This window comes from Nicotiana tabacum, chromosome 20 (genome assembly GCF_000715075.1).
Source record: "Nicotiana tabacum cultivar K326 chromosome 20, ASM71507v2, whole genome shotgun sequence".
NCBI lineage: Eukaryota > Viridiplantae > Streptophyta > Magnoliopsida > Solanales > Solanaceae > Nicotiana > Nicotiana tabacum.
The window spans coordinates 150,050,354-150,122,442 of record NC_134099.1 but is presented as its reverse complement, the minus strand read 5'-3'; the positions used below and the strand labels follow the sequence as shown (position 1 = coordinate 150,122,442).

Genomic DNA, 72,089 nt, shown 5'->3' with positions numbered 1-72,089 from the left:
ATCTCTGCAAGGTATCGTACAGCTGGTTTCTCTTCCTAAAAACTTGGATACATTTGGTCTGGGGTTCAAGCCCACAGTCGTAGACATGAGAAGAGCCAAAAAATGAAACAGAGAGCATGGTCCCTTCCAAAGCCAGTCCCGCATCTTTCCCGATCATTTGTCAGGCCTGGTACCAGAAAGCGCCCAGTGACGACGGTTCCTATTTCAGTGGTTGATGTGGATGGAGATTTGATGGAAAGGTTCGAGAGGATATTCTCCGATGTGAAAGTGTTGGAAGCTGGAGAGGGTTCTAACAAGGCGGATGTGCAATTTGTTGGGCCCAGTGCAAAGATTAACAATTGAGAAGTTACTCCTCTCCCCACCAGGAGGGAGTTTTGGTAGTTTGCTTTGATTTTCTTTCAATTTATCTGGATTATTCCAGGGTTGTAATTCAGATTCTATGTTCCGTCCGTTTGGATGTATAAACCCCGTTATCTTTAATTTCAATGAAATGCAATTTCTCTTTTCCTTTCTTCCTAATAGTTTTATTTTTATTTTCTTTTCTTCCTTGTACAGTTCTTTTTATACTGGCCTCGATGATATGACATGCATGCGGAATCTCTGGCCCAGTCTTAAAGGCCAATCTAATTCTAAAATAGTAATTCAAGAAAGAGAGTGTGATGTTGAATTGGAATATGATGAAGATGAAGCCTTTGAAGAGATTAGTAAAGAATTAAGCCATTTTGAAGAAAAACCCAAGCCTAACCTGAGTGATACATAAGCAATCAATTTAGGGGATCAAGATAATGTCCGGGAAACTAAAATAAGTGTCCATCTTGAACCACAACTCAGAGAGGAGATAATTAAAGCACTGTTTGAATTCAAAAATATTTTCGCATGGTCCTATGATGATATGCCGGGCTAAGCACTGACTTGGTGGTTCACAAATTGCCCACTAACCCGGCATTCCCTCTTGTCAAGTAGAAGCTGAGGAAATTTAAAACTGATATGAGTGTGAAGATTAAAGAAGAAGTCACCAAGCAATTTGAGGCCAAAGTCATTCGGGTCACCCGGTATCCTGCCTGGCTAGCCAATGTTGTGCCTGTGCCGAAGAAGGATGGCAAGACCAGGGTGTGTGTCGATTATCGAGATCTCAACAAGGCAAGTCCCAAAGATAATTTCCCATTGCCGAACATCCATATATTGATCGATAATTGTGCCAAACATGAGATTGGTTCTTTTGTGGATTGTTATGCGGGCTACCACCAGATCTTAATGGATGAGGAGGACGCAGAGAAGACAACATTCATCATGCCCTGGGGAACATATTGTTATCGGGTCATGCCATTTGGTTTGAAAAATTCTGGGGCAACTTACATGAGGACAATGACGACCATATTCCACAACATGATACATAGGGAGATCGAAATTTATGTGGATGATGTGATTGTAAAGTCTAGAAAGCAGTCTGATCATGTTAGAGATCTGAGAAAGTTCTTCCAAAGTCTTAGCAGGTACAATCTCAAGCTCAATCATGCAAAATGCGCGTTCGGTGTTCCGTCTGGAAAGTTGTTGGGATTCATAGTCAGCCGACGAGGCATTGAATTAGACCCATCAAAAATCAAAGTCATCCAGGAATTGCCACCTCCAAAGAACAAGACTGAGGTGATGAGTCTGTTGGGAAGATTGAATTACATCAGTCGATTTATTGCTAAACTTACGACAACTTGTGGGCCTATCTTCAAATTGTTAAAGAAAGATGTTGCAGTCAAGTGGACGGATGAATGTCAGGAAGCATTTGATAAGTTAAAGGGGTACTTGTCAAACCCACCTGTGTTGGTCCCGCCAGAACCAAGAAGACCTTTGATTCTGTATTTGACAGTCTTGGACAATTCATTTGGATGTGTGTTGGGACAGCATGACATCACCGGCAGGAAGGAGCAGGCCATATATTATCTCAGTAAGAAATTCACATCCTACGAGGTTAAGTACACTCATCTTGAGAGGACGTGTTGCGCCCTAACTTGGGTAGCCCAGAAGTTGAAGCACAATTTTTCATCTTACACTACTTACCTCATCTCTCGTTTGGATCCGTTAAAGTATATCTTTCAGAAGCCTATGCCCACAGGGAGGCTCGCAAAGTGGACAGAGTCTAACATCATCTATGTGACTAGAACTGAAATGAAAGCACAAGCATTGGCCGACCATTTGGCTGAGAATCTTGTGGATGAAGAATACGAACCTTTGAAGACTTATTTCCCTGATGAAGAGGTAATGCACATTAATGAGTTGGAACAGGTTAAAAAGCCAGGATGGAAACTTTTCTGTGATGGGGCTGCTAACATGAAAGGCGTTGGGATAGGAGCGGTACTTGTTTCTAAAATAGGGCATCATTACCCTGTTACGGCTCAGCTTTGGTTCTACTGTACTAATAACATGGCTGAGTATGAGGCATGCATTCTGGGTTTGAGGATGGCTGTAGATATGGGTGTCCAGGAAGTCTTGGTCTTGGGTGACTCGGACCTTCTGGTGCATCAGATTCAGGGAGAATGGGAAACACGGGATTTAAAACTCATACCGTACCAGCAATACTTGCATGATCTTTGCCAACGGTTTCAAGCAATAGAGTTCAGGCATATTCTGAGGATTCATAATGAGGTCGCTGATGCTTTGGCTACTCTGGCATCGATGTTACATCATCCGGATAAGGCTTATATTGACTCGTTGCATATTCAGGTCTGCGATCAGCATGCTTATTGTAATATGGTGGAAGAAGAGCTCAATGGGGAGCCTTGGTTTCATGATATCAAGGAATACATCCGAAGGGGAGTATATCCGGTACAAGCCACAGGTGATCAAAAGAGAACAATTCGTCGCTTGGCAAGTGGATTTTTCTTCAGTGGAAGAGTTTTGTACAAAAGAACTCTAGATCTCGGGTTATTAAGATGTGTAGATGCCAGACAGGCCGTGGCTATCATGACCGAAGTACATTCTGGAGTCTGTGGACCGCACATGAGTGGGTATGTGCTGGCAAAGAAGATTCTCCGGGCAGGTTATTATTGGCTCACTGTGGAGCGAGACTGTATTAGTTTCGTGTGTAAATATCATCAGTGCCAAGTGCATGGAGATTTGATTCATTCTCCACCATCTGAATTACATACAATGTCTGCACCATAGCCTTTTGTTGCTTGGGGAATGGATGTCATTGGACCAATCGAGCCAGCAACGTCCAATGGGCACAGGTTTATTCTGGTGGCCATTGATTATTTCACCAAGTGGGTAGAGGCTAAAACATTCAAGTCTGTAACCAAGAAGGCGGTGGTTGATTTTGTGCACTCAAATATCATTTGCCGGTTCGGGATACCGAAGGTAATCATCACAGATAATGGCGCTAATCTCAATAGTCATCTGATGAAAGAGGTGTGTCAACAGTTTAAGATTGCGCATCGCAATTCCACCCCATATTGTCCCAAGGAGAATGGAGCAGTCGAGGCGGCTAACAAGAACATAAAGAAAATACTTCGAAAAATGGTGGAGGGTTCTAGGCAGTGGCATGAAAAGCTATCATTCGCATTACTGGGTTATCGCACTACCGTCCGTACTTCAGTAGGGGTGACTCCTTATTTGTTGGTGTACGGCACCGAAGCAGTGATACCCACAGAAGTGGAAATCTCATCCCTTTGAATTGTTGCGGAGGCTGAAATCGATGATGAGGAGTGGGCCAAAACCCGCTTGGAACAATTGAGTTTGATCGATGAGAAGAGACTGGCAGCAGTGTGTCATGGCCAGTTGTATCAACAGAGAATGGAAAGAGCATACAATAAGAAGGTGCGTCCACAGAAGTTTGAAGTGGGGCAGTTAGTATTGAAATGCATTCTTCCTCATCAGGTTGAAGCAAAAGGAAAATTTTCCCCAAATTGGCAGGGGCCATTCGTTGTAACTAGAGTGTTGTCCAATGGTGCATTGTATTTGACAGATGTAGAAGGCAAATGTGTAGAAATGGCTATCAATTCTGATGCAGTCAAGAGATACTATGTATGATTTTTGTCTTTGATTATACTTGTTTGTATTTGGCATGTCTCAAATATTGAAATGACAAAGGCATTTTGTTCTGCTATCCAAACACTTTATCCCTCGTTACCCTTTTGAGCCTTGTTTATTTTCTTTCATACCCCTCTTTCAGAATCAGTAGCAAAGATCAGAAACACAAGCGTGAAATATAAGTAAAGAAAAAGGAGAAAAGAAAAGAACGAAAAGGGAGAGAAGAAAAATGAAAATCAAAAAGAAAAAAGGAAAAAAAAAGAAAGAAAAGAATGAAAAGAAAAAAAAAGAAAAACAACAAAAAGAGAAAAAGAAAGCAAAAAAGAGAAAGAAAAGAAAGAGAAAAGGGAAAATCACAACAACAAAGTAATTCCTATGTCATGAACTACGTTCGACCTGATTCCTTTTAAGGATACGTAGGCAGCCTCATGGTTCGGTCCCATCAAAATAAAAATCCAAAAGTCCCCAAGCAAGAAACTGGGGCAGAAGTTGTGGTTGCTGTAAGAAATCTGATTCCGAAAGTTGTAATTTTGAACCCATGATGAGTTGTGTTTGAGCCTTTTATGCCCTTTCTTTCTAACCCCATCCAAAAATCCACATTATGGTCCAAAGAAAGACCTCCCGATCAGTCTTCAAGAAATGACAAGGCAAGCAGGTAGTGGTGATTCACATCATGGGCAACACTCTGGTCCAAAGAGGAAAAAGAAATCAAAAATGAGAGAGTCTTATTGGTGAAAACCCTCATGGGCACCGTAAGGCGACGGGAGCTGAGAGAAATCAAAATGAGAGAGTATTATTGGTGAAAACTCTCATGGGCACCGTAAGGCGAAAGTGAGTTGAGAGATGAATGGATGAGAGAGGTCTGCTGGTGGAAACCTTCCAAGGCACCGCAGGATGAACAATGTCAGAATTTGGTTAAAGAAATCAGGTTATGGAAATTCCAGGGCAACAAAGTGTGGCAATCGGAAGTTGATTGGTTGGACAGATTGGGCTGAGTAATCCCAAATGCGTGTCATGATCATTGGTGCCAACTGTTCCACTCAGATAAGTCTCGTTTCTTTTTCTCTTCAAATAGTCTTCCAGTTTTTGATTTCTTTATCCATAACTCTGTAAGTCATTGCATTTCATTTCTTTGGGTTTATTTCTCTAAGATGTTCCCAATGTCAGTTCTGTTTAAGCAGATAAGAAGGAATTTCAAAGCTCACTACTAGCTTCAAGATTGCAAAGCATAGTGCGGCCAGAGCATACCGAAGATAGCATGATGTAAAAGGGGATAAAATGCCAGCAAGAGTTCCGTCGGCAAAATGATTTGGTAATTTCACGGGAGATGCAGAGGTTCAATTAAAGGGGTCAGAGATGTGAAACAAAGGTTTGGGGATAGAACACTCGGGTCATTCAAGTTATGGGTTTTTGAAAGCCAGTCAGAAAGTCAAGTGGTTCAGGGCTAGTTCGGGGAAGCTAGTCAAAACAAAACAATGCAGCGGAGAGACCTTCAGCAAAGAATACCATCAACTAACCACCACATTTTAAACTGACAAATTTTTCTTTGATTAAACAGGGGCAGGAAATTTCGTTTGTTTCGGAGAAACCCTCCGTGGAGAAAGGCAGTCACCAAATAGATTTGATTTTTTTGATTTTCAGGACCCTCCTAGAAAATGGGATCTAGTTTAAAGTTCAGAAATAGCATAATTTAGCATAAATGTATCCCAAAAGAGTATAAGTTAGCTTAAAATTTGCATGATTCGAGATAGGATTCAATTAGGAGTTTCCAGGACCCTTCTGAATAATGGACTTAGTTTTAAGATTTCGATTAGATAACAACATTTAACGTAGACTCTGATGTAGGGTAGTATAATTCAGTCATGAAAGTTGTCACCCTTAAGATAAAACTTGACCTTTGATTTTCAGGACCCTCCTGGATAATGGGGAGTAGTTTAAGACCTTCTTAGATAACAAGATGTAGCGTAAGTCATGTCTTTAAAAAATATAGTTTAGATGTAAAATGGTCGTTTACTTAAGAGTTGTCAGAACACCCTTGGATAATGGGACCTAGCTTTCAAATTCTTAGTAATATTTAGTAATATGATTCAGTTTAACACTTACATATGTGCCCAGCTACCAAACTGGGGTAGAAAAAAAAATTCTTTGTCTTGTCTAGTTTAGAAGTCAGGAGCCCGCCTGGAAAGCAGGGAATACATTTCAAGTTAGAAGTCAGGAGCCCGCCTGGAAAGCAGGGAATACATTTCAAGATAGAAGTCAGGAGCCCGCCTGGAAAGTAGGGAATACATTCAAGTTTAGCAATCAGGAGCCCACCTGGAGAGCAGGGAATACATTTCAAGTTCAGCAATCAGGAGTCCGCCTGGAGAGCAGGGAATACATTTCAAGTTAGAAGTCAGGAGCCCGCCTGGAGAGCAGGGAATACATTTCAAGTCAGTAGTCAGGAGCCCGCCTGGAGAGCAGGGAATACATTTCAAGTCAGTATCAGGAGCCCGCCTGGAGAACAAGGGAGTATAACTCAAGTTTTAGCTTTCAAGTTCTTATTGATATTTGGTAACGTGGTTCGTTTTACACTTACATATGCATCCAGATACCCAAACTGGGGCAGAAAAAATTTTCTTTGTCTTGTCTAGTTTAGAAGTCAGGAGCCCGCCTGGAAAGCAGGGAATACATTTCAAGTTAGAAGTCAGGATCCCGCCTGGAAAGCAGGGAATACATTTCAAGATAGAAATCAGGATCCCGCCTGGAAAGCAGGGAATACATTCAAGTTTAGCAATCAGGAGCCCGCCTGGAGAGCAGGGAATATGTTTCAAGTTAGAAGTCAGGAGCCCGCTTGGAGAGTAGGGAATACATTCAAGTTCAGCACTCAGGTATCCACCTGGATAAATGGAAAACATCTCAGATTACAAGGCAACAACAAAGGGATTCCACCAGGAGAACAAGTCAACAAGGCAACAAGAACCACAAGAGCAAGTGTGAAGATATAGATAAGATTTTGAAATGCATAGATCATAGCATAGTCTAGCTTCTTTTTATTTTATCATGGTGTAATAAGGGGATGCAGTAAGCAGTAGCAGCAGCAGCAACAACAGTGAAATCACAGCTTCATGGTAGTCCCATCTACCAAACCTTCCTGAACTACATTGACCTAATTCCTTTATAGACAAGGATATGTAGGCAACCTTGGAAGCAGGGTGCGGTCAAATCTTTCAAATTCTTCCCACGGAGTATTCAAACGGGCAAAAATCGCTCATATCCGCTCACTTTATCTTTGCACGAAAACTCTTCGTGTTTCCGGGCAAAGAGGGGCAGCTGTGAGCACGTGATTTTTGCCCTATATATGAATTATTCCCATAAATTCAAAACAAAATAACTTCTTTTCATTATTTGGAATTTTGAGGATTTTGTGATAATTGTTTGCATTTGTCTGTGCATGTTAACTTTGTTTAACTAATGAAAAATACAAAAATATTTGGCATTTGCATTTAGGATTTAATTCTATATTTTAGGATTAATTAGCAAATTAGTTGTTTTATAAAAATGGAAAAAATTACAAAACGTGGCTTACTTTTGCATTTTTAGCCTTTTAGCTTTAAATTAGTAATTTCCTCTTTTAATTAAGGAGTAATTAATTTTTGTAAATATTATAGCAGATAATTAGCTTAATTTTAAAGATTAGATCAATTTAGGAGTTAATTTGAGATTTCAATTAATTATAGAAAAGAAAAAAGAAAAAGAGGAATAATAGAAAAAAGAAAAGAGAAAAGGAATTTGTTCTTAAAGATCTGTTGGGCCAAATCCAATTAAGAAATGCAGGCCCAATTGTTAAATACTGAAACCTGGCCCAAACCCGCGTCACAACCCGGTCCGGTCACCCCTTCATCCGAAACGACGTCGTTTCGCCTTTTGATCTCGATCGTCGAGGTTAGTTGATCTGATGGTTCAGAAGTGGGAAGGTCTTAATATATATATGTCCAAACCCTACCCTACCCCCCTCATCTCGCCTCTTTCAACTCCCACCTCAGAGACCCCTCCAAAACCCTACCCATCGCCCCTATTTTCCACCACACCCGCCGGCGGCGCCGACCCCTTTTTCCCACCAAATGACCACCATGACCTCCTCATCCCAGATACCCAACCCACTACCCTCGAATCCTAACGAGACTCTTCGAATATTAAATCACAAGTTGAGCCCTAAAAGTCAGAATCGAGATTCTGCGGACGATGTTGGTCCAAAATAATTTTATTCACTTGTTCTTTATGAGAACATGCGATTAATATCAGATTGGACCAGGAATCCAAGGAGTTGAAGATTTGAGTTGCCTTTTTCTTAGTCCGAATTGTAGAAGGTATTTCTTTTTTGTCTATGATTAATCTTCTTTTGTTTTGTTCATTGTTTTCTTTCTGTTCCTTCTCTTCTTCTGGTTTCTTTCTTATTTTTGATTACATGCATGGTTAATTGGGAGTCTTGTCTTGATTGGCTAATTAATTTGGTTTGACAATTTAGTTAATTCTTTCTGTGTTAATTAAGCAATAATCTAGTTTTAGGCTCATCAGCTGGTTATTTCAAGTTACTAAATCAATTGGTATAGATTTTTAATTATTTGAACCATCTCAGCGTGTGCCTACATTCACTAGTTTTGTCGTTTGGGTTCTGAGTTGGCTATGACCCATTTGCACAAGAACAACCCATTCAATTTGGGGCTCAAGTCATTGGGTCACTTGACCCATGACCCATTTGGGGTAGGTTTTAGATGTAATTAACAGGACGTTAAAGGGTAATTTGGGGATTGTAGTTAAGGAATATTTAGTGTAACAGAAATAAGAAGCTTCCAGGAAGCTGGGGGTAGGGATTAAAGTGAATTTCTGGATTTTAACTAAGGATTTCTAAGCTAAAATGAAAATTTCAGAAGGTTTTAAGTGCAATTTTGAACTCTTTGAGGCTGCCCTAGTAGCTTGCCTATAAAGGCATTGTTACTTAGAGCTCAAGTCAGAGTTTTGAGAGCTGGAAATCTAGAAAATATAGAAGCTACAAAAATTTTACTATTTCATAGACAAAACAACTAGAAATTTTTATAAAAATCACTGTTCCATCGAACTTCTTTTGTGATTTCTAGAGTTTTCAGTTTCTGAGACAATTTCTGAGTCATCTGGGGTAGACATGGACTGAATTTGTGTTTTTAAAGTCTGGTTTGAAGTTCGTTGTGGTTATTGCTCGATTGAAAATGGTTTTTGGACTGTTGCACATCATTTTTCTGTTTGAAATTGGTTCTGCTGGTGTTGACTTATGCTATTGCTACTGTTGACCCTTCACTTCTTATTTCGGTTCATTTCCAGGTACATGTCCTGAAACTCATATAACTTGATGCTCAAGTTGAAGAAAAATGGAAATGGGAATTTGAAGCAATGACATCAGATTTTTTGTTCATAACTTAGTTTTATTCTCCTTTCTTCTTCCTTGTCTCTGAAGCGTTGTTACTGATTTCATGGAAATCTTCAGACGTTGTGGAATAGTTTAATTTTGCTTTCATCATAGTTATTCTTTTGTTTATGTCTTAGGTCTGCTTTGTAATATTAGTAAGCTGTGATGTGAATCATGATTCTCTAATTAATGTTTTCTAGGATTTTAGCTTCTGGGGTGTAAATGAATAATAATACGCATGTGGCTAACTTAAAATGACCTGGGAATGGGGTTTCAGTCAATTTCAATCGTGGCATCAACACTTAGCAATTGTAGGTTTAACTTTGATGATTATTCAATACCAAGTTTTTGGATATGTGATGTTTAAATCCCTCTATTTTGTTTCAGAAAGTTGGACGTTTTCTGCTGTAGTCTGGGTCCGACGCGCGAAACCCATTGATACCCAGCTTGTACATGATTGCTAAGTTGGCTTTCTACATGGGCTCATTGAAATTTGCTGTGGAGATTCAATCTTTGCAGCTTATGGGTTTAGTAAATTGCTGGGCCTCACGTTAGGCCAAGCCCAAGTTCTGAAACAAAATGGAGTAATTTTCACTTAGTCTTAGCCCTTTAGATTCACAATTTAAATTCAGCTGTGTTTTAACAAGTAGCTATAATTTCCTTAAAACTTATTTAGTTAGTTTAATTAGTGGAAGCGTGCCATTCGAAATCAAATAGTTTATGGCCCTCTAAGTATAGCTAAAATTCCCTTTTAAAATTGGAAGTCGAGATGTGCGAACAAATGACAATTGCAAGGCCCTCGTTTTGATTAACTTCGTTTTGACCCCAAGAATTTGAGGTGCGCCATTTAGTTGAACTTCCATGGCCCTCGCAAAGTTGCAAACCCGTAGTTGTTTTAGGCGTGTTATCTTAATAATTTACCTTCCTAAACTCGGGTGTGCATTTATGTGACCCAAATCCCAATCTCAACAATGTTATATAAAATGTGTTGCGAACTACGGGTGCATTTATGTGTCGTGGTTCAAGATATATTTTAAATGACATTACAATCTTCCTTTAATTAACTAAATAAAAGCGGTTAAAAAGATAAAATTTGCACATAGGTTCATGATTGTTTAAAAATCAGATAATTAAGCCGAATATAACAGTTGAGCCACCGTGCTAGAACTACGGAACTTGGGAATGCCTAACACCTTCTCCCGGGTTAACAGAATTCCTTGCTCGAATTTCTGGTTCGCGGACTGTTAAACAGAGTCAATCTTTTTCTCGATTCGGGATTGGAACCGGTGACTTGGAACACCATAAATCTCCCAAGTGGCGACTCTGAATCATTAAATAAATAATCTCGTTTCGATTGTCACTTTAAGTTGGAAAAACTCCCTTATACACACCCTTCCGGGGTGTAGGTAAAAAGGAGGTGTGACATATGGTAAAATAGTTGTAGCACAAATCTGCTACAATTAAACTTCAACAAACTTGTTCATAAGTAACAATTTGTCTACAACCTTTCTACAAAACCAACTGCAACTAAACAATTTAACTATATTTTTCCTACAGAAAATGGCAACTAATTCTTCTTCTTCCGGACTTGTGTTCTCTCGTTCACAACTGGTGCACCTTTTTTCCTTCCTAATTTTCCAGTCACCTCGCTCTCACTAATTCCACCGGTAACTTGCTTCTTCCTAGCATAGTCCCACAGTAGCGCTCTATAGCGTCTACGATGTTGATCAATATCAGAAAGGTTATCCTTAGAAAATGCTAGGTCCCTAATGCTGGCATACTCTGCAAATACAGCAATGTATACACCACAGTTACTGCAAAAAGGAAAATAGGGAAAATATTTAGCATACCATGAGCAGAAAAAAATCTAATAAATAGATAGAAGGAAATGAAGTTTTTTCATACAGTGATCTCTCTTTTTGCTGTGGTATCTCACCAACTAACCACTGAATGTCAATAAGGTCAGTAATAACTTTTTCAATGAATGCCTTTGTGTTCTTGAAGTTGATGTCTGGACGCTTGCCATAGAAACCGGTGCATGACAAGTAAAGGGGATCATAAGAGCAAAGTTAGTGACGTTAGATTCAACAATGGTGTGATTATGTGAAGAGACCATAGAATCATACACATAAAGAACCCTATCGATAATGTCAAAAACAACCAACAACCAATGAAATTTTCTGCAATGTTGATGGGCATGATCACGAAATCAACTTGATCCCATGCAATATTTACGAGTAATTTGTGCCCCAATATGTATTCTGCTACGACGTCTTGGGGTTTGACAACAACAAACTTCTTTTCGGGAGGAGCATTGATGTACCTCTGATAAATTTGTTCAATTCTAGTCTTGAACACACAATCAGTAGTTGTAAACCTTATCTTGTTGTGGGGACCATACCTTTCTATTTTTCTCAAGTAGTACAAGATAACATCAATGTCCTGCAACAAAAACAGATTTCATTTGTTAATAATCATTCTTACAATTTATCTACAATATATCTATAAATAACTACATAGTCTGGAGATGACATGATAACACAGATATCCATTAAATTCTAATAGGGTATGTGTTTGCCGAGTTGTTGATGACTTGCTTGGGATGTGTCAAAGTATAGAACCACTCCTTTTTATCAACTTTATCCACTCCAAGATCATACCATGGCTTAAGTTGGTTATCTTTAAAGAATAAGGTGTCTTCCTCCTATTTTTACACATAGCAATTACAATAAATATGTAGATTAAAGTGGATATCCAAAAGATGAATGCACACAGAAATATGAACACATTGAATAAACTAACCTCTTTGAAGTTGTATCAGTACCAAGGTATAACCAGATGTTGAATTCCTCCAACAACTCATGATCAATATTTTGACCTATAATCCCAGTAAACGGATGCTTAATTTGAAAAATTGGAGGTCCAACAGAAGTGTTGCCTCCAAAACTATAAAAAGGGAGAAAGGTTGATCGGGCATGCTTTCCAGGCTGCCTTGTCTTCCTTGATGCACAGTAGTTGTTTTATATTTGTTAAGCTCGCCGAACTTAACAATCTGGGAGAAGTTCTTTGGCAGCTCAAAATCATCAAGTATAACTTCCCTTTTATCATATCTGGAGTCGTCCGAATCACCGACAGTAATGTACTCGATTGGTTCACCTCCTTCTTCACAGTAATTATCTCCTTCATGTATAACATTCTCTTGTTCAATGGGAGATTGAATTTTTTTTTCCTTCTCCTCATTCTTCTGTTCTCCTTGAATGCTTATTGTATCTTCATGTCTTGGAGATTCTGCAGGCATAGCTTCCTTCACTGTTAAAGTAAGTATGTTTAACTTAATCAATGGTCCGGTTAGCTCCGTTAGGTGTAACACCCCGTAATTTGAATCGGTTGTGGATGCATTAAACGAGTATTAGTGTGATGGTAATTGAGTGGTTATGATAATAAGTGTACGAGGCATATTATAGGTGATTTGGGGTCTAAGGAGAGGCTTAAGTCCAAGCCAAGTTGAAAATTTTCATCATAGCTGAAAATTTGCAAATGAGTGTGCACAAGACCTCACTTTGGGCGAGAATATATACCTAGATATAATGAGTTGTGTGATTCACAACCTATCAAATTAAATCCCTTTGAGTCTAGTTTCCAACGCAACAAACCGTTCATCATTTAGAGGTGTAAACAGAAAGTTATAACCATTTTACTGGGCAGGTGTCACTTGCGAGAACAAGAGCGCGAAGTCGCGCGTTTTTGCTGAGTATTCTGCCTCCAGCGCGCGAACAAGCGCTCAAGCTCGCTCGTCTGGAAGGTTTTAAATATCTTAAAGACCGGAAATAAGAGAAATTGAGTCATTTCTCAAGCTTAGGGCTTCCTCTACACCCCCAACTCGACCAAGGCATCCAATTGCACACCTAAGGTGAGTTTTTAAGTGTGTTGTCATGGTGATTTCACTTCTCAATCACTAGTTACAACATTATTTTGATTGTGTTTCATAGGATTTCTTCAAAATCTCAAGAACACCCCAAAAGTTGTCTTTCAAGATTTGGTCTACAAGAGGTAATCCTACACCCTTAGACTTACATATATGGTGTTATTATGGAATTATGAGTATGAATCAAGTATTACAACTATGGTATGGTGATTGGAAGTCATAAATTTCCAATTTAAATGCATGACCATGGTAGGGATTTAAAGGTGATTATTTGATAGGATTTGTTGGTTGGGTGTGAATGGATGGTCATACATATGTTGTTGGAAGTTATAAATTTGTTAGGAATGATGGTGGAATGAATTATTGGTTAATGGTGATAGTTGGATGAACCAACACTATAGTTATGAGGTGTAAATATCTATGCCTACAAGGTGTTTGATAATATGCCTAAATGGCATAAGTTATGGAATTTATTACTAATATTGGGTTCCATTGGATGTTGTTGTAGATTGAAGGTTTTTAGTAGTGTGGATCATTGTAGTATCACTAAGGGGCAAATTGAGGTATGTAAGGCTAACTCTTTACGTTTGGGAATATCTATGATTCTCCCTACGTCCCATTCATCATAAACATTACTAGTTTCCTCAGAAAGTAATTATGCCTTGGTTTCATGAATAGAAGTAGAACTTATATTCTCTAGATGACATAGTTTCATAATCATTCGATATTCTATGAATTTCAGTTATGACAAATCAACTTATTATGAATACTCATCTCAGTTTAATCCTATTCACTATACCAGTATCATGTAAGTCGGTATAGCTCATTATTTCAGTATCACATATTACAGTATGATTCTCAGTTCTTGATTTAAATTCCTGAATGTTGAACACCTGCATTTGGGCCTGAGGCCGCAGTTTATGCTTTATGCATTTTGGACCTGAGGTCGCAGTTATGTATACGTATACTTGGGCCCGAGGCCGCACCTATACTTGGGCCCGAGGCTGCAGTTGTGCACATATATATATATATACATATTGGGCCTGAGGCCGTATTTTAATGTTCAGATAAATGGGTTGTTCATTATTCAGAAGAGGGAGTATTCACATCCTTACTTCCTTGTTCAGTTATTAGTTTATCATCTAGCAGTTCAGTTTTAGTTTCAGTGTTGACAGTTCTTTTGTTCAGCTATTTTACATACCAGTACAATTCAAATGTACTGACGTCCCTTTTGCCCGGGGCCTGCATCTCGCGATGCAGGTAACGATTTTCAGGTTGACGATTCTGCTTGCTAGGACATCTCGTATCAGCTATTGGTGAGCCCCAGTCTTCCGGGGCCTTGTCTCTCTTTTGTTTTAGTCATTATAGTATTTCAGTTAATAAGGTATACCGGGGACCTTGTCCCGGTAAACAGTTAGCATTTGCAGTATTCTTTAGAGGCTTCGTAGACTATAACCCAGTCAGTCAGATCTTAGCAGGATTTCATGTGTTAGCCTTGTCGGCTACTTGTTTATACTTGCAGACCTTTCATTATTTTCCGCATCTATGATATTTCAGTCAGACTCTTTAGTAGATTATCATGTTTTATATTTACCTCTAGCTCATAGTTACACCACATGTTGATTCAGCCAGCCAGTTGGTTCGCTCGGTCACATGTAGTCAGGCACCGAGTGTCGCGTTACGTCCAGGCCCAGGTTCGGGGCGTGACATAAACACTAACATTTCTGAATACAAATTGTAGTTTAAATGTAGTAAATTTGTTGAAAAAACTATAACGACCCGACCGGTCATTTTGAGCATTTGCACTTCGCTTGGTAGTTTGGGGGCATGAGTAGCTTTGTATGATGTGTTAGGACTTGTGTGCAAAATTTGTGTTCATTCCTAGTTGATTTGATATGTTTTAGCGTCAGTTTTTGAAAGTCGAAAGTTTGAAAGTTCATTAAGTTTGATTTGAGGTACATTTCATCGTTTCGACATTGTTATCTGTGTTTTGAGGCCTCGAGTAGGTCTGTAGTATGATATGGAACTTTTTGGTATGTTTAGACGGGGTCCCGAGGGGTTCAAGTGAGTTTCGGATAGGTTTGGGTTGTGTTGCGCTTGTTTTTCTTATGTTTCGACGTCGTTTCTTCAAGCGTAAATGGTACCACATTGAACAAATGAGCTCCGATGTTACGACTCTAAAACCGACCCGGTCGTGATGGCGCATATCGTGAAACTAGGCCAGCCGACACAACTCCCAAGTTAACCATTTATCAAAAAGAATCATTTTTAAGCCTTTAATTAAACATATGTTTCATAATGTAAGTCTAAATGAACAGTGCGAAAATAATATACAAGCCCAACATCGGGGTGTCACAAGGCACGAGCACCTACTAAGGTTTGAATACATCGAAAAGTCTAAAAATGTACTAAATACAGTCTAATGAAAACAAGAGGGAGAAAAAAAGCAATGTTGCGAATGCCGGCCAGCTACCTTGCTAAACTTCGATGACTCTGCTACTGAGCAATCAACACCCACTACCGGGTTCAGAAATACCTGAATCTGCACACAAGGTGTAGGGAGTAATGTAATTACTCTAACTCAGTAAGTAATAATGGTAAATGAAAGCTGAGCAGTAAGAAGACATGTAAAACACAGCGTAACACTACAGCAAATGCAGTACCTTTCCAAAAACAATACAGAAATCGATTTCTTCGTAAATCAAGCTCAGTTTCAGTAAAACCCTTTTAAAACAACTTTCAATGGTTTCAAACGAGTGATAAAAATAGTGAGTAAAAAAAATAGAAACGTAAACAGCCTCTCGGGCAAAACATGTACCATAAACTGCCCCCCCGGGCTACCTCACAATCACTCGTAATCAGCCCCTCGGGCACAATATGAATCAAGAACCGCCCCTCGGGCAATAACATGGAACAACATCAGCCCCTCAGGCTACATCACATCTCACACTAGGTACCCTTGCTCACTGGGGGTGTACAGACTCCGGCAGGGGCCCTTTACGGCCCAAGCGCAATATCAAGCCATCTCGTGGCATAATCAATAGGCTCTCGGCCTCATATTAAGCCACCTCATGGCATAACAACTCGGGCCCTCGGCCTTATAATCATAAATCAGTACAATTCTGCTGCGGCGTACAGCCCGATCCTATAACATCCTCACAATACAGGCTTTCGGGCTCACTCAGTCAGAAATCTCTCAAGCCACTCAAGCAACAGTAACACATGATGCTCAGCCCAAAATATCAGTTAAAATGTCAAAAACAGAGTAAAAATGGTTGAGATATGAAAACAGTAGATTATAGCATGACTGAGTACAAGTATAAAGTCAAAACAGTGAGGAATAACAGTAAAATCCCCTAAAGGTCCAAAACAGTTGGCACGGGGCCCAAATATGGCATTCAGCCCAAAACATGATGATAGCAAATAGTTTTTCAATCAAATACACAGTAAAACAGTCATTCGGGATGGACTAAGTCTCAATCCCCAACAGTGCACGACCCCACGCTCGTCATCTAGCATGTGCATCACCTCAATATAGCACAACAATGTAAAATCTAGGGTTTCATACCCTAAGGACAAACATTTACAATCATTACTTACCTCAATTCGGTCTAAAATCTAGCCCGCGATGCCTTTGCCTCTCGACTCGGCCTCCGAATGCTCCAAATCTAGCCAAAGTAGATTCATACCATCAAACATGCTAGAGGAACAAAGCCCACTCGAAAATATCTAATTTATACCAAAAATCCCGAAATTGACCAAACCCAGCCCCTGAGCTCATATCTCGGAATCCAATAGAAATTACATCAATAGAATGCTTATACTCTCACGAGTTCGTACATATCAAATACATCAAATGTCCATTCAAATCCCCAAAAGAGTTCTCAAACTTTTCTTCCATTTTTCCCCAATTTCCACTCTAATTTCTCAAATTAAATGATGAAATTCAAGACTAAATCATGGAATTAAACCAAATATGAGTGAAGAATACTTATCCTAATAGTTCCACTGAAAATCTCCTCAAATTTCACCTTCTCCCGAGCTCTCTAATGGTTTTTGTGATATTGGACTTAAACCCTCGATTTCCAAATATAATCTGTCTACCTAGATGTTTTTCTTTATCGCGAACGCGGTAGCTCCCTTGTGTTCGCGAAGCACACAGCTTCACTGACCAAAATTCCTTCTACGCAAATGCGATAACCCTCCCGCGAATTTGATGCATAACTTACTCACTTATTCGCAAACGCGACCTCTACTACGCGAATGCGTAGAACAATTGCCTTGGGGTCCCAGCTATTCCACTTCCTCAATGCGCACGCGACATAAACCTCGCGAACACGATGGCCATCGACCTCAGACCTTTGCGAATGCGGGACCATCTTCGCGAATGCGAAAGCCAACTCCCCTGCCTCACATCCTAATCTTTCACGAACGCGGGACATCTATCGCGAACGCGAAGGTCAAAAACCTGCAACACCAATAGCAGTTTTTCTACAACTTTTTCCAACATGAAATGATCCGTTTAACCACCCGAAACTCACCCGAGGCCCTCGGGACCTCAACCAAACATGCCAACATATCCCATAACATCATTCAAACTTATTCCAACCTTCGGAACGCTCAAGACAACATCAAAACACCAAAATCACATAGAATCCATGCCTAAGAATTCCAAAAACATCCAAATTCCTCTTTCGATCAAAACGTTTATTAAACCTCGTCCGAATGACCTGAAATTTTGCACACATATCAAAAATGACACAAAGGACCTATTCCAACTTCCAGAATTCCATTTCGACCCCTATATCAAAATCTTACCTATCAACCGGAAAACGCCAAAATCCCAATTTCGCCAATTCAAGCCTAAACCTTCCACAGACCTCCAAAATATATTCCGATCATGCTCCTAAGTCCCAAATCACCTAACGGAGCTAACCAAATCATAAAAATTCCAATCCGATATCGTATACTAACTAGTCAAAACTTGGTCAAACCTTTCAAATTTTAAGCTTCAAACTGAGAACTGTTCTTCCAAATTCATTCCGTTTACCCTGAAAATCAAAACGAATGATTTACATAAGTCATAATACATCACACGGGGCTAGTCATGCCCGAGAACTGGCGAGCAAAGTGCAAAATCTCAAAATGATCGGTCGGATCGTTACATCCGATTTCTGTTTTTATTAAAGCATTAGATCCGTATCGTAATTACGGAGCCATAGCAAAAACGAATCCTCAAATTTGGATATCGTATGAGGATTTTATGGTCATTTTACTAAGAATTGGGCTGACAGATTTTTCAGATTAATTACAAAACTGTCACTGCTGTGTATTTAAAAATCTACATTATTTTCAAATATTGAAACCAATATATCTCCTTCAATATAAGGTCAAATGGAGTGATTCAAGAGCCTAACTTGACTAAAATTTTATAAGAAATCCATTGGAGGTATCAAAAGTAAATTTCAAGATCTTTTGGCACAAAAATCAAGGCAGAATACTGTTAAAACGAGGGTATTGTGCATTTAACATATCTTTGAGTTGGGGAGCTCAGAATTGGGCAAATTTTCGAGATGATTTTTAGCATATAAATTGGGGTAAGTGTTCTCTATTCGGTTTTGGTTATATTTCATGTATCTAGGTTCGATTTTAGCTTTTGGTTGATGAATTTTAAAGAAGAAATTTGGGGTTTTAGCCTAAAGTTTCATCATATGAATTTTTAAGTTTTGAACACCGATTTGGAGTCGGATTTGAGTGAAACTAGTATAGTTGAACTCGTAATTGAATGATTGATGGATTTTGTGAGTTTTATCGGGTTCCGAGGTGCGGGCCCGGGTTGGGCTTTTTAGCCGATTTTGGGCTTTTGATTAAAGATTCGACCTTTTTCGATTGGGATTGGTTCCTTTAGCATTGTTTGATGTATTTAATTTGTGTTTGATTAGTTTCGAGCCATTCGGAGGTCGAAACACGTGTGATGAGATTCTTGGAGCTTCGCTTGACTTTCTCGGTGTTGGAATTGGCTTGTTTAAGATAAGTAACTCTTCTAAACTTAGTGTTGAGGGTATAACACCCCGAGTTATGTGCTATGTGATTGGTGTTGAGGTGACGCACATGATAGATGATGGGTGTGCAGGCGTGCACCCTGTGAATTGAGACACTATTGTTCCCAGGGCACTGAATAGTGGCCCTATTCTTGTTGATATCTGTATTTTCACTATGTGATTAAGTATCTGAGCTGTCAAATCATGATATATATCATGCTTAGGCTTTATGTTGTTATTGTTGGGACCCATAGTGGTCATTTCTTACTGTCATCTCATTGAATTCATTGATATTTCATATCAGTCACATTCATCTCTTTAATTCTTCCCATATCCTTTATTTTCATCTCTTTAATTCTAGTTGTTCAATTCCTTGTTGTTATTGCTTCCGCATTTACTTCTCAAATTCTTACTCTAATTTGGATTCCCGACCTAGTTGTTATCAAGTGGTATCAGAGCGGTTGTATCAAGATTTCGTTCTTGGTAAGTCTTGGGATTTCTTGAATACTAAGAGCAAAGAAAAGAAAAGAAAAGAAATAAAAATAAAAACGAAAATCAGTTTTTAGAACAAAAAATAAACTGCGTGCTCTCCGGGATATTTCTTTTGTATCTAATTTGTTACCAAAAATTAATAAAGGAAACAAGAAGAGGGGATCCTAGATTTTCTTACTCTTTCTAATCTAAACATACAATCCTTTCCTTTTGTTCGCGTCATGTTTCAACCGAGCCTAATAGTTCTAGGATTTGGTTTTTCTTTCATTAGTTCCCCAAAAATCTGAATTTTACTACTAAGAACTTCATACGAGTTGGTTTAACTATAAATCTACAAAGTATTTTGTTCAAAGGTTATTTCGAGAGAAAAGAAAGGGTAAAGTGTGTGAGAGAACAATTGAAAAAAACAAACAAAGAAGCCAAATTTGAGAGATACATATTTCCTTTAATCTATGTCAAGATATCTCAAATAGGTAGTTGCAGTGGAAGGAGTAGATCTATGACTCAACAACTTGAAAGGTCGATATTACAATATATCGAATGGAAAGAAGACAATGGTAAAGTTATTTTTCAAACAAGAGCTAAAGTGATGTCTACAATTTATACCCTTAGAATTGACAAAGCATTTAACTATAACTTAATTAGCACTTATATGGTTGAGAAATTGAACTTGCCTTGTGTTGAACATATTGATCCCTACATGTTGAAAGGAGTAAAGGTAGATAAAAGAGTGTTATTACCATTCTCTATTGGAAGGTATGAGGATGTGATTTGGTGTGATGTCATTCCCATGAATCGTTTTCATATCTTGTTGGGAAGGCCATGGAATATCTATAGAAGTGCTTCATATAGTATCGAAAAAAATAGATACTCTTTTGAGGTTAATGGAAAGAAACTCAGTCTTGGACTTTTGACTCCCTCACAAATTTGTGCAGATGAAAAGATTGTTAAAAAGAATATGGAAAAATACGAGAGAGAAAAGAATGAGAGGAGTAAGGGAGTGCATGTTGACATTCCAAGAGAGGAAAAAGGAGAGGTTTCTTGAGTAAAAAGAGTGGGATGTCAAGTGAGGTAAACAATGATCTTGAGAAAAAATAAAAGAGAGAAAGCAATAAGAGAAACAAAGTCTGTGAGGTAGAGAGAGAAAAACAAGAGAGATTGAGTGAAGGAAAAGAACTCTTTAGTGAGATAAAAGAGGCTAAGGGTGAGGAAAACATTAGTCTTGCGATAAAAGCCAAAGAGAGTGTAAGCAAGAAAAAAGTTTCTTTACTTCCTAACCCATTAACTCTTTCTTGTTTTAGTTCTTGTGATTTTGTGCAGCCACGTGATAAAATACCTTTTGAAAGGAGTGGTGAGGCGCAAGAGATGGTGGCAAAAGATCCAATTGGATTCCAACATAAATTCGGCAATATCAATTCTTGTTGGATGGTGGAAGACAAAAGCTTGATTAAATTCTTTGTTATTAAACCTTTTGACTATTTCGATTCTTATTTACAGGGTTATGACATGGAGTTGCCTAAAAGCATTGCTAAGGTGGAGCCATTGCATAAAAGAATACAAGGTGATGATGTTCCATTGGTAAATAAGTCCAAGTATGGTATGTATAATTGGTTTATTTGCATTCTTGGTCTTTCTAGAACACCTAAGGTATTTTTGGAGGTAATGAATTACACTCTTATTTCTTATATTGGTGACTTTATAATTTTTATAGATGATGATATTTTGATGCACATCAAGTCATTAACTATAATATCTAAGTTAATGTGTAAGAGTAATTCGCTTCCTTTTGAAATTGTGTATGACATAGATGATTACTTATTCCAACTTGGTGGAAAGAGGCATGGAATTTCTGAGAAGAGGCTTGCGAATGAGTTAAATATTTCTTCTTATCTTATTCAAGTGGCTAATGAGTTTTCATGTGCTAAAGTGCTAGAATGTGATCTTTGTTATGTGATGGGGAGTCATTCTTCAAGTCATGTTCATTGTAAGCTTGTAAAAGTATTTGTTTCTAGTAAAGAGGATATGCATGATTGTTGTAATACTGGTGATCAAATACTCTTTCATGTAGAGGAATCCATGAGATTTGTAATTGTAGTTAGTAGTCTATATCATGAATGTATCTTGTTTGATAAATGTGGTAAAGGTACTTATATTAAATGGATGTGTAGTCACTCTTTTATAATTTCTTTGTCATGTATACTCATGGACTGACGTACCGACAAGATCGAATTGCAAGTTCCATTGCATGGTGCATCTAAGAGAGGTTTTTATTATATTAATCTAGGTAGACATAAATTTTATTGGGATGATGATGTCCATCTGCTTTATAAGGGAGTATTTATACCTATTAGGATTGATTGGGTTAAATGGACACATTGTCACTATCTTATTTTATTCCTACTATTTTTCAGATTAGTGGATACCATTTACTAGTGCGTGTTTTCTTTTTCTTGCAAGGTCGAAATTCGAGGACGAATTTTCTTCAAGAAGAGGGGAATGATAGCATCCTAGGAAGCTCAACTCTATTCAAGGACAAGGATGAAGCTTTTGAATCTCAAAGATGGCCTTTAATAAGATGTCAAGCTAAAGAATTACAAAACAAGATCATTAGACTTCAAGTGCAAATGAAGAAGTTATTAATTGGGAGGAAGAGCTCAAGGATAAAGGATGTGAATTGGCTAGGTGATAGCATCAAGGACAAGGATAGAGTTTTGGAAGCTCCAAGGCCATATACAAAATCTCAAGATAAAGAGTTGCAAACTAAGGTTGCTAGACTTCAATGGCAAATAAAGAAGCTTTTAATTGTAGAGGAAGAGCTCAAGGCCAAAGGAGATGAATTATCCAAATTTTACAATTATATGGTGGTCCAAATTGAAGTCCAAGAGGAGGAAGATTGGGTTACCAAATCAGCCCTTGAAGTCCACCAATAGGGCTCAAAATGACCTTAAAAGAGGTCCAAAAGGGGGTGTTTCAAAAGGATCCCAATTGGAGTCCAAACCAATGGCCCAAACTAATAGTTTTAAGGCCCAAATCTGCCCCAAAAGGATTTGGCCGCCCCCCACTCCCACTTAATTTTGATGGCTTTTGTTACCCCTTAGGAGCCACCTACCTAAGTTTGATGGCTATTGTGACCCCTAGCAACCCCCTACCTAATTTAGATGACTTTTTAGCAACCCCCTACATTATTTTAAGTGCTTTTAACTCCTATAAATAAGGATTTCTTCTCATTCATAAGACACAACATTTATTGATTAAGTATATCATACTTTGAGAGTTCTTTTGAACCTCTGTTACTTGTGCTTTGAGATTTATCTTTTAACCTTTACTAGTTCTTAGTTCAAGGTAGTAAGATTACTTCTCTTTTATGATATCTTTGATTCCTTTATGGTATTCTTAGAAGGCGATTAATACTAGTTATTAATTGTTGTCTCAAGTTACTCATAAAGTGGTCAAGATCCGAATCTATTGTTTTGGTTTGCTTTTTAAGTAAAGGTGTTTGATTTCTTCCATAAATCAAGATGTTGTTACTTTGATCTTGTCAAGGCTATAGATCATGCGTTCTTGGAAGTTCTTGGAATTCTTTCCTTGAATTCTTCTCATATCCTTTATTTTCATCTCTTTAATTCTAGTTGTTCAATTCATTGTTGTTATTGCTTCCGCATTTACTTCTCAAATTCTTACACTAATTTGGATTCCCGGCCTAGTTGTTATCAGCTATGAACTGCTATTGGTTATTGGTGTTGGACCCGACCTATATTCCAGGTCGTCACTACTTTCAACCTGAGGTTAGGTTTGTTACTTTTTGATTACATGGGGCCGGTTGTACTCATACTGCACTTCCTACATATTGAGTGCAGATCTCGAATGTTGATACTACTACAATCGATAGTTGATAGATTTGAAGGCGTACTTGTGTTCCTGTTGCGGCTGCCTCTTATTCACGGTAGCCTTAGATACAAAATTCTATTTATGTACTTTTCAAATAAAAGATGTATTTTTTTCATAACAGTTTTGTAAACTCTATTCTTAGAAGCTCATGATTTGTACTACCTATCCTTGGGAAATATAATAGATCTAGATAATTTATTTACGTTTAATCGACTTATTAACATTATTGAGGTTGGATAGTGATAAGTTGGCTTATCTAGCAGGTTGGGTTAGGTGCCATCACGACTAGTGGATTTTAGGTCGTGACAGATTGGTATCAAAGCTCTAGGTTCATAGGTTCTACAAGTTATGAGCAAGTGTCTAGTAGAGTCTTACAGATCGGTATGATGACGTCCATACCTATTTTCTCGTGCGATATTGATTCAGCTTGAAGCGTAACTCTTTAAATTCCTTCCACGCATTCGTATGCATATATGGTCACTCGATATCAGTTGTACATCGACGGCTTGTGATTCTATGGAAGAGGTGCGAGATGTAATTTTGGTATGCTGATGATAGGCCAATCTAGAGGACTTGATGTCGGGTTTTGACTGTAGTTTGAGCATAGAGGTGTTGATTGTGTCAGCACGCGCTTTTGGACTTATATGTCTAGTAGTATCCCTATTAGTGGAATTTGTGGTTGGATGGCTATGTGATGAGTATGATGTGACTGTGTGATGTGTTCATATGATTTGAATTTGATGAGAAGGGTCTGCTTGAGGTGTAGAAAGAACTATTTGGTATTTGATTTCCATCTTGATTTGAGGTATAGCCCCGAGTTATGGGTATGTTGAAGGATATTTTCATATTGTTTAGTTGATGAGTGAAGTATATCTCATGTCGTGATATAAGTTCAGACTGAGGAAGATTAAGTGATTGCGTAATGTTTATGATTGTAGAAGGGTATAGAGAGAGGTCAGCATTGAGGCAAAGCATGTAGGTTATCTCCTGCGGGGTGTCCTGAGGTTTGTGTGATCTCTATATTGTTGTTGAGAGTTCTCTTTTACCGGTGAAATATATGTGTTGCAATTTGAGTTTGGATCGCTTAGAGAGTGGGCTTGACTATTACAAGGGTGAATGTGATATTTTGTAGATGGTTTGTGTTGCATGAGCTTATGAAGGATTTAGTTGAATCTCACTATGATATTATGGCAGTAACAGAGTATAGGAATTGGGAGTTATGGTGTGTTTGGATCTATGGCTTTGAGCCAAGTGGGGGAGTCCGCTATTGATAAGTTGATTTCACGGTTATGTGTTGTATTAGTTTCAGTTTGAGGTATACTTGTGAATGAGTTATATTCTGCAGAGGGTGAGATCACAGATGACTTGAGTAAAGGAAATTCTGGGTAAACTTTATCAGTATATGAGAATCACGGAACAATTTGAGTTGTTATTGGTGAAGTATGTAATGTGTATGGAGCAGGAATTTATTTGGTTGTGTTAAGGTGAAGTTACTTCCTTGGGTGTTGGAGTGCTAATGGGGCACCGGTCGTTCGGTTCATTTGGTTAGTCTAATTGAGATTTAAGCAGAGTGGAAGACTTTCGAGAATGGTTCAAATGAATTCAAGATTTGAGTGTGGTAATTGGGAATCTTCAGGATGTGTAGTTGGCTAGAAATTGAGATTCATATTGGAGGATGTCAGGACTTATGGCATTTCTATATCATTATGGATTCTACATATTAGTATCAAGAAAGCGAAGGTAATGGATTTAGATTTGCAGAAGGTCTCTTCAGAGTGGGTATCTCAGTTGTGGTACTTTTGGGGTGATTAAGAGAGCATTCAGCGGCTTATGAGCCTTAGAGTAGTGTGGTTTATGCTAGGGTCACGTGTGGTGTGTCTTGGTTGAGGATTGTGGTATTATGGCAAGAAGAAGTATCAATTTGAAGGTAATTCAGAAGGAACTAGGATAAATAGGACAGCTTTGGATCGGCGTGGTAATGGATGCGATTGGCTCTTTTGGTCCTTATGAGGTAGTGAGTTTCGATAGGTGTTTTGTGGCGGTACTCTTGGGTTTTGGTGGCCTGCGTGGCTTGGTTGAGTTAGAGATTCAGTTTTGATGGTTTGGTTATGTGCAAAAGGGATTCGGAGAGTTCTCGATGGTTTCTACCACGGTTTGAGATGTATATTTTCTACTGGTGTGAGAAGCATGTGATGTATAGTGATTTTCTCCAGATAAATCAAATGTAAAGTTCTTGGCTAATTGAGTGAGTAGTTGCTTGTGACTCGGAGTGTATTACGAAGTTCTCATATTTTTTGTATGATGCAATAGTATATTCAGTGTGTTGTGTAAGATTGAGATTTGCATGTGTAAGATCATGGTTCAGTTTTGAAGGGGAGGTCATGAGTCCTTAGGCAATATAGACAGTTTCAGATGACTAGGTAAATAACATTACTATTTGGTATGGCTTGATGGGAGCATACATTTCAGAAGGGGGATGTGTTTTGATTTATGGATACTTCATTGGTATTGCGGCACTCTCCTAGTTGATCGATTGCTGATGTTCAAATTTTGCTTTGTGGCACAGAAGAATTATAGAAGTATTCCTCGCAGGATAATAGTATATGAGAGATGTGTTAGACATTAAGGCGGTGGAGTTGGGATCAGATATGGTAATTCATGTGTTCTATGGATTTGGAGACTAGGAGCTCTCAGGAGCAGATTGTTGCATGGTTGTGGACTGTGAAAATGTGGCCAAAGCTAGTCAGAGGATAGTATGTGTTATGATTCACTCATTGTGGACTTTCGGAGGGTTAATTATCTATTGTGGGTGACGAGAGTTGCTTTGGGGTTCATTGGTAGGCCTGATATGGATGTGTGTTCTACACCGTGTCGGATTGGTTGGCTCCATATGGTTATTGTTGAGGGAAGTTCCATTCGGTTGTTGTTAAGCTTATTCGTATTCTGAGATGATCTGTGAGTTACTCTTCTATGCTACGGAGGGTTGTGATTCGTCGGTTATATGCACGTATGGTGCGGTTCTATGTGGGCTTCATATCGGGATTTGAGCGGGATGAGTATTTGGGTATTGCATGATTGATAGTGCGCTGGTTATGTCCTTTTCGGGTCGGTATTGTGTTATTTTCTCTCCATGGTTCTTAGCACGGTGTTGTGATAGTACTTGTTAAGCTGGAAGGACAGTCCTCTCGTTTGAGGCATTTCAGGATTGAGTACATTTAGAATGTTGCTATTTGGTGCACGGGTTGCACGGTTTGTGGCTTTAAGTTGTATTAATGTTCCATGTCACTAGAGTGATTATGTTAGATGGGATAAGGTCATCGTACCTAGAATGGGTGCTATCGGATCAGACTGCAGTATATTTGGAAGGATATTGATGCTGATCGACTTAGAAATTTGTTATAGTTCTTATCAAAGGAGAGGGAGTTCCACAAAGTGTTGGTCTGAAGAATGGTTATGAGTTTATGCATGTTTCTTTCATCGTTGGCGGTATATGAAGGTGTTAGAATGAGGTTTTGTTTGATAAGAGGTTTATTACCGGTATTGGATTGTTTTGAGCAGCTATTGTGATTAGAAGTTATCGCTATAAGTGTTTGAGTTATATGGTATATCATGTGATTTCATCGTGAGTTATGGCTATGGCTTGATACAACTTGTTCAGACTTATATAGTGTGTAGATGCAAGATTTTGATCTTATAGAAAATTTCAGATGTTGGAAATTGGGTTCTAAGACTTATGGGCTAGGTTGGATTAAGAAACTTTAGTCATGTTATGTTATCAGATCTATATGGGATAGGGTGACGTGGGATCACCCCCGGGTATGTGCGTAGTGAGGTTACATGGCGATTTGATGGCTTTTGAAACAACTATAGGCACGTTCGAGGACAAACGTATATTTAAGTGGGGGAGCACTTCGCTTGGTAGTTTGGGGGCACGAATAGCTCTGTATGATGTGTTAGGACTTGTGTGCAAAATTTGGTTTCATTCCGAGTTGATTTGATATGTTTCGGCGTGAGTTTTTGAAAGTCGAAAGTTCATTAAGTTTGATTTGAGGTGCATTTCATCATTTCGATATTGTTATGTGTTTTTTGAGACCTCGAGTAGGTCCGTATTATGATATAGAACTTTTTGGTATGTTTAGACGGGGTCCCGAGGGGCTCAAGTGAGTTTCGAATAGGTTTGGGCTGTATTGCGCTCATTTTTCTTATGTTTCGACGTTGTTTCTTCAAGCATAAATGGTATCACATTGAACAAATTACCTTCGATTTCTGTTTTTATTGAAGCATTAGCTCCGTATCGTAATTATGGAGCCATAGCAAAAAGAATCATCAAATTTGGACATCGTATGAGGATTTTATGATCATTTTACTAAGAATTGGGCTGCTAAATTTTTCAGATTAATTACGAAATTGTCACTGCTGCGTATTTAAAAATCTGCACTATTTTCAAATATTAAAACCAACATATCTACTTCAATATAAGGTCAAATGGAGTTATTCAAGAGCCTAACTTGACTAAAATTTCACAAGGAATCCATTGGAGGTATTTGGCACAAAAAACGAGGCAGTACTGTATTAAAATGAGGGTTTTGTGCATTTAACATATTTTTGAGTTGGGGAGCTCAAAATTGGGCAAATTTTCAAGGTGATTTTCAACATATAAATTAGTGTAAGTGTTCTCTACTCGATTTTGGTTATATTTCTTGAATCTATTTTCGATTTTAGCTTTTGGTTGATGAATTTTAAAGAAGAAATTGGGGGTTTTGGCCTAAAGTTTCATAATATGAATTTTTCAATTTTGAACACCGATTTGGAGTCAGATTTGAGTGAAACTAGTATGGTTGAACTCGTAATTGAATGGGTTGACGGATTTTGTGAGTTTTGTTAGATTGTGAGGTGTGGGCCCGGGTTGGGCTTTTTGGCCGATTTTGGGCTTTTGATTAAAGATTTGACCTTTTTCGATTGGGTTTGGTTCCTTTAGCATTGTATGATGTATTTGAGTTGTCTTTGATTAGTTTCGAGCCATTTGAAGGTCGAAACGCGCGTGATGGGATTCTTGGAGCATCTCTTGACTTGCTCGGTGTCGGAATTGGCTTGTTTAAGATAAGTAACTCTTCTAAACTTAGTGCTGAGGGTATAAAACCCTGAATTATGTGCTATGTGATTGGTGTTGAGGTGATGCACATGCTAGGTGACGGGCGTATGGGCGTGCACCCTATGAATTGAGACTCTGTTGTTCCCCGAGCACTGAATAGTGGCCCTATTCTGGTTGATATCTATATTTTCACTATGTGATTAAGTATCTGAGCTGTCAAATCATGCTATATATCTTGCTTAGGCTTTATGTTGTTATTCTTGGGACCCATAGCAGTCATTTATTGCCGTCATCTTATTGAATTCATTGATATTTCATACTCAGTCACATTCATGTATCCATATCATATCTCAGTCTTAGTTGTTACTTATTGATACATCATATCATTGTTCCGGGTCAGTTTTTATGACATTGTGAGCCCGTGGGTAAAACTGGAGAGATTGATGACTGAGTAAGGCCGAGAGCCTGATTATGAGTGTCACGACCCAAAATATACTAAAGGTTGTGATAGAGCCGGACACCGCTGTTAGGCAAGCTAATCAAAATACTTAATTAAATTCTCGTTTTAATAATTTTAAAAACTATGATTTTCCTTCAATTTTACCAGTAAAAGGTAATCGTTTCAAATCAAATATAAATGTTAAGAAGTTAATACAAGATACCATATAATCATCCCAGAACCCGATTTCACAAGTGCATGAGCATTTACTAGGGAATGAAATAAAATACAGTAACTGTCAGGAATACAAAATGGACATAAATGGAAATACAATTCAATACTCTGAAGGAGACTATGCTGGCTATGGGTCGTCTCGATAAATGCAGCTCACCTAAGTCTCCGTATCAACCATGTCGCTATGCCACTAAGCCACTAGCCACACATGAACCTGTGCAACAAAAATGCACAGCAAGTGTAGTATGAGTATGAAAATAATGTGTACCCAGTAAGTATCCCGTCTAATCTCGAAGTATGAAGAAGTAGAGATGAGGGGTCGACTTTGACACTTACTGGTGGTCCAATAATAATATACCAATAATATAGTAAATCGTGAATTTTCATAAAGATGGCTGTAACTCAATAGCATGAACCAAGTAAGCAATTCTTTCATTAGTAGGAGATTTCCAAATTCATTTTTTTCCATCATTTATACATGTATCTCAAGTCAGGGAGAGCAAATATCAACATCTATAAATCCCAAGGCAAGAAATACAAGCATGCACATATCATGTCGAGGTAGTACGGCCCGATCCAACATAAATGTAAAATGTGCACTACTGAGGGTCGAACGGCGCGAACCATAGATGCATCTATTACCCCACTCGCGAATCATACATGCGACGCGGTCAACATAAATAAACAAACACCCCGTTCGTGAATCATACATGCGATGCGGGCACACATAGATACACACATTCAAACAACCAATTAAGAATTTATCGGGGAACATTTATCCAAATGAAAGCCAATTCTCCTTTAACGATTTAAGAAAATGAAGTTTAATCCCTTTTTTGAAATTCATTTACCAATTCGATAGGATTTAAGCAATTCAACTGTCAATAAGATTACAAATATTCCAAGTATAGCATGTTTTTGGGTCCTAGACTATCCGGATTTAGACATAATAGTAGCTACGCACGGACTCTCGTCACCTCGTGCGTACTTAGCCCTCACAAATAGGAGCACATAACCAATTATTTTACCTATGGGGAAAATTCTCTCTTACAAGGTTAGAAAGGAGACTCACCTTGCTCCGAAGATCCACAACCGACATTCCACACCCTTCCGGAGACTCAAATTGATGCTAAATGCTCCAAAACTAGCCAATAATTATGCAAATCCATTAGTATATGTTCTATTACTCATTACAATCCAATTTATAAAAATTTCTAATCCCGATCGAAAAGTTGACAAAATTGCCCTCAGGCCCACATGCCCGGATTCAGAAATTTTTCGAAAATAAAGTTTACCCATAACCTCACGAACTCAAATATATAATTTACTCTCAATTTCATGCCCAAAATCGTGGTCAAAATCCAAAAATACCAATCCTAGATCTTTCCACCAAAAATCCAAGTTTCTACAAATTTTTCTTGCTCAAATCCGTAATAATATCATGTATTTAACTCACAAGGGGTGGAATTGACTTACCTCATGTTTGATGACGAAAATGGCACCTCAAAGTTACTCCAAAATCGGCTCCAGTGGAAGAAATGGGGTTGAAATGAACCCAACCCCTGACTTAAAAGAACCTTACTGCCTCCAGCATTTCCGCACATGCGGTCACTTGACCGCTTCTGCGGTCCCGCAGGTGCGACCCACTACCCGCTTCTGCGATTTTCTCACCAGGCTGCCCTTTCCGCTTCTGTGCCTCAACCACCGCAGGTGCGGTCCCGCTATGTGGCTACATGACCGCATCTGCGATCTCTTCACTTCTGGACCAGCACCGCATCTGCGTCCCTCCTAGCCGCTTCTGCTACTCTGCACCTGCGGCCAAAGCCTCGCAGGTGTGGTTACACCAGATACCAGCTGCTTCAGTCCTTCTTCAAATTCCAACTTTGATCCATGAACCATCTGGAATCCACCCGAGGCCTCCGGACCCCAACCAATCATACCAACCAGTCCCAAAACATAATGCGGACCTGCTCGAGGTCTCAAATCACATCAAACAATGCTAAAATCACGAATCACACCCCAAATCAAACTTGATGAACTTGAGAAATTCAAACTTCAACATTCGATGTCGAAACCTATCAAATCACATCCGATTGACCTCAAGTTTTGCACACAAGTCATATCTGATGTTACAGACCTACTCCAACTTTCAGAATCGGATTTCGACCCCGATATCAAAAAGTCCACTTCCGGTTATACTTCTCAAAAACCTTCAAATTTCTATCTTTAGCCAAATGACTCCAAAATGACCCATAAACCTCCGAATTCACTTCCGATAGCGCTCCCAACACCAGAATCACTATACGGAGCTATTCCCTGACTCGGAATCCCAAATGGACATTAATAACACTGAGATGCACTTTAACCCAAACTTATGAAATTCTTCCAAAAATGCTAACTTCCATAATAGGTGCCGAAATGCTCCCGGGTCTACCAAAACCTGATCCGGACATACGCCCAAGTCCAAAATTATCATACGAACCTGCTGGAACCTTTGAATCCCGAATCCAAAGTCGTTTACTCAAAAATTCAATCTTAGTCAATTCTTCCAACTTAACGCTTTCGAAATGAGAATTATTTTTCCAAATCAACTCCGAACTTCCTAGAATTCAGTTCCGACCATGCGTATAAGTTATAATACCTGAAGTGAAGTTGCTCATGGCCTCAAACTACTGAACGACGTTCTAGATCTCGAAATGACCGGTCGGGTCGTTACAATGTTTGATAGTTATGGGATCGGGCTGCACGCCGCAGCTGTTATATTGATGATTATGATAGCGCATGAGCTGTAGGAGCCCCTCCGGAGTCTGTAACACACCCCTAGTGAGCGCGGATGATATTACATTGAGGGATGGATCTTCCCTGGACATGAATCTTGTTCGAAGCATTTATATACCTGGAGATGGATCTTCTCCATGGGGCCGGATTGGCCTTTCTCGATACTGAGTGACTGATGGTTAGTGATGTATATATTCTGGGATAGATCTTTCCTGGGCCAAACGGGCCATATACAGTACCGAGTGGTTGAGCATGATGAGTGGAAAGTGTGAGACAGTGAGATTGAGTACTCTGAGAGTGTGAGTGCATGATTCATCTTTGACATACGTGGCATTGGCATGCATACAGACATACAGGCATAGAGATGTATTTTTCCTCATGTTGTACGGTATCACATCATTCATGACTTTTACACACATTGATATGTGGTATATAGAGGTATTTCACACTTGATATCTAGAAGGAGAATGAAACATCTTATTTATTATGAAAAGGATTTTAGAAAAATTACAATTTTCAAACTATCTCATATTTCATGATGTTTTCGGTAAAGAATTTAGGTTTTCCACTGATATTCTTGAAAGGCGGGCTATTTTTGGAAAAATATGAAAAGATTGAGTATTCTATCTCTGAGATGCTTCTTTACGTACTTGCTTTACACTGCTATGAACTGCTATTGGTTATTAATATTGGACCCAACCTATGTTCCAGCTCGTCACTAATTTCAACCTGAGGTTAGGTTTGTTACTTTTTGAGTACATGGGGTCGGTTGTACTTATACTGCACTTCCTGCACATTGCGTGCAGATCCTAGATGCTGATGATGCTACGATCGATAGTTGATGGATTTGAAGGCGTACTTGTGTTCCTGCTGCGGCTGCCTCTTGTTCACGGTAGCCTTAGATACAAAATTCTGTTTATGTACTTTTCAAACAGAAGATGTATTTTCTTCATAACAGCTTTGTAAACTCTATTCTTAGAAACTCATGATTTGTACTACCCATCTTTGGGAAATATAATAGATCTAGATAATTTATTTACATTTAGTTGACTTATTAACATTATTGAGGTTGGATAGTGATTAGTTGGCTTACCTAATGGTTGGGTTAGGCACCATCACGACTAGTGAATTTTAGGTCGTGACAATAACAGCTAAGTTTATTAGGAAACGTGATGATAACATGTACTAACTCATACCTGTATTCTCTTCATCAATTGCCCAAATCAACACGTACAGGAACATTCTCATTAATTTCTATATCATTCATATGTCATGTATCTAAGAAACTCATTTGTATTATAATGTACATTAGTTGATACAATTTTAGGCAAGGTAGGTATATTGTAGACATCTACATAGATATGTAAATCTGTATAGATATAGTGTAGACATAATGTAGATATGTCTAGACATATTGTAGATATAATGTAGATGTATTGTATATAATGTAGATATGTTGTACATACCTTGTTACTGCTGCTGGCATGCGTTGGTTTATCACTACTGCACGGAAAATGTTAATTATTCTTTTCTTTTGATTGCTCGGCAATTTTTGTAGAACTCTCAGTAAACTGCAGGCTTTAAATTTGTTAGGATATATACTTTATGAACGATAATATAAACTTAGAGGTGATAAAAATTGTTCTGTTAAATGAATATATTTCAAATATTACCTTGGCATCAATGTTATCCTTTTGACTATTTATCGCCTGCAAAGCAGCCTTGATTGAGTCATTGAGTAGCTTACGAATGCTACCTAGTTCTTCAAAAATATCTGTCTTGAAAGATCCAAGATCTAAATCAACCTACATATTAAAATATAGAGAGTTCTTAATTTTTTAATTTGTTTCAGAATATCTTTCTTGTCCTCTATTCCAATTGACTGCTTGTGTCCCGATGGAGATGCATCATCTTTCGGAGCCTCGAACTTGGTTTTAACTTCTTCAAGTATGTATTCAACTTTATCAGGCAAAGACATTCTAGAAAGCTCTTCTGGTGCTTTAATTATGTTGGTGAACTGAGTGAAAAAACGAAATGAGCTTGACTTAGACATAACATGTAGGAAAGTTGTAGATAATTTGTATTAAATTGTGTGCTCATAAGTAAAAACCATTTACCTTGATCCATGTTGGTTTGAGCATTCTATATTCAATTGCAGATAACCATATCTTGTCCTTACTAGCTGACCAGCTAAGTATGCGAGGGATAGAATTAGCAACCCTTGTAGCTATATCAATGTTGACGGTAGAGCAACACTCATACAACCATATTTGCATAGCTAGTTCAAATCATCGAATGAGATAAGAATGAACAGAAGGATTGAGCTTGTGCCTAACGGACTGAAGCAACTGTTTGTAAGAATCAATACCCCATACGTAGTTTGCATATTGTCCCGAGTCCACCAAATAAAACTTAAAATGGTCTACCAACCCTGCATTGTCTTTGTCTAAAGGACAGAGGAAGAATTCTATGAGATATAGAATACACAACATGACGCATCCTCGTCGTTCAACCAACTTTTGGTGGTTACAATTTGTTTTAAGCATGACTTCTCAACTTTTTCCTTGTTTGAAAAATAGCTTCTCATTATTTTACTGTTATATATAGGTGTGTAACCAAAGTCTGTCACTTCTGTAAAACATTTAGACCAATTATCAAGGCAAACTCTCTCAAGCCAAAATTCAACCTCTGGCCCTTTATCTCTGCTAAAAAATAGTCAGAACCAAATGCATTCAATTCATACTTCATTAGAAGATAAATTGCTTGATTTTGCATACATATTCTGGGCAATGAAAGCAAATAACCAAAACATGTCTTTTTGAAAAGCTTAAACTATTTGCAGACAATAAATCTTTGATTTGGCCAAGAATACTGGGGTCGGATAATGTCTGAAACTTAACGACCCCATAATCAACATTATGAGGTGCAAAAAAAGATCCATTCTGCAGCAAAAGGGAAAATTCCTTATTAAAACAAGGCTCAAACCTAAAAAAACAAAATATCTACATTTTTAATACAATATAGCTACAATGACATAACAGAGTCAAAAACAGATAACAATATAAGTACAATTTTATTACAAAATTTTGACAATCTTTAAACAGATTCAAAACAAGGCAAACTTTTATATAAAAATGTATCTACAATCATGAATTATAAATCTACAATAAATCTACACAATGTAGATAAAATTTCTACAAACTACAAAAATCAAACATTATATATGTTTATAAGAATGTGAACAAAAAATATTTGCTTTTAAAAAAATATATTTTTGAAATTAATAAATTCTTACCTTCACCAATGACTGTTGAGGAACAGTTTTAGAAGATTTTTGAACTTTCTTCCTTTTTTAAGCTTTTACATTAGGAGACACTCTAACTTTTTTTTGCAACTTTAATGGCAGCTTCTTCTTCGACGAAATCATTATCGAAATCAATCTCTTTGTCTTTCCTTTTCGCAGATTTGACAGGTATCGAAGATTCACCAACATTAATATTGTGCTTTTGCTTTGTTCGAGCTTCTGCCCTAGCTTCACGAGGGGAAAGCTTGAGCTTGTTCTCTTCTTTTGCATGAGCTGATTTTGAAGCCTTTTTGGGTGAATTTGTTGAGAAAACACCCAAATCAAGTGAAAGAATATCTGCTTCTTTGCCTTTTGTAGGGCTGTTCTTTGAAGATATCTTCTTCTTCATTGAAAATCAAAGCTAATCAGAGACGTTAATAGAAATTTTGAATAAGAGTAAAAATTTCATCTGGTTTTTGAAGAAGAGATGAAATAGGCGTTAATGGAGGATTTCTGAGATTTGTGAAGAGAAAATCGTGGGTGAGTGCAAGATACATTTGTGAGGGGGTGGGAATATACGGTAGCGTTATTTTAGGATACTAATTAATATCATTAATTTCCTTAAAATATACATAAATGGTAATTGAGTATATAAAATATAATTATAGTAAAACTTGAGTAGCAATGGTAATATAATTTTATATAGTGTATAGGAATGTAAAAATTCCTTTAATTTTTTACTTAAAGTACAACAACCAAATACAGTGGGATGGGAGGAAAGAATCAACCTTAACTGAAAAATTTAATTTGTTACTTAGTGTAAACGTTTCAAAGTGAAAATATGGAATTTTAATAGTTCTTGAAAGTTATTTTCGCCTCCGACCTCTTTACTCTGGTAGCTCAATATTTTGTAGTGTTCTACTGTTCTATGAGAACAAAGTAAGCCGCTTTGCAGTTTCCCGCTTTCTTTTTCTTTGCTCTTGTCAATCAGTCAATGATGCTTTTCGATTTTTCCCCTACGCGATGTTTACTCTCGTTTTCTTGGTTAAAATGATTCAAAGATTTAAGGCTGGCAAAATAGTTTGGGTCCTCTTGAATTTGATAATTTTTATTTAGTGCTCCCTTAAATTTGACGTGATATTTAATACATTTTTAAATTTGATATTTTAATAGCCTCAACCATTATGGAGTGTGACACACATGCTGTCACATGAATTTTTTTGTTTATGTGGAATTCTTTTACAATAAAATATATATTTTTATCTTTTTAAGTACACTAATTATTTTTTTGTGCTAAATCTGTAAATAAAATAACTTGGAACAATATTATTTTGACTATAATTTTTTATTTGGCTAAAGATAATAATATTTTAATCAAGTTATATATATATATATATATATATATATATATATATATTATTTTGAAATTAATTCTGATTTTTATATATTTGGTCAAGAAAAGAAGGAATATACTGTTAGAACATGTAATCACTGCATCTAAGAAAAAATTAAAAAAAACAAGTTGTTGGAACTCCTTATTTTCTAAAATTAATAAAATTTCAATAAATATTTTGCGAATTTGACCCCAAAAAGAATAATGCATAGTTTAAATTAATAGTCATTGCATGAAAAAGAAAAAAAAAACACGATGCCTTTTTAAAAAAATTAGAAGATATACAATTTGAACGCATTACTTTGGCTAAACCTTCTTTTTATTTGGCTAAAAGAAATAGAGTTTCAACCAACTTTTGTAGATTTGGACCGGGAAAAAAGAATATAGTTGAAACAAATATTCATTGTATCTAGAACAACACAATTGAGATAAAATATGCAAGAAACAACGACAAATTACAATTGGAACAAATAAATCGTTATATTTGATTATGTGATAATTAATATTTATAAAATAAATCACTTGGAAGCTGATTTCTCGATTTTTCTTTCCTCCCACGCGCATAAAAGAGAGTGTATTCATTCCTTTTGCCATATCAATGTGTAGAGGGGGTCGAGACTATTAAATTTTTAAGTTTAAGGGGGGGGGGAGTATTAGAGACCACGTAAAATTTAAGGAGGAACTAAACAAAAGTTGTCAAGTTTAGGGAGGTCTCGAATATTTCTGCTTTTAAGGGACAGATTGGGCATAAATAGTTATTTTGATATTTTAGATACTTTTTTTTATTCTCCTTTGATTCTCTTTGTTGGAGCTATTGCTTATTCGGTGACTCGCTAGAATTGTAAGTGGGGTGTTAATCATTTGAGCAATATTTAAAATAATAGTATAATTTGAAGTATTGGTTTGAGAAATATCTTTAGTGAAAGAATGATTTTCATTCATAAATCTTCAACTTTCACAAGTATTTTTCCAAATAAAATTTATGTCCGCGCACAATTTCAGCTGCACAATACTCTTTTTTTTTCGTTCAACTTCAAATACTCTCTTTGTTTTTCAATTTCAACTATTTACATATTTTCCACACGCATACTTGGCGCCTGTCACCTTCTTCTCCATTTTACATTCCTATATTCCAATGAATAAATTATAGAAATTTCATCTTGTCTTTCTTTACTAATCACAAATTCACAATAACGATCACATTCAAACCAAATTTGTCTGGTTCCTTTATATATGTAACTGTCTTGACTAATAAGGTATGGAAGAGAAATTTAGCTGCCAAATTCGACGTTTCCTACTAATTTCTCTATGACCAAGTCAATTATAAGAAATATAATATTTGGTAGTCTTAGCTACATGTAAACCACAATACTCGGTACTGCATTTCATCAAACATTATGTGTCCAAGTCAATTATTCTCCTTCTTCTTCGTCTTTCTCCTTCTTCCTTTGTTCATCAACTCCAGTGAAGCTAATACTAATACATCCTTTGCATATTGTCCTCCATTTATCTGCCATGGTCGTAATATTTCGTATCCTTTTTGGAGCCTTGACAGTTTCAACTCCACATCTCCACGGTACTGTGGTTATCCAGGATTTGGGATCCACTGCTCTCAAAACAATCCAATTCTTAACATTTCAAATGATTCTTTCTTCGTTAAAGACATAAATTACAGCACCTACTCCCTTACCCTGGTGGATATTGATGCTTTTGGTAGCACAGCTTGCCCCAGGGTACATCATAACCTCACTCTGGGAGATTTGCCATTAAAATATTCAGAGCTTGATCTAAACCTTACCTTCTATTTTAACTGTATCAATTCGCTTTCATCCGGTCGTCCGTTAGATTGCTTAAATTCGGGTCGAAACAAGTCATATTTATATGTTGAGGATAATGAGCCTGATCATTTGAATTGGTACGGAATTTGTGACAAGAAAGTGGTGGCGACGGTGATGGACAGTGGGAGGAATCGAGAACTCGGTGTGGCTGTGGGTGAGGAGTTCACTAGAGGACTTGGCGCGGCAATGGACGAGGGGTTCGTGCTGGACTGGCGGATCGCAACGGAGTGCGGCAAGTGTGAGGCATCAGACGGGCGTTGTGGTTACGACAATTCAACCAACGAGTCCTTGTGCTATTGCAAAGATGGCACCGTAAAGTTTGATCACTGCAAAGGTACGTTTTCTTTCCGATGTTTTATTTATATATAGATACACTGATGATAGTTTAGAAGGGGACCGTAGTGTAATTGGTAAAGTTGCTGCTATGGGTAATTAGCAGCCTTTTGCAGAATTATGGGTAATTACCTGTTCGATGATCCGTAGAAATTCTTTATACTGATTATGTCTATGTGTTAAATCCTTGTTCTAGTATGAGTACTTAGGTATTTCTGTTTCATTCTCAGATAATATTGTGTTTTATTGGAAATAACCTCTCTACCTTCTTAGGTATGCATACACACTTTGTTCCCAGACCCACGGGATTTCTTCTTGTTGTTGTTGTCTCTGATAAAATTGTGATCAGTATCGTCCAATTTTGCTGCTTTGTGTAGCTGTTGATCTTTCTATATCAAGGTTAAACTTTTGGTTGCTGTATGATTGAAGGGTAGAGATAACGCGAAGACTTTTTTCTCTCATTCCATTTCTTTTAGTAGGACAGTCATTAACGTCAATGGTATTAGGGTCATTGACTAGCTGGCTTTAGAATTTTGACTTTGTCACAAAATATCATAGCCCTATCACCATCTCAACATTAGTGCCTTCATAACTCAGCTAAGTTTCGCAGCAATTCATATTTGCTTTTCACCCTATTCAAATCTCGTTGGCCTAATCCACAAAACTGGAGCAGCAGTTAGGTGGGTCGTTAATAGTTCAATATTGCAGAAAAATTAAGTAAACGGCTAAAGGCTAGAATATTATTGAATCCAACACTAATATGGATGAACTACTTATCAACAAACTAGTACTACATCACTGCTAAAATGCCCCTTAATTTTTTGAGTTGCTAAGCTCCAAACCCAGAATCTTTTGGAAATCGTAAGTTCTACTCTTTTCTTCCTAATTTATTTGACACTTTTATCTTATCAAAAGCCGTCAAATTCAAATCACCTTAAAATAATTAATTATATTAAAAACTTTAATATTTAAAAATACACAAAATTGCTATATATTGCAATTCTCCAAATACTAAACGGAGATGAATACATTCTAAATTATGGTCAAAGTTCAGGTTGTTTGAATCTTGTGACACTATAAACAGATAAATTCAATGAAATCTCATAAATCGAGAAATGTAAACTTTCTCTTACAAATGCATGTCCAAAATTTCCTCTTCCTCTACTCCACCTCATTCTCACCATCATACTCTTTTTTGATTACTTCCTCATCATGTTGTGGCAAAAAATATGAATGGCGCTCCATTTATAATTGCTCCTATAGTCATATGATAATTCGATGTAAATATGTTTTAGCTCTTTCGTTTGTTTCCCATTTAATTTTTGTACTTTCGCTGGACCGTTAACAAATATAATTCATTACTTTTGTATGGTTTGTACTTGTTAGTCTTTTAGCTCTTCATAGGTCAACCACAAAGAAAATGCCTGATAATAAATATAAAACATAAGAATAAAATCCGGTAGAATGCTCAATAACTAAAAAGGGCATTTTTCACTTTTAGCCCGCACCAGAAACTATTTAAATTCGGTAGCCGAAAAAGTGTATAAAGTTTGTATAACTTTTGTATATAACATACAGAACGTATATAACAAATATACAATAAATAATATTTTTCCGGCTATTATTTTGGGAGCAGCTATACAGTATCATTTTCCCAACTAGGTAGAAAGAGCCGAGGTCAATGCATGCCTTAATAAGATCTAATAGCGTTAAAATAGCACGGGCTAGCCAGTTTTTGGACTGGTCATTCAAAAATAGCAGTGTTTGCAAAGTCATTGAAAAATAGCCATTATTTTGCTGCAACAGTGACTGGTCCAGCATAATATACTGGAGATCGGTGCACCTGTGTATGAACTTCCAGCATATTATGCTGGAACTCCAACACGCGGAAAGTTCTAGCATAATATACTGGAGATTGGAGCATCTGTGTATGAACTTCCAGCATATTATACTGAACCAATTTCCAGTATATTATGCTGGAGTTCCAACATACTTATGTTGGATCTCCATTATAATATGCTGTAGTTCCAGCATAAGTATACTGGAACTCCAGTATATTATGTTGGAGTATTTTCCGGATTTTGAACAGTGTTTTCGTTCAGATTTATCTTTATATGAAAAGTAACTAAATTTCGATTATTTTTGAAACTGTGGCTATTTTTGAATGACCACTTGTAAATCTGGTTATTTTTGAATTTCTCCCTCTAATAGCTCATTATAGACTGCCAAAGGCCAGCCCAAATAATAAGGTTAGAGTTGGAAACCACCCAGCGTAAACCCATTTAAGCGATGCCCGTTTCAATACCATAAACTAGATAGCATTTCCTGGTAAAAAGTGCAGATATACTCATTTTTTGGATCATTATTGAACTTATACTAGCATTGCAAAATTTTTAAATTTTACCCACTTTGGAGCACACTTCATATGTCGCGTATGAAGTTCCAAAAATTAGGAAATTCAGGTAATTTTTGCGTCTGGAGTTCTCCTCGTAACAGTGCAAACTTTAGACGCAATGTTAAAATTTTCAATTAATGTTCGCTCTAAAGTTCTTTCCTCGGGGCGGAGGAGGAGGATGGGGAGTCAGCTGGTGTGAAGTTATCTTACTTTGAGTACCAATTGATTTTTTTTAGAGTTAGTAAACGTTAAATAGGGGCAACTAAATTGGATGTCCCGTGAAATTTTTATAGGGAAAAAGGTGTTTGAAGAAATTTCTCTTATTGGCTATCCCGTTAAATTTTAACAAATATAGATATCCTCAAACTTGTGCTCTTCCTCCTCTTTTTTTCCCTCCTTCTTTTCCGTCTTCTTCACATATATTGTGAAAACTTGAAGACTCATTGCTTATTTGTTGTCAATTTGGTGAAGAAACTTGAACATTATTATTAGATTTTTTGAGCTTAACTGTTGAAGAAGAAAGCGTAAGTTTATTGCTATTTGAAGGTCTAGGTTGAATCCAACCATTGGAAATGTTAGGATTAGTAATAGAATATTGAATAGCAAATTTGGAATTGATCTGGACCAATTGGATCAATTTTGAAGCAAAGCGTGCTGGTAAAATTTCTTAGAAACTTCTTGTGATTCGTTAGGAATTGTGAGCAATTTGTCCCAAATTTACGAACTCTGGCTGATCCATCAGATTTTGTGAATAATTTATTTTAAAGTTACGATACAATTTATACTAAACTACTGATGAATTGTCAGGCCTTATGGCAAGTCCATCTATTAGAAAATCCTGCTGATTCACTAGGACATTTTGTTCAAAAGTTTCACTACTAGAAATTCGGTCAAAATCGGCCGCTAGCGACCAACTTCGATCGGTCAAAAAACCAATTGTCAGTTTTTCAAAATATTTTATTTTTTAAATTTTTTTATGAATCCAACCAACTCCTTTCGGTGTTTTTACTGCAAAATACCGGAAACTATATTTTGCGCCTCGCAAAATTTATTTTTCAAGAAAACGACCAACTTTGATCAGCTTTTCATTTAAAATAAATCAAAATTAATATTCAAAAAACCGATCAAAATCGGTCAGTTATTTCGGTCGGTCATTTTAAAATACCAATCAATTTCAATCGATAATTTTATTTTTTTAGTAAAACTTGATCGTTTATGAAATTTAATTGAGTTGATCGAAATAGGTGGGAGAATTCTACCGAAATAGCTCATTTCGCGTTGCATCGATATTTCCTTTAGATAGTTAGTCCTTAAAAGGGAATGTGAACATGGTGACTAAACAGAAGTTAGAGTACTCTTTTTTCCTCCTCATTTCTTCACTTTCGGTTCAACCAACTCAATTTAGAAACCTAAGGTCCTACACTCAATCTAAACTCAAATCATTTTATCCCCACATTGCTCAAATCTCAATTTTTCCAATCTCCCTTTTCCTTATACTAATATTTTAACTATATCTTGACTTGCTTAAAAGGTAGTAGTTGGAATTTGACGTCAGCTAATAGTAAGACTTGCATATATTGTTGTTTGCTTCTACATAATGCAATTACTATGTTCTACTTTCACACCTGCACACCTGAATTTCATTTTAACCTGACTTCACGACTCAGGCTTTTCTATTGTTGGTGTTAAGTTAATACAGAAGTTTTCGTGTATCAACACAAATATTCATGGTTTGCTTGTCAACATTCAATCTTTCGGCATTTCATTTGGGTACATAGGATATGTGACTTAAAAGGATAAATTAGATAAAACGGACTTTTAAGTAGAGAGGAATGACTATAAAGATTCATAAAGTCGAACCCATATGTAATTGATTGACTGTTATATGATCGAATGTATAACTTCTTCTACGGAAACCTTATAGGATTTAAGTTATATGGACTACAACACTGGTAGTGTAAAAAAAAAAAAATACACTGTATACTAGGTTATTTACCATTTAATTTAGGTTATCGATCAATACTTAGATAATATAGTTACTTGTAATTACCTTTTAAATGACATGATGATTTAAATATTTCTTACACTCTCAGTGCATAAAATTTAAACTCATCTCCATGACTTCACAATAACATTTTAACACGTCCCAATTTGATGTATTACTTGGCCTTAAAGACTTAACAAAGACAGGGTATGTAACAACAACCTAAAGTGGTCAGAAAAGAAATATAACAACCCAATCATCGCATTATAGTGGACTAGAGTCAAGTCAATAATAACTGTACAAAGTCGTCTGATTGACCTAAAGGCCAGTGGATGGGGACCACATTTTTTTTATAGTTGCTTCAAGTTATAAAACATAGGTTGTCTTCATTGGGCAAAATAATCAGACAAAACGAAAGACAAGTTTGAATATTTGATTTATATAAGATATATTACACCAATTGCTTACAACTATAATCCTAATGCTTTCCTCTATACCAAAATATATTGTTCTGTTCCTCCTCCCTCCTTTGTTCTTTCTTCTTGTTTTAGACATAACATGAACCTTCAAAGCCTATTCATGGTCAAGAAATCTGTTTCTGTTCTTGTCATTGCTATTCTTTTCATTACCTTAGCAGATGACACTCTCTCTATATACCTCAATTCTAGTGCTTGTATTACACATAGTTGTGGTAATGGAGTTAAGATATCATACCCCTTTTGGATTCCTGAGAAACAACCACCTTATTGTGGCTTACCAGCTTATAATGTCACCTGCAATAAGGATAAGCCCTTTCTTCATATTTCTGGTGATGAATTTATCATTAAGGAAGTAGTTTATACAAACAACTCAATTCTCCTAGCTAAAGCAGATGTGTTTGATGAAGATAACAAATGTCCAGTACCAACACATAATTTTAGCCTCAGGGGCACTCCGTTTCGCTCAGGGCCTAACACTGCAGATCTCTTCTTCTTCTATGACTGTACTCAACCTTATGAAAGGGAGACATATGCTGTGATTTGTGCTAGCAATGCCACTCATCATTCTTTTGCTGTTTTTCATACTGAGCTTTTGGAGCACTATAACTATTCAGTCGAATCGTGTCAGGATCCTGTTTACGCCCTTGTTGAGACTGACTCTCTAGATAGATTGCTAAAAATGAATTACATGCAAGTTCTGCAAAAGGGATTCTTTCTACAATGGGATGGGACTAATTGTAGAGCTTGCCAGCATAGTGGAGGGCACTGTGGTGTTCAAAATAATGAATTTATTTGCATTTGCAAAGACCAACCCCAACAAAGAACTTGCCTTCATGGTAAATCTAGAAGCTATAAGTTTAAATCCATGTTTGACCAGATTTCCATCTATTGTGCAGAAAAAATTTCCTCAAGTCCTAGATAAAAATGCCAAGCCATTCTGTTATTTATTGATCATATTAAGGGAAAAAAAGTTTCCACTTTAAGTGATAGTAGCTGATTAGTTATACTTTTGTATCAGTTGATCATCTGTTATGTTTTCGTTTCAGGAAGAAACAAAATCGGATTGAAGGTTGGCATAGGTGATTGACCTCTGAAGTTTTTCACTTTGATTTATCTTATATCCTCTATTCTCAAGAATGCTCAAGAAAATTGCAATATGCATTTCTTCTTGCAGGAGTTGGTGCAGCTGCGTCTACCGCTTTGATGGCAGGTGTAATTTTCTTTATCTATCGTTGTAGACAGAAGAAAATTTATGCTGGTTCATCGTTGTTCTCCACAAGCATTCTTTCGTATCCCTCCTCAATAAAAGACCCCGAAAAGGCTACTACCTTAATCGGAGTTCACCTCTTTGATTACAATGAACTAGATGAAGCCACTAACAATTTTGATTCCAAGAAAGAGCTTGGAGATGGTGGATATGGCACAGTATACAAAGGTAAGAAGACTGATCCTATATTGAACTTCTAGTTGCTAATGTGTGACTGAGTTTGGATATGATGATTATAGGTAAACTTCGAGATGGGCGTGTAGTTGCTGTAAAACGTTTATATGAAAACAACTGCAAGAGGGTTGAGCAATTCATGAACGAAATTGATATCTTAACACGGTTGCATCATCCAAACCTAGTCACCCTTTACGGATGCACATCTCGCCATTCCAGGGAGCTTCTACTTGTTTACGAATACATTCCCAATGGAACAGTTTCTGATCATTTACATGGTGTACATTCAAAGCCTGGATCGCTTTCATGGAATACACGAATGAAGATTTCCATAGAAACAGCAAGTGCATTAGCCTATCTCCATGCTTCAGATGTCATTCACCGAGATGTAAAAACTAACAATATCCTCTTAGACAACAATTTCTGTGTTAAAGTAGCAGATTTTGGCTTGTCTCGGCTTTTCCCAACGGATGTTACTCACGTCTCAACAGCTCCACAGGGTACTCCTGGATATGTTGATCCCGAGTACCACGAGTGCTATCAGCTCACTGACAAAAGTGATGTTTATAGTTTCGGAGTGGTTCTAATTGAGCTTATATCATCACTGCCTGCTGTTGATATCTGTAGGCACCGGCATGAAATAAATTTGTCGAATATGGCCATTAACAAGATTCAAGGCAATGCATTACATGAGTTGGTGGATTCAAATCTTGGGTTTGACACTGATGACAAAGTAAGGTCGATGATTACTGCAGTGGCGGAGTTGGCATTTCAGTGTCTACAGAGTGATAGGGAATTGAGACCATCTATGCAGGAAGTCGTGGAGGCGCTGATGAGAATTCAGAGAATTAATAAAACAACAGGGAAAACAGATAAGGAATGTCCTGATGATGATACAGGGTTGTTGAATAGTATCACGTTATTAGTATCACCTGATTCGGTTACTACAAAATGGAGCAGCAGTCCAACGACACCCAACTCCTAGTTTTTGCTCACATTGCAAGTTTTCTGCTGTTCTCTAGGGTGGTACTTGAGCACCTGCTATGTTGGTTGCCAAACCTGAATTTCATAAGCTTTGATTAACTTGATTTTCGGCATGAAGGAGGATGTAAATATTTCAATGCAGCTTGTTTAATTTGACAATTCTTATTCGATTTCATCTTCTCAAGTCTGCTGATTCATTTTGTAGCTTGCAATAGAAGATTAAGATTAAGTTTTACAAGAGCGTTTAGTCAAGAGTATATTATCTGCATAGACCATAGTGTAGTAGACCTACTTGACTGATTTTGAACATAAAATAAAAGTTTACTGCTACTAAGCAACACAAAGTGTTTCTACTTTTTACAATCCGGATTCTACATGGAATTCACTGGGTTTGTTGTTGTTGTTGTACAATCCAGATTCTACGTGATCGCTCCTTTCTATTGATCTAGCTTTAATTTTCTTTACTCGAGTTGCTTTCAGCACAGTGCTCTTTCATCAAGACCACATCTCAGTGATATCTTCTTCTTTTTTTCATTGGGGCGGGGGTTAATGCAGTGATCAATCTGAGACCATTCTTGATCTGATAAACTGAAGAAGCAGAGAAGCTCATGAAATTATTGTACTGTCATAAAAGAGGAAAGAAATGAGAGCCTGTTCTTGATATTCTAATGAAACTCTCCACATTGTGTATAATTAAAAATGTGGTTTTCTTGATAGAGAAGTGTTTAAACTTCTGAAGGGTATTAGAGACTAAAAGGGAAGCCCGGTGCACAAAGCATCCCGTGTTTACGCCGGGGCTGGAGAAGGGCCGCACCCCAAGGGGGTGTGATGTAGGCAGCCTACCCTGATGCAAGCATCAATGGCCGATTTCACGGCTTGAACCCATGAGCTACAGGTCACATGGAGACAACTTGACTGTTTCTCCGAGGCTCAGGGGGATTAGAGACCATTCTTCATAAATCATAAACATTTCCTTAGATACACCCTAGTACAATATACTGAAATACATATATTTCACGGTGGATTATTCAAGTCAAAAACTCATAATTACAGACACAAATTGAAGTTCATTAGAACTCTTGTAGAAAGTTTCTTCATTGGCAGCCATGAAAATATATGAAGGACTATAAAATAGTAGATGCTTCAGAAGAACTAAGAGCTGAACTTGAAGGAGAAATCAAGAAGGCTTTAAGGGGCATTCCTTGCGCGCTCAAAGAATGTCTTCCTGAACAATAAGGAGTACATAATAAAGGTTTTGGTGGTACTTCTAATGTCAAGTTACCTTCTAACATGTCAATAACTTTGCTCATCGATGGCCTTACTGCTGGATCGGTTTGTATGCACCACAAACCTACTAATATCATCTTCCTTGCAGTTTCTTCTTCTTCTTTGTTTATAATCCCTTGAAGTTTCAGCTCATCGTCTAGCTGAACGTGCTGATACGCCCAGTAAGGAAAATATATCTCACTTGTATGGCTTACGTCTTCTTTCACATTTTTTCTTCCTCCGACCATTTCTAGAACCATCATTCCATAACTATAGACATCAGACTTGTGTGAGACTCCTCCAAAACTCCTACTGATGACTTCAGGAGCAATATAACCAATCGTCCCTCGTGCTCCTAACATAGATACAATGCTTTCTTTCCTTGTGCAGAGTTTAGCCAAACCAAAATCTGATATTTTAGGACAGAATTCCTCATCAAGGAGTATATTGTGAGGCTTTATGTCAAAATGCAAAATTCTTGTGTTGCATCCCCGGTGCAGATATTCCAATCCTTTTGCAATTCCAACTGCAATTTGATACAATCTTTGCAGTCCCAAGTGAGAGCCATCACTATATATGTATTTTTCTAGGGATCCATTTGGCATGAAGTCATAAATAAGAGCTCTTTTTCTCCCATCAACACAATATCCCAAAAGAGACACGACATTAACATGGGATGTTCGACTGATGCTTGCAACCTCATTGATAAATTCTTCTCCATCACCTTTAGTTGCTTTCAGAATCTTTACTGCAACAACACGGCCGTTAGCAAGAATACCTTTGTAAACCCCTCCATAACCTCCTTCACCAAGCTTATCGTTGAATCCGTGTGTCATTTTCTTGATTTCCCTATAGCTGTATCTCTTTGTTGCCAGTGATCCATATTGCTTAAGTAAGGCCTCTAGACTCTGATCTTCTGTTTTGCCGTTGATTAGTCTTATGCACTTCTTGAATGATTTTCTATATTGTGCGTACATTATTCCAAAGAAGATTAAAATCCCAATTCCAGCAACTGAAATTCCTGTTACAAGAGGAAGAAAAATTATTGGTAGTCTTTGAGGGAATATTAAATCTCAATTCTCATGTAGGCTGCAAATATGAGGGTGAGCCTTGGCGTAATTAGTAAAGTTGTTGTCATGTAACTAGAATGTCACAGGTTCGAGCCGTGAAAACAGTCTCTTGCAGAAATGCAGGGTATGACCGCCTACAATAGACCCTTGTGGTCTGGCCCTTTCCCGAACCCCGCGCATAGCGAAAGCTTAGTGCACCAGGCTGCCCTTTAGAAAAGAGCATGAACTAGGAGGGAAGTGAGTCATACCTGTTGTCAACTTGAGTAAATGAATCTTTCTTGCAAAATTAGTGTTTGGTTGCATCAAAACTAACTTTTCATCAACTGGACAGATAAAAGGAAGAGTTGTATCTCCACAACAACAACGAAACTCGTTATCAAATTCACATATCCCTCCTGAATCTTGACAAGCCAAACAGCTACCTGAGGCATCACTATAATCCACTTCAAACCCCTCATTCACAGCCTCCTGCAGCTTTAGAGTTGCGTCCCACAGTTGCGTATAAGCAGTAGAAACAAGAGGAACCATAATACTGAAAGAACATCCTTTAACATAATTTCCAACAATTTCATCAGCAAAGAAAACACCAGTGTTGGTTGTTCCTATCACAGAACAATTAATATTGCTTGGCAGCTGCACCTGTGACAGAACCTCAGGATTGCAGCCGTAGAATATGTTTATAAATCTAGTTCCAGGGATGTACCTGTTAGGATCGAAATAATCAGGTGTCGTGTGGAAGCTAGAAAAGTAAACCTTGAACGACGATAAATCAGATAACAAAAGACAAATATCTCAAAAGAGATACAAACATATAACATGATTCAGTCAGTTTGACATAGTTTGTAGTACTAAAATATACTTATGCATCAAACATGCGAACCAAACAACTTGATCCACCACTAGCTAGTACTTACCTGAGACCGTTGATTAAGGTGGTGTTGTACTTGTTGAGATTGGACAAAGAAGAAGATTTTGGACAAACGTTAAGCCAAAGATTATCATGCACAATCCTCATTCGAGTTGAGGATTCATTAATTGTAAGTACACGAAATTTTGAAGGTTGATAGCCGACGTATTTTCTTCGTGATAAGAAAGGAACAGGTAAAGAGGACAGATTATCTTTGCAATCAAGAAAGTAATCGTCTCGGCCACATGGTCTTGGTCGCGCACTACCTCCCCAGAAAGGATACTTAACACCATGTATATTTCCACAGTTGTAAGCAGCTTCACAATTTATACTCTCACCTTCAAACAAAAAGCTGTAAGATGATGGAATTGTGGTGACTAAGGTAAGGAGGAAACAGGTCGAGAGTTGATTTAAGTATAACATAACCATTTCTAGCTCTGGAGCATATGAATACTATATAAATTTCAAAGTTGCAGAATCAAGAACCGATCAAAACACTCTCTCGATCTGGTTAAAGAGTTGAATTCAAGTCAACTGAAACAGCTGAATCAAGTAAGAGCTGAATTCAAGTCAATTGAAACAGTTGAATCAAGTAAGAAACAGGTACTAGTTTAATGGGCTCAGAATTGTCAACACTTACGGCTTCCTCAACAAAGACTTTGACCTGCTTTAATTAAAACGGATGACCAATATACCATTCCATGAAATATTCAAGCCTCCACGGCACAAAAAATAAAAAATACTTCTTTTGAAATTTTTGGTCTTTCCATACTTTACTTTATACAGAGATACGAAGAAGTCCGCTGTTGCAAACTTCCAATTATATGACTGAGAATTCATATTTCAAGCTTCCACGGCACAAAAAGTTAAAAATACTCGCAGTCGGTACACAAATTATGTTGGGTTTTTTAAGCATTAATATGGCTTAAAAGATGGTGAATGGAAAATAGAGCAAAATGAAAATTTTAAGTTTTTCCCCCTTACAAAGGAACATTGTCCCATATTGGAAAAAAAAGAGGTTTTTAATGGGTATATAAGCAATTACTCTTCTTCTAGCTCTTAAAGAATTCAAAATAAGGCAAGCCTCGTACCGTTGTTGCTCTCTCGCTCAGCTTCCAATTTGGATTTGGATTTGGTCAATTGATGGATTAATTTTTTGGACCAAATTTATTTGTTAATAGTAAATATTAATAACAGAATATTAATAGTAATATTAAAATCCAACGGAATATTAAACGTTTTTCCGTTACCCGTTTTCAGTTTTTTGGTTGTGTAACTGAAAATTAACATCCCTCTTCAATTCCCGGATTATTATTGCATAAATTAGTCATTTATGTTATGGCCATTTTGCATAAACAGTCATTCTGAAGAGTTGCACCTCTTCAGTTTTCAAACCAACATTGGCTATAAATACAAGTCCATTCTCTCAGATTTTCCATACGATTTTTTGAGTTCTCCTTCTTTCTTCTACATAGTTTTATCTTCAAAGAAAGCAACAGTAAATGTGATTTGCTACCGAACTTTGTGTTCGTTGAAACACTAGGGTTAGAAGTACCACTACACCAGTGTGTAATTCGTTCTATCCCAGGAGGAAATAATCCATAACCTTGGGTACTAGGAGGGGATTAAATTCCTTAAGGAAACACTATGAATTCAGCGAGCTCGGATTCATTCTTGTTTCGTTTACATTTTCTGTTTATATGTTATTTTATTTTTCCAGAATTAGTTTACAAATATAGTTTACTAACAAGCTTAAGGAATTTATTATTTTCTGTATTTGTGTTATATTCACTGTTCTGGAGATTAAAACCTTTGTGATTTTCTACTCCGTTGGAGATTAAAATATATGTGATTTTAACGTTTGCTTGTGTCATTCTTTTACAGAAATGACTAATGATAACGGAAACCAAACTGTTCCGATGGTGACTGCCAAGGCATCGACAAGCCGAACACCGACATTAGCACCAGCAGAAAAACCCGAAAAAATTTTCGAGATTGATTTCAAGCGGTGACAGTAGAAGATGTTCTTCTACCTGACCACTTTAAGTCTGCAGAAGTTCATTAAGGAAGATGTTCTTGTGCTGCCCGATGAAACTCCAGAGAATGAACGCTTTCTCGTGATTGCGGCGTGGAAGCATTCTGATTTTCTGTGCAAGAATTATATTCTTAGCAGACTGGAGGACGATTTGTATAACGTCTACAGTGGCGTGGAGACGTCAACAGAATTGTGGACTGCGCTTGAAAAGAAATACAAAACTAAAGATGTCGAGTTGAAAAAATTCGTTGCCGCTAAGTTTTTGGACTACAAAATGGTAGATAGCAAGTCTGTTATTACCCAAGTCCAGAAATTGCAAGTGATTATTCACGATCTCCTTGTTGAAGGTATAAATCGAATTAATACTGATGTTGAAAGTAGTAATTTTAGTATTTTTACTAACAGAATTTTCATTGAAGGTCTTGTCATCAATGAAGCATTCCAAGTAGCAGCGATGATTGAGAAGTTGCCTCATTTGTGGAAGGACTTCAAAAACTACTTGAAAAACAAACGCAAGGAGATGTCACTTGAAGATCTCATTGTTCGGTTGAGAATCGAAGAGGACAACAAAGCTGCTGAAAAGAGAGGCCGTGGAAACTCAACAATAATGGAAGCAAACATTGTTGAGGATCCTTTTCAAAATAAGAGAAAGAGGAAGCAGACTTCTGGACCGAAAAGTAACCTAAGCAAGAAGTGGTTCAATGGAAATTGCTACAACTGTGAGAAAGATGGACACAAATCTACGGAGTGCTGTGCTCCGAAGAAAGACAAGAAGAAGGTTCAAGCAAACATGGTTGAAAAGCATAAAGATGTTGATAACTTGTGTGTTATGCTTTCTGAATGCAATCTGGTGGGAAATCCTAAGGAGTGGTGGATTGATTATGGAGCCACTTGCCATGTTTGTGCTATTAGGGAAGCTTTTGCTGCATATGCTCCTGTTGGACCCGAAGAGATGCTTTCTATGGGAAATCCTACAACGGTCAAGATTGAAGGATGTTGGAAGATCTTTCTGAAAATGACTTCTGGCAATGTGGTGACTTTAAACAACGTCCTTCATGTTCCCGAGATTAGGAAGAATTTAGTCTTTGCTGGACTTCTTGCTAAGAATGGTTTTAAGTGTGTTTTTGTATCCGATAAGGTTGTAATAAGTAAGAATGAAATGTTTGTAAGAAAAGGTTACCTCACTGGGGCCTTTTTCAAGCTGAATATAATGGTTGTTAGAATAATAATAAAATTTCATCTTCGTCTTACTTACTTGAGTCAAATGAATTATGGCATATACGTTTGGGTCATATCAATTATAAAACCTTGCAAAAAATGATTAACTTGGAAGTAATGCCTAAGTTTGAATGCGACAAATCAAAATGTCAAATATATGTGGAATCTAAGTATGTTAAACATCCTTATAAATCAGTTGAAAGGAATTCAAATCATTTAGACTTAATTCACACAGATATTTGCGACATGAAGTCAATACCATCTCGCGGTGGAAAGAACTATTTCATAACTTTTATTGACGATAGTACTCGATATTGCTATGTTTACTTACTTAATAGTAAATATGAAGCAATAGACGCATTCAAGCAATACAAAAATTAAGTTAAATGCAACCTAACAAGAAAATCAAAATGATAAGAAGTGAAAGGGGTGGTGAATAAGAATCTCCTTTTGAACAAATATGTTTAGAATATGGAATTGTTCATCAAACAATGGCCCCTTACACGCGCTCAATCCAATGGGATTGCGGAAAGAAAAAATCGTTCATTATAGAAGATGATGAACGCATTGTTGATAAGTTCTAGTTTCCCACAAAACTTGTGGGGGAAGCCGTTCTTACGGCTAACCGGATACTAAATCGAGTACTCCATAGCAAAATACAATCCATTCCATATGAAAAATGGAAAGGAAGGAAGTTCAACTTGAATTATTTTAAAGTGTAGGGGTGTTTGGCAAAAGTACAAATTTCTAAACCCAAAAGGGTTAAAATAGGATCGAAAACCGTTGATTGTGTTTTCATAGGATATGTGACTAATAGTAAAGCATATCGATTTCTGGTTCATAAATCAGAAAATACTAACATTCATAATAATACGGTTATAGAATCAAATAATGCTGAGTTCTTTGAAAATATATATATCCATATAAAAAAGGAATGTGAGTCGATTGGTGAAGGATCTAAACGACCTCGGAAAGAAACAAAAGAAAGTACATTTAATCAGGAGGATCCAAGACGTAGTAAACATCAAAGAACGCCTACTATATTTGGACCAGATTTTATGACTTTCTTATTGGAAAGTGAGCCTCGAACATTTAAAGAAGCTATGTCTTCTTCGGAATCATTGTTTTGGAAAGAGACAGTCAATAGTGAAATAGAATTCATATTGAACAACCATACATGGGAATTGGTTGTCTTGAAAATAAATTGTTGGGTTCTAAATGGATCTTTAAGAGGAAAATAAAATATGATGGCATTATTGATAAATATAAGGCAAGACTTGTAGTCAAAGGATATAGACAACGAAAAGGTCTTGATTACTTTGATACATACTCTTCAGTTACAAGAAATACGTCCATACGGTTATTAGTAGCATTAGTTGCAGTGTATGGTCTTGAAATTCATTAAATAGATGCTAAGACGGCCTTGTTGAATGAAAATTTGGAGGAAGAAATCTACATGGAATAACCTGAAGGATTTGTGGTTCCAGGTAAAAAGAAGAAGGTATGTAGATTTGTTAAGTCCCTTTACATACTAAAACAAGCACCCAAACAATGGCATGCAAAATTTTACCAAACAATGTTGTCAAATGATTTTAAGATAAATGAATGTGATAAATGTGTGTACATTAAAAATATTCCAAATCACAGAGTCAATGTTTGCTTATATGTGGACGATATGCTGATAATGAGTAATGACATTGCCAACATAAATGCTACTAAGTGTATGCTAACTAGCAAGTTTGATATGAAGGACTTGGGAGTTGCTGATTTAATTCTGGGGATTAAGATCCATAAGACTCCTCAAGGTTTGGCATTGACACAATCTCATTATATTAAGACAATACTTGAAAAATTCAAGCACTTAGGGTTTAAAGTTGCAAAGACTCCAATTGACGTGAATCTTGCATTAGCAAAGAACAAAGGCCAAAGCATATCACAATTGGATTATACTCGTGTGTTGGGATGCTTAATGTACATCATGAATTGTACACGACCAGATATTGCTTGTGCTATAAGTAAATTGAGGCGATACACGAGCAATCCAGGTCAATCTCATTGAATGGCAATAAAACGAGTTTTGAGATATTTAGAACATACCCAGGGCTTTGCTTTGCACTACAGTAAATATCCTACGGTGATTGAGGGATACTGTGATGCAAATTGGATCATCGGTTCAGCTGGTTCGAAGTCCACAAGTGGATATGTATTCACTATTGGTGGAGGAACGGTATCTTGGAAGTCGTCCAAACAAACTTGTATTGCCCGCTCTACAATGAAGGCTGAATTCATAGCCTTAGATAAAGCCGGTGAAGAAGCTGAATGGCTCCGAAATTTCTTGGAAGACATTCCATTTTGGTCCAAATCGTTGGCACCAATATGCATACATTGTGATAGTCAAGCGGCAATTGGAAAGGCTGTGAGCGTTATGTATAACGGTAAATCTCGTCATATACGACGAAGACATAAAAATGTTAGGCAATTACTCTCTAGAGGAATTATCACGATTCACTATGTAAAGTCAAGTGATAATGTGTCGGATCCACTTACAAAATGCCTAACTAGAGAGGTAGTTGAGAAATCATCAAGAGGAATGTGACTATGGCCGAGAACAAGTCATTGTGGCGGTAACTCTACCTAGAAGACTAGAGATCTCAAGATCTAGGGTCAAGGAGATCAAACAAAGTCATTAATGACGGTTCAACATTGTCAACTGAAATTTTGGTCCATTCTCGTGATGAGGCAATGTTCAGTACCAAGGATAAAACATTAAGGCTTTTTAATAATTTCTAAATTTGATACAGGGTATATCAAATAGTATATCTACGGGATGACACGTATATAAGTGTGAAGTATTAGACGCGTCAAGGAGAATTTTGTAAGGTCAGTTCTCTACGCACTTATGAAACCAGGCGGTGTTCATGGCTAAAACGAACACAACAATAAGAACCAAAGACGGTTAAAGGTTGGTGGTGTGACTTATGGTTGTCTAGGTATATACCAAAGTTCGACGGTTCAAAGATATCAAATCTACCAATTGACCGAGTATATCCGACATAAGTTCACTACGAAAAGTTCAAAGGGAAACCTACTTATCCAGATGCAATTAATCCTTGCTTGCGAATTATACATTTTTTCATGTATATTTCCGTGATATAGCCGTTCCCCATTGATGTGGGGGATTTTTGGGTTTCTTAAGCATTATTATGGCTTAAAAGAGGGTGAATGGGAAATGGAGGGAAATAAAATTTTTAAGTGAAATTTTAAGCCCTCCCCCTCCCCCATTGACAAAGGGACATTGTCCCATATTGAAAGAGGAAGAGATTTTTGATGGGTATATAAGCAATTGCTCTTCTTCTAGCTCTTAAAGAGTTGAGAAGAAGGCAAACCTCGCGTCGTCGTCGTCGTCGCTCGCTCGACTCGGCTCGGCTTCGGCTCCGGCTCCGGATCCGAATACGAATTCGGATTCGGATTTGGTCAAATCGATTGATTGATTAATTTTTTGGACCAAATTTATTTGTTAATACTAAATATTAACAGAAATGTTATTAAATATCCATTTTAATAACAGAATATTAATATTAATATTAATATTCCATTATTCATTTTCAGTTTTTCGGTTGTGTAACTGAAAATTAACCTCCCTCTTCAATTCCCGGATTATTATTGTATATCCGAGTATGAAGGGCTCCTATGAGGACATACAAGTCCTCAAACTAATGGAAGCAGGAACCCTAATAGAAAGAAAAGTATATGGAAGAAAGGGGATGGCCGGAGGAGTAAGAATTCAAGTAAATAAAGAAAAGTATGTGGTAATTGATTGGATAGCGGCTCAATTCCTAGGGCAGCGACCCATAAAAACGAAGGAGCTTTTCATAATAGGCTCCATTCTCTCAGATTTTCCATACGATTTTCTGAGTTCTCCTCCTTTCTTCTGCATAGTTTTATCTTCAAAGAAAGCAATAGTAAGTGTGATTTGCTATCGAACTTTGTGTTCGCTGAAACACTGGGGTTTGAAGTACCTCTATACCAGTGTGTAATTCGTTCTATCGCGGGAGTAAATAATCCATAACCTTGGTTACTAGGATGGGATTAAATTCCTTAAGAAAATAGTGTGAATTCAGTGGGCTCGGATTAACTCTTCTTTCGTTTACATTTTCTGTTTATATGTTATTCTATCTTTTCCAGAATTAATTTACAAATACAGTTTATTAGCAAATTATACAATAAGAAAAAACCCAGTAAAATCCCACAAATAGGGTATGAGGAGGGTAATGACGTACTATTACTTTTGAGAAGGTAGGGAGACTGTTTGGATAGACCCTCGGCTCAAGAAAAAAAAAACAAAAGAAAGCAGTAACACATCAAGGTAAAAAATAAGATAATCAAAGTGGAAAGAAACAATCGGGAGAGGTCCCAATCAAGGAATAATAAAATATTAGAATAGTCCTAATACTACTAGTATGTACAAAAGATACGCTCGACTAGTTACTATCCTTCTACCTTAATTCACACAATAAATTATCTTGATTCTTTTTATGTCCTCGAATATAAAAATGCATATAAATGAACTATGAGTAAATGAATATATAAAGAGCACATCGTTTATCCGTAAAATGGTACAGTTGAATTTGTTACGTGGTTTATAGAAAAACGAACTGATTTGATCCAAAAATGATTAATAAACAAAATTAAAAATAAGACTTAGCGGTTAAAATCAAATGACAGGCTTGGCTCCAAGAGTAATGCCTCCGAGGACAGAAATGAGAACAATGTAAAAGAGTAAATAAAGTTATTTGATTAAGCTTGAGAATGGAATATAGCATAAATTTTGCCAAGAATTTTCGTGTCTTACAATGGCTGTTAAGCTTGCTATTTATAGCAATACCTAGGGAAACAAGATTGAAGATCCTAGAATCAAGCCACACTTAAATGATAATAAAGGAGCCATTGATAAGCATGTAACGACAGACCATGGATGCAAATATTCTCTGCAACGACTACACATTTAATGCCAGAGAATATTCTTCATTGAATGCTATTTGATGGCAAATACGTCGATCATGCTCTCTTCGGGGTCTATCCGATATCAATTGCAGTTGTTGTTCCCGATACTAGTTGTTACTTGATTCGCTTTTTATCTGTCTTCGATTCTACGTGTCACCTATCATTCAATCATTCATTATAAACCAATTTCCCCTTATACAGTAGGGTTGAATGCAAACTGAAGGTTTGACATTTAGTTATATAGTGACAGAATAATGAGAGATTTATAAGTAGGTGTATTACTTTTGAAAAGTCATGCACAATAATGGTTCATTAATAGCCCATATGAGGGGAAGAAGCTTCATACTAGCTGCATATGGATGTTGCTTGCTCCGTGTATGAGAAAAACTCTAGGACTTTTTGGCCAAGCCAATTAATGTATAAACTCGTCTGGTGACTAATTTGACTCTTGATAGCAACATATACTGTATCTTTCACATTCTAAGTTTATTTGCAATATCTGCGTTTTCGGTTTAATCTCTTGATATATCTCTCCTATCTACCTTTAATTTTAAGCCATGTTTTTTCCCTTCTTTTTAGGTTTGTGATAGAGCACCTCTACCACTAACAATAGATCGGAGATTCTGGGTCGCGTGAAGGATATAAATAGAAACATTATTGATTTTTGAAAAGAATGGAAGTAATTATGAATGCGCTTATGCTATGTCTTGTCGAGTTGTAGTCAATAAAACGTGTACGTAAGAAGCAAAATTTTATTTTGTGTTACACATAACCAACAAGGTCATTTACGCAAATAGGATCATTAATTTACGTCGCTATTTAACTTTTGATAATATATATATTAATTGGAAACTTAACATATCCTATAACAAATTAAATTACAATATGATAATGTATATGTTATTTATAATTGGGTACTTTTAAGGGGTCTGGATTTGCTCCACTATCCTATCCTCCGGTAATTATAAATAGGCCTTTAGATTAAAGCCATCTGTCCACCACAAAATTCAAAAGCTGAGATTCTAATATTCCTCTTTCTCCATTTCATCGGACCCAACAACTTCCAACCGGCCATGACCTCATGAGTCATTGACCTCTCCCAACTCCATAAGATTGAAGATGATAAATTTCGATTAAGTCCAAAACAACACAAACAATGACTAGATTGACCAAGGCACTCCCCCATTATCACTCAAAAATAAAAGAAAGAGCTATGGGTCATCACTCATGGAAAGAGTATAAAAATAAAAGGAAAGAGCGTTGTAAATCATCCATGGTGTTTGGCAAAAGAAAGAGCTATGGGTCATCACTCATGGACCTCTATGTATACCCAAATCAGTGAGTACATCATTTATCAAAATTAATGTGTAAATGGATGTCACACCTTATTTTGCCGAAGATAGAGAGTTTTTTCAATTAAAGTGACATTACTCGAAATTAGATTATTTATTTAATCTTGGAATAATTGTTATGGTGTCTCAAGTCACCAATTTATTTTAAAATCTCAAATCAAGGAAATTGACTCTATTTATGGTCCGCGAACATAGAAGACTGAGTAAGAAAATCTAAATTAACCCGGGAGAAAGTATGAGGCACTTCCAAGTTCTGTGATTTTAGCTTGATCTCTTAACAAATTACAATCAGCTTAAATGTCTAATTATTACACGTTTTAAGCCTATATGCATTTTTGCACCTCCACCGCTTTTATTATATTTTAGGCACTTATGAAATTTATTTAAACAAGTCACGATGTCGTGCACCTGTTGTTTTGTACACATTGCAGGTCACGCCACATGAAACGCACCCGTAATTTAGAACATGTTTATTATTATCGTTTGAAGTTGTAAGGTCAAGTCACATGAACGTGCACTCGAATTTAGGATTAAATGTATGATGACTATGTCACGAGAACCATACTCATAGTCACAATAATTTCTTATTAATCACACCTAAAGCAAACTAGGGTATTTATGAGTTAATTCATTTTTCTAAGTTCGGGGCTATTTGTGAAAGGTTATGGGTTATGGTTAAACATGGCAGCCATGAGTTATAACTTTAAATTACTAAGATTAGTAAAATAACCGGGCAAAAGGGCGAACTGTTTTCATAGTTGAATGCTAACTGTATTTATATTAACTTAAGTTGAACTTGTAAGCCAGTGGCTTATTTAGGAAAAGAGCGTACTTATTTAATGCTGAAAATTACGCCTAATTTGTAAATGTGTTAAAACAAAAGGACGCTTCCCAATCTTTTCTTGGCTCTCCCTAATGGAGCCCAGTACCCCAACCCGTAACTCAAGCCAAAAAATGGGCCAGGCCTAAAATCAGGCCCAACAATTACTGAATGACCAATTTACAATGCATAATCATTTCATATACTGCAGGAATAATAAAATTAATTACAACCCCTAACACATGAATGTTTCAAATTATATCACAGTTCTAAATTTATGATCCAAATTTGTTTACACTGCTGAACACTTCTATGTACTGAAACTCTATATTTCTAAAATTAAATTGTGTAACAACACTTAGGAACTAAGCAATTGTCTTATGACTCCTCATGCTTTTGATTTCAGCTTGAATTCCACACTTAAACTCCATCCTTATGGGTTAAAGGTGTCAATAGTGAACAGGATTTATTCCTCATCCTCATGAGTTTACTAACTATAGTAGTCAACCAGTATCATGGACTGTTCAAACATGAGAATATTTCAATTATTAACCTGTTAACGGAGACAAATTACTAACAGTAACAACTAGCTATTGACAAATAAGCTCAGCTTCAAATATTCAGCTCAAAATAAAACCAAACACTAATAAAGAAGAAAGTGATCAGATCAAGTGAATCAATGCAAAGAACACACGAAATCAAGCACAGTTATGGAATCAAACATTCAGTTCTATCATTTCTATATTCAAAGGGGAATTACAACTGGAATTTCGACATACCTAGCAGCAAAACAAAACACCTGAATAGTGACCAAATATAGGTCTGGTTGAAGAAAATTCAGCTACAATTGGCAACAACAAACAGCAATAGATGGCCAAATAAAGGCTGAGGAGAGTAGCGAAGGAATTCAGCTATAACGCGACATCCGAGCAACTTCAATTAACAAATGAAACCCCAGCTTGATCAACCCAGAAAATAAGAGATGAAACTCTCTGAATCAACTAAAGAGAGCCAACTTTTGAATTGTTTAGAACAACCTAAAACTCTGCAATCCCTTTTTTTTGATGTTTTTTTAGATCTAGCTTTGAATTTCAGAGTGTTTTCTGCCTATGAGAAAGAGCAAAGATGGCAAGAAAAAGTGAGAGACGTGTGAATTCTCTGGAAAATATGCAGAATCAAAAAGTGTCCTCAAATATGTAGGGTGGAGTTTTTTTTATATCAAAATGAGAGAATCAATTGAAACATGTGTCATCCCTAAAAAATAGGGAAAAGGCATCTTTCTACAACAGATTTGAACAGCTGCCCTTTTCAGATATTCTTTCCTTAATTTTCAACCCTTTTTACTTCTGTATTTACCCCTTTTAGCCCCCAATTTGACCTAATTTCCTTTGTCTTATTGTATTTTAGTCCCTACATACTCTCTTCTAGAAGATTCAAGCTATTAATCAGAAAAGATTACTTAATTTTTCTATTAACTCCCTCAAATCCATGTTAACACCCTTCTTTTAACCTTTTCTTTTAACTCACTCATTTTACTATCCTCTACCAAAAATTACTGTCCTCTTTCTCTTATCAGAACCAAACGTTTAATACATAGCAACGAACTAAACTGAATTATCAGTAAGCTAACAAACTTAAGCTAAACATGACTCAACAACTGATTAAACAAGTTGATTAAGTAGATATGCAATTCAAAACAACAAATAATTATCAATTGACCAAGTTCAGGTTCAATTCAACAAATAATCACTCAGAAAGTTAAAACAATTTACTAACAATTAACTATTAACCTAAGCATGTCAAAAAATTAAGACTTAACTATCGATTAACAATTAAATAGCGGATCATCAATTCTGTGATTTATCTAGGTGCGATCTAAGAATAAAAAGAAAAAGAAAAAGAAATATACCTATTGGGCTATCACTTTCAGCAAGAGGTATAGAGAGAAACTGGACGGGCCCTAATTGAAATAACAAAAGCGACTTCGACAAGAACCGTCCGATTGATTAGATTTTGAACGAGCCTTGGTGACTTCGAAATGAGCTGAAATTAACATAAATTGATTTCTCTGGTCAAGAGCAATCGATTCATGTGAGTTTGAGCCAAAACGAATCAGCAATTGTTGACGAAATCAGAAAGAGGACGAACTTACGGTTCTCTGGAATCTCAGATCTAAAAATCGTTGAGTTTGATGAGTTTTTCGGGGAAAATAATGATGGATTAGGGATGAAGATGGATTAGGGATGAAGAGGGATTAGGGATTGTTTGGCGTTAATTTGGGGAGCTTTGGTGGTGATTCGCGGCCGCGGGCGATTTCCGGCAGCGGTCTAAGGCTAAGGGTGATAGAGTGAAAGAGATGAGGAAGTCTCTAGGGTTTTGGGTCTTGTTTCGGACAGTTAAAATAGAGAAGTTTTATTGTGTGTTTCACACTTGTCTCACAAATTTATGAATCTTAATCTTATATTTTTGGGTCCATAAAAAATGTGAGTATACAAAATTATAAAACAAAAAAAATATCTCATCATACAATTACTATTAGTTATACGAGACACAAAATAAAATTTTCCGTTAAAATAGAAAAAGATATCAGTTCTCCGCTGTTAGAACTGATCTAATGGGCGGTGTAGATCAAAGATTGACCAAGGTTGGCCTGAAACGACGTAGTTTTATGTGAAAAATACGACATTTGGGCGTCTTAGTGATGGGTATTGAAATGGGCGGGTATTTGGATGAGGCTGGATAGGTTTGGGAAGGCCATTGGGCCGCTGGTGGTCCTAGCCCAACTTGTTTGGAGGGTTGGCAGGCTTTTCCTTTCATCCTCTTGAATTTTAATTTCCAACCTTAAAATATTTTTATCTAACTAAAACTAATTTGTAAAATTAAACTAGTTATCTATTTCACCTAATAGTTTACTAATTAAGTAATTAATTAACTAATTATACCTAAGACAAAGCAACTAATGTATTTTTTTTATGTATTTTAATAATGATATTAACGATGTAATTAAATCCTAAAAAAATGCGACTAAGGTGTTAGAATGCAACAGAGTAAAAGATAAAAGTATTTTTGATATTTTTTTATTTATGATATTCCTACTAGATTAAAAAATGCAACTAAATGCAATAAAATGCAGACAACAAATAGAGAGAAATTCTTTAAAATCCTACAAAAAATCTAAATTAATTAGAAAACTATTTTTGGCACTTATTTTTAGGTGCAATTTTATGTAGGACAAAAATTATGTGCTCACCATGGATAGTGTAAGCTTTAGAAAAGATAGAAATTTTGGAAAATTATTGAAATAACAAATTAGAGAAGAATAAGCATTTCTTTCTTCTATAAGAAACTATGCTTCTTGGGGTTAACTGAAGATGGATTTGAAGTTGTTGGTTCGATGAAATAGAGGAATATTAGAATCTCAGCCTTTGAATTTTGTGGTGAACAGGTGGATTTAATCTAAAGGCATATTGACAATTACAGGATGATGGGATACGGGAGCAATCCAGACCCATAAAGAAGCATGTGAAACAGTTAGAGGTCATTAGTAAAACAAAATTTTAGTATATGAATTAAAAAATTTGTTTGTGTTATGAATGCTACACCCCATATTTTTTTTATGTGAAAGTACGTTATAAATAAATTGATGAAAGTTCGGAAATTAGATGTTACATTCTGTATTTTCATACATTAAAGTTTCGTCATAAGTTAATCGACGTAAGTGGGGGAATGAGATTTATTTTGGAATTAAAGTATTATGTTATTTCAAACAAGTGATAAGTAAATTCGGTGAAGGTGAGAGGGTAAGCGAATCGAAGGAAATGATTTTTCATCGAAGTTTGATATTTTGAGAAAAAATACGATTCAAGCTATAATATCCCTTATTTATGGACTAGTACCATACAAGGCACCACATGACTATGATAGTAAGGTGTATAAAGTATGTTAAAAGTAAGTGGTATTTTAAGTAATTTGAGGTAATTCTTAATTATGTAGATATTTGGTTAATTGTAGATTTTTGGTGAAAGATTAACTATGTAATTAAGGAATTGTGGATAAAATCTAAAAGGCCCCAACGTGGCAACCAAAGACCATTAGTTAAATATAACTCTTAAGTCATAAAGTAATGTAACACCTTATGAGAAATTGGTAGCTTAGTCACTCCCCCAAAGTGGGACCCACCTAAAGGTTAAAGACAACCTTTCTAATTCACAATTGAATTGCTCACCTTAAAGAAGAAAGCTTCAACAAAGGTGTAACGATCCGATCGGTCGTTTTGAGCTCTAGTACGTCGTTCAGCAGTTTGAGGTCATGAGCAGCTTCACTTCAGGTATTATGACTTGTACGCATGATCGGAATTGAATTTCGGGAAGTTCCAACTTGATTTGGAAAGAGAATCCTCATTTTAGAAGCTTTAAGTTGGAAGAATTGACTAAGATTAGATTTTTGAGTAAACGACCTCGGAATCAGGATTTGAAGGTTCCAGCAGGTTCGTATGATGATTTCGGACTTGAGCGTATCCGGATCGGGTTTTGGAAGACCCGGAAATGTTTCGACAACTATTGTGGAAGTTAGCATTTTTGGAAGAATTTCATAAGTTTGGGTTGAAGTGCATTTCAGTGTTATCAATGTTTGTTTGGGATTCCGAGTCTGGAAATAGCTTCGTATGGTAATTCTGTTGTTTGAAGCGTGACCGGAAGTGGACTTTTTGATATCGGGGTCGGATTCCGATTTCGGAAGTTGGAGTAGTATCATAATGTCGAATATGACTTGTGTGCAAAAGTTGAGGTCAATCGGATGTGATTTGGTAGGTTTCGGCATCGAATGTTGAAGTTTGAATTTCTCAAGTTCATCAAGTTTGATTTGGGGTGTGGTTCGTGATTTTAGTGTTGTTCGATGTTATTTGAGGCCTCGAGCAAGTCCGTAATATGTGTTAAGATTGATTGGTGTGATTGAACGGGGTCCTGGAGGCTTCGGGTGGATTCCGGATAGTTAACGGATCAAAATTTAAATTTGAAGAAGAATTGAAACAGCTGGTATCTGGTGTAACTGCACCTGCGAGGTCTTGGACGCAGGTGCAGAGCCGCAGAAGTGGCCTAGGTGCCGCAAAAGCGAGAGTGGCTGGGCTAGGCTGGGACTGCAGATGCGGTCATCTTGCCGCAGAAGCGGGACCGCACCTGCGGAAGGAAGGGCGCAGATGCGGGAGTTGAGGGCCTGGAGGAGGACCGCAGAAACGGGTTGTGGGTCGCACCTGCGGAACGGCAGAAACGGTCAAGTGACCGCAGGTGCATAAATGCTGGAGGCAGTAAGGTTCTTTTAAATTGGGGGTTGGGTTATTTTCTACCCCATTTCTTCCATTGGAGCTGATTTATGGAGCAACTTTGAGATGTCATTTTCACCACCAAGCATGAGGTAAGTGGTTTATGCTAGTTTTAAGTTAAATACACTATTATATATGGATTTGAGCATGAAAATTTGTGAAAAACTTGGGGTTTGAGGGAAAACCTAGAAAATTGGTATTCTTGGATTTTGACCACGATTTTGGGCATGAAATTAAGAGTAAGTTACATATTTGAGTTCGTGAGGTTATGGGTAAACTTTATATTCGATTTTTTTTGGAATCCGGGCACGTGGGCCCGAGGACGATTTGGTCAACTTTTCGAACGGAGTTAGGAATTTATCTAAATTGAATTGTTGTGAGTATTAGAGCTATATTTATGGATTTTCTCATTTATTGGCTAGTTTTGGAGAGTTGTGCATCGATTTGAGTCGTCGGAAGGGCTTGGAAGCCGGTTTTGGAACTTCAGAGCGAGGTAAGTCTCCTTTCTAACCTTGTAAGATGGAATTGTCCCCATAGGTGAAATAATTAGTTATGTGCTTCTATTTGTGGGGGCTACGTACGCACGAGGTGACGAGATTCCATGCGTAGCTACTATTATGTTTAAGTCCGGGTAGTCTAGGATCCAAAATCATGCTATACTTGGAATATTTGTAATCTTATTGACAGTTTGAATTGCTTATATCACATCGAAGTAGTAAATGAATTTCTAAAAAGATTAAATCTCATTTTCTTACTCTGTGTGTGTGTTTAATTTTGGAACGAGTCGGACGCCTCGGCAGATTAATAGATGTATTTATGGTTCGCGCCATTCGACCCTCTGACAATGCACAGATTAAATATTGTTGGATCATATCGTACGTCCTCGGCATGATTTGTGCATGCTTGTATTTCTTCCCTGAGATTTATAGATGTTGGTATTTGCCTTCCCTGACCTGAGATATATTGATAATGATGATGAAATATAAATCTTTAGAAATCCCTTATTATTTGAGGAATTGTTTACCTGCTTTCAGGGTTAATGAGTCTATATTTGTTTTATAAATTCCATAATTTCCTCACATTTGCAATACATCATTATTGGACCACTAGGAAGTGTCGAAGTCGACCTCTTGTCTCTATTTCTTTGAGGTTAGACGAGATACTTACTGGGTACACGTTGTTTTCGTACTCATACTATACTTGTTGTGCATTTTTATTGCACAGGTTTATGTGTGGCTAGTGGCTTAGTAGCATAGCGACATGGTTGATACGGGGAATTTGGTGAGCTGCATCTTGCGAGACGATTCGCAGCCAGCATAATCTCCTTCAGAGTACTGTACTATATTATTTCATTCCTGTCCAATTGTATTCCGGACAGTTATTATTTTTTTTATTTTATTTCCTAGTAAATGCTCATGCACTTGTGACACCGGGTTCTGGAATGATTTTGGGATATTTGTGTTAATTCCTAATCATTTTTATTTAATTTGAAAAAGTTTTCTTTTACTAGTAAAATTGAAGGAAAAATCATAGTTTTCAACATTATTATAACAAAGCCTAAATTAAGTATTTATGATTGGCTTGCCTGACAGCGGTGTCCGGCGCCATCACGACCCTTAGTGAATTTTGGGTCGTGAAAAAAGGTATTGTTGCAATGGCAATGTGATTGCCTCAAGCATTCCATACGAAGGCTAATTAATACTATAGTAACGTGGGATTTGCGATTCTAAGGGATTACGGTGCAATCTTTCTCAAGAATATCATACGAATCGTTCCCTATTTCGATCTCGCCATTATGTGTTCTTCGCAAAAGATGTGTGTTTGAGGGATGGTCAAGAGAATCGGCTCAGGTATGTTAAGGCTATCCCTTCTTTCTTTTTGGCATGATCCATACGAAACGAGCAAATGCACAACTTCCATAAATGACTTTATTCATAAAAGTATTAGAGGTGCATATATTCTTGAATTACCATGTGTCTTATTATTACATCTTCTATTCATGGGTCTCAGAAAAATACTAAGTTGAAAAAAGGTTTACTTCATGATATTACTCAAAGGCATAATGATCTTATGACATTCCGAGAGATTTTATTGACGTACTTCTCATGCATTGCATTAATTTATACATGTATATTGATCAATGACCAGATAACATTATATACGTCTATATATGTATATTATATGTATATGGGATATGGGAAAAGGTTACAGCATTATATACGCACCACCACCTGATCAGCTGGTATACGTTGATGATTTTTTCCACAATGGCCGAGATGATATGATGGGATGCCCTAAGATGCTTGATGATGTTATGAACACATGTACCTATGCACGACATGACATTCATACGTATATGCATGACACTACAAGTATTTTATTATTTACAAAGTTATCCAGACTTACAGGTTGAGTCATTTACTCCACGTTTCGTCCATGTCTTTTATATTATTTATGTGTCTTACATACTCGGTACATTATTCGTACTGACGTCCTTTTGTTGGGGATGCTGCATTCATACCTGCAGGTGTAGACAATCAGTTTGACGAGCCCTCATAGTAGACGAGGTTAGCATTCAGCGAAGGATCGGTAAGACTCCACCTCATTCGGAGTGTAACCGAGTGTATGAGTCATCATGTCAGAATTTTGCAACGGACTTATGGGTAGGAAGGTACCCTATCCTATTTGATGTTTAATACTCTTAGAGGCTTTGTAGACAGAGGTTCATTTTGTACAATATGTCATAGGCCTTGACAACCCATAGGTATTCATATTTCAAGAAAGATGGTTCATTGATACAATGCTTTCCCACTTATAGTTATACATTACGGGTTGTGTCCATATTGGCCCAGTTACCAATGACAGTACGATAAGAAAGATATGTTACGCTGGTACTCAGTTGAGTAAGGCACCGCGTGCCTATCGTGATCCTTCAGTTTGGGTCATGACAAAAGTGGTATCAGAGCAGTTATGTCCTAGGGAGTCTACAAGCCGTGTCTAGTAGAGTCCTGTTTATGGATATGTTGTGCACCACACTTATAAGCAGGAGGCTACAGGGCATTTAAGACTGTCACTCTTTCTTCTTACTCTAGATCATGTGATAGAGCTCACTTATAAAAATTCAAACTCCTAACTTCTATTTTATTCATAATAAGACGATACCTACATCTAGAAAGACAATTGGTAAGAGATTGAATGTGGCTATGGAAGAGTTGAGTTAGGGGAACTCGATTTTTCCTGATGCTTATGATGAGTAAATGTAAGGTCTTCAGCAGATCAGATGTGTACTAATACGTGTAAGCTTCTTGATAAGGAGCCTTAAGGCAAGAATATGTATCTACCCATATGGTGAAAAGCAATGAGAGAATCAAAAGGTACAAGTTGCAACAAGTAAAAGAAGCAAGATGAAGAAGGGCACGAGGCGCCCAGTTAATGAAGATTATCAGTATTACATTCAGGCAGAGAAATATAAGCATTTTATGTTATCTTCAACTGTAACAGAGGTATGTATAAATGGCCACACCCATCTTAGTTTTGCCCTATGGGGGCTAACAAAAATAGTTAAGAGAAGGACGGATATCAGGATCCGGTTGGGGTTAGAGTGACCCAAAATGGTGGATGGATTGTTTGCGTTAGTTAATATTTCCAAAGGACATTGCAAATGTGCTAATAGATCTCCCTGTGAGACACCCAAATGGTGCGCTCTAGAATAGTATAGCTAGATGTGAGTACTGCAAAGATAGGCACTGAAAGCCATAAAGGGATAAATATTACCTTAGTAGGGCTCCCGTCTCTAGTAGAGAAAGAATGTTAGGCAACCCGAAGAGCCAGTAGATGGAGCAAGGGGAGCTAAAAGTAAAAGAATATCTTGTTTGAGTTTTTAGAATAAATTGATAGACATAAATATTAGCGAAAAATAAGAAAAGAGTTAATGAAGCATTATGAGTAAGATGTGATACATGGATGATGATGGTAGATTAAAAAAAAGATGACAGTATTACAGAGTCTATAGTCAAGTAAAGGAAAAGATGAGAGGTGACAGGCCTTGAGACAACAAAAGAGTACAGGCCATATAGTCATATCTTCATTTTGATAAATAAGTTCATGACTCCAATGCAACTACCGGAAGGAAAAGTTAGACCTAGAGTACTAGAAATCAGTATGGACTGGTGAACAAGATAAACTAAACATGAATTAGGAACTAAGTGAGTTGATAATGGTCGACATCATAAAAATTTCAGATTTTGTTCAACCGATAACAGAATGAACAACAGAAGAAGACTCATGAGAAATTCTGAGAATGGTCATTCAAGAAGATGCTTCCCTAAAGTAAGCAATGTGAGCAAACTTCAGCTTAAGGAATTGTATGTGCCAATTATACTAAGTGTCACCCTCGCGAGTAAGGAAATTTATTATCCTTGGTACAGAAGGATTACCGCGAGTTGAATAAGGGTCATCGATAATGTGAAAAGACGCCAAATATGAAGAGGTAAAACATCTATATGTAGATCATTGCAATACTAAATCATAGTACTCCCCAAAAAGGGGGGAATATAGAGTGATGTGGCATTAAGTCAGAAATAAGTGGTTCTAGTAGCTATGGAAGAATGCGATAAAAATGAGAAAAGAATGAGATTGCACTTATTCAAATCCTACAGATATTCTACGACTCCACAACATTATGCAAACACGACATCAAGGAAAGGAAGTAAGGGTTCCTACTCGAGATGTTATTGATAGATAAGGAGCCAGTGCGGAACGTAAGTTAAGACAACGAAAATGACCCAAGAAAAATTACGCGGAATATTGTTATAAGAATGGGGAAACGAGTAGTTGGTAGTTGATTCAGGAAGAGCCTAGTTATGGCTAGACAGGAGGTTACAGACGAATCAGCAGATCATGCAAGATAAACATAGTAAAACCAAATATAGTGAATTCAGCCTCGCAGTAATGTCATTATAATACTTGAGAAATATTCAGATAGGAGTTAGGGTAGTTAAAGATACTGTATGAGTGTTGTAGAAATAAAAGAGAGTGCGTGCCACTGAGAAAACAGTCAAAATATCAGTTCAGAAGAAACCCTACAAGTATAAGGGTGTGGAGGTAAGTAACTACGGATAATTACAAGCAAGGAAAGACATCAAAAATTCCGTCGATTATACAATGTAATAACCTCGCAGCTTTACAAGAGTCCGAGGGTCCTCCCTAAATATACAATGAAAGACTAGCTGAGGAAATAAGGAAGAAGGTTTTAACCTAAATATGGTAACTCGAAGAAGAAATGGTCATGTAAAAACAGTCTCACAACAAAATTGTATGCACTCCAAAAGAAAGTGGCACCTACCGTGGCTAATGAGCGGGAAGTAAAGTCAAAAGTGATATTCGAGATCATATGAGCTGCACAAAAACTCTGATATACGTGGCAACTAAGATAAGCTAAGTATGCACCCAACAAGGTGGCAGAAAGATCAGGAAAAGTAATAGCTTGCATTTAAAGAAAGCTGAGATGGAATGAAAGGAGTTATTCAATCAACGATCCAGAATTAGCTACGTTATAAACGCACTTAAGATTTCGGAGTATTATCCATGCAGCATATATATTGAGAATCATACAGTCGTAGAAGACTTCGGTATAAGTTAAAAGAAAGAATTGAGCCCAGGGCATAGACAAAGGATTGCATTATTAGAAGATTGTATCATGGATATTCCATAGCGCCCACGAAAGGTTAAAGTAATAACTAATACCATGAGCCGCAGATCGGGAAATAGCGTAAGCCTACATAAAGGCTGATCAAAATGAGAAGAAAACTAACGAGTTACATCAACAAAGTAAATCAGGGATCTGATTATTGGACCCAAAAAAATTATAGACCTCGTGATTGAGAACATTGCAGGATTACTCTTAGATATCAGAGTTACAAGAGAGATAGTACAGTAGCCATATCCTATAATGGCTCTGCGATAAAGCCAGTTAGAAAAAGTACCAGCCTCATAAGAAGTTAGTATGAAGCTCCCACCGGGCTGTGTATGCACCAGAGTTGCAAGTATTATAATAGATCTTCAAGTTATGGATGTGAATTATACCTATGTGGAAGGAAGGTTATGAAAGAGAGAAGATACGATGTAAGATTTTAAAGTAGTAAGGTAAAGGTGAACAACGTACGAGATACTCAAATGCAGAAGGTTGTGAATAATCCATACCTCGGATAGAGGGCTAAAAGACCGGAATTCAGTATCCAGGAATGATAGAGACGTCATTGGTGGCATATCTTCCAGCCTATGGTTTCTAGGTATCGAGAGGCCTAGTCAAGAGAGTAAAGAAGAGTTAGAGACAATGTAATGTCTCATTTGATGTTCTAAAATAACAAAAGGAAATCTATGGTGCAAGCAAGTTGAAGGAAAGTTGCGAGTAATATAGATAGATATGTGTATGTCATAAGCTAAAGTATGGTAAATCGAAAAGGTTTTAGGAAGACATGAGTAAGGACAAGAATAGGCAAGTGAGAAGGTGAAGAGAAGGGATAAGTCCTCGGGAATAAGCCCATGAGAACAAGAATTATAGAAATCTCAGTATAGCCTGAATATACTTAAAGGAGTCTAAGACTAGTAGAATTTAAAAGAGATGGAATGTTGCCCTAGTAG

The 72,089-nt window shown here is 37.0% G+C and overlaps 2 protein-coding genes across 3 annotated transcripts; one reads left to right on the top strand and one right to left on the bottom strand.

The window, feature by feature from the left end:
* The first annotated feature begins 38,313 nt into the window (after positions 1–38,313).
* On the top strand, positions 38,314–46,636 carry LOC107792526 (LEAF RUST 10 DISEASE-RESISTANCE LOCUS RECEPTOR-LIKE PROTEIN KINASE-like 1.2). 2 transcript variants are annotated; one of them, XM_016614749.2, is made up of 4 exons: positions 38,314–39,176; positions 45,080–45,112; positions 45,208–45,468; positions 45,540–46,636. In XM_016614749.2, the coding sequence occupies exons 1-4, from the start codon at positions 38,402–38,404 to the stop codon at positions 46,457–46,459; spliced, it is 1,989 nt and encodes a 662-aa protein (XP_016470235.1). In that variant the 5' UTR covers positions 38,314–38,401; the 3' UTR covers positions 46,460–46,636. The 2 variants fall into 2 exon arrangements, with proteins under 2 accessions (XP_016470235.1, XP_016470236.1); XM_016614750.2 differs by lacking the exon at positions 38,314–39,176 and adding an exon at positions 43,957–44,869.
* Positions 46,637–47,444: 808 nt separating this feature from the next.
* LOC107792525 (LEAF RUST 10 DISEASE-RESISTANCE LOCUS RECEPTOR-LIKE PROTEIN KINASE-like 2.4) lies at positions 47,445–50,253 on the bottom strand. Its single transcript, XM_016614748.2, has 3 exons — positions 49,709–50,253; positions 49,043–49,497; positions 47,445–48,745 (listed from the first exon to the last, which is right to left on the bottom strand). The coding sequence occupies exons 1-3, from the start codon at positions 50,128–50,130 to the stop codon at positions 47,583–47,585; spliced, it is 2,040 nt and encodes a 679-aa protein (XP_016470234.2). The 5' UTR covers positions 50,131–50,253; the 3' UTR covers positions 47,445–47,582.
* Positions 50,254–72,089: the final 21,836 nt, after the last annotated feature.

Bases quoted from the DNA above. Each gene is read 5' to 3' on its own strand.
- LOC107792526 (XM_016614749.2), top strand. From the start codon at position 38,402: ATGTGTCCAAGTCAATTATTCTCCTTCTTCTTCGTCTTTCTCCTTCTT. The intron at 39,177-45,079 runs GTACGTTTTCTT...TTTTCGTTTCAG, and splicing joins AAAGTTTGATCACTGCAAAG to GAAGAAACAAAATCGGATTG. The intron at 45,113-45,207 runs GTGATTGACCTC...TTCTTCTTGCAG, and splicing joins CGGATTGAAGGTTGGCATAG to GAGTTGGTGCAGCTGCGTCT.
- LOC107792525 (XM_016614748.2), bottom strand. From the start codon at position 50,130: ATGGTTATGTTATACTTAAATCAACTCTCGACCTGTTTCCTCCTTACC. The intron at 49,498-49,708 runs GTAAGTACTAGC...CGATCCTAACAG, and splicing joins ACCTTAATCAACGGTCTCAG to GTACATCCCTGGAACTAGAT. The intron at 48,746-49,042 runs GTATGACTCACT...CTCTTGTAACAG, and splicing joins TTTACTCAAGTTGACAACAG to GAATTTCAGTTGCTGGAATT.